The 60,948-nt window shown below is 39.5% G+C and overlaps 2 protein-coding genes across 2 annotated transcripts; both read right to left on the reverse strand.

Moving 5' to 3' along the window:
• Window positions 1-27,542: 27,542 nt before the first annotated feature.
• On the reverse strand, window positions 27,543-41,701 carry LOC148046479 (vomeronasal type-2 receptor 26-like). The gene is made up of 6 exons (XM_087712044.1): window positions 41,577-41,701; window positions 38,142-38,319; window positions 34,623-35,474; window positions 32,656-32,883; window positions 30,865-30,991; window positions 27,543-28,441 (listed from the first exon to the last, which is right to left on the reverse strand). Exons 1-6 carry the CDS (start codon window positions 41,651-41,653, stop codon window positions 27,543-27,545), a joined length of 2,361 nt encoding a protein of 786 aa, XP_087568170.1. The 5' UTR covers window positions 41,654-41,701.
• Window positions 41,702-50,355: 8,654 nt separating this feature from the next.
• Window positions 50,356-60,659, reverse strand: LOC148046480 (vomeronasal type-2 receptor 26-like). The gene is made up of 6 exons (XM_087714769.1): window positions 60,442-60,659; window positions 58,288-58,579; window positions 55,942-56,802; window positions 55,190-55,417; window positions 52,630-52,756; window positions 50,356-51,257 (listed from the first exon to the last, which is right to left on the reverse strand). Exons 1-6 carry the CDS (start codon window positions 60,657-60,659, stop codon window positions 50,356-50,358), a joined length of 2,628 nt encoding a protein of 875 aa, XP_087570895.1.
• Between the last annotated feature and the right edge of the window lie 289 nt (window positions 60,660-60,948).

Genomic DNA, 60,948 nt, shown 5'->3' on the forward strand with positions numbered 1-60,948 from the left:
CGCGCATTTGTTGGGTCATGCAGAATAACAGAGTTGGAAGAGACCACCTAACCGAGGGGTGTTAAACTCAAGGTCTGTGAGCCAGATCTGGGCAGGAAGGTGCTTTGATCTAGCTAGGGGACTGCCCTGGAAACATCGAAGGATTGTCCTGTGGTGCCTCTACCAGAGAAAATGGAAACGGAAGGGCTGCAGGAGGGTGAGCTCCATTTCCAGCTGTGGCCGCATGCGGCCCTCATGAGCTCCATTTTTGCTGGCAGAAGGTTGTAGGAGGTGGTCAGATCAGAAACAGAGCTTGGAAGCCTGTTTTCGTTAGCAGAGTTTTCAGGACGCCACAAGTGCCTCCAACACGAATGAAATCAAATTGGTCAAACCCACCCTGTCCCCCCCCCAAGGTCAAACTCAATCCTGATTTGGCCCTCAATGATACTGAGTTTGACATCCCTGTTCTATTCTATTCTGAAACTAAAAATGGTGCGGTTGTGTGGTCATATTTCCCTAGTCCCTTATTTCACAATTATTTTTCTTGTTGAATTGAGGAAATGTGAAAAACTCCTAGCCTCACCTAGCTCAAGTGTTCTTCTATTTAATGTTCCTGCCTCCCTCCCTTCCTCTCTGTTGTTTTTACCTGTCTGGTCTGTGATCTTCCCCTTTGGACATGGAGTGCAATCTTAGCAGCAAAACAATTTTCCTTCAATTTTGGTCTTTCTGTAACCTGAATGGCATTTCTCATTACAGAGTGACAAGGGTCTTTCCTGTTCAAAATGGGAAAAAATATAGTTCACAATATAGAAAAACTTTCAAATGCTATATTTGTAAAAGTACAAATATCCTTTCTCTCTCATATGGCTGAAACAAAATATGGAATAATGAAAAATCCTGGAAATTTGAAAGAAGAAAATCCCTTATATTATATGTGTGGGGTTGGGGAGAGGGCGAGAGTCATACAAGTATGTGCAGGGGGACAGGGCATGTGGGGGAAGACCCCTCCTTAAGAAACCTTCCCTGGACCCAGCCATCTTAAACAACTATTGACCAGTCTCCAACCTCCCGTTCATAGGGAAGGTTGTTGAGAAGGTGGTGGTCTTTCAACTCCGGCAGACCTTGGATGAAGCAGATTATCTGGATCCCTTTCAGTCGGGTTTCAGGCCTGGTTACCGCACAGAAACTGCTTTGTTCGCGCTGATCGATGATCTCTGGCGAGCCAGTGTTAGAGGACATTCCTCTATCCTTGTGCTTCTTGACCTCTCAGCGGCCTTCGATACCATCGATCATGGTAGCCTTCTGCGACGGTTATGGGAGGTGGGAGTGGGAGGCACCGTCCTAAAGTGGTTCTCGGACAGGTCGCAATCAGTGTTGGTTGGAGGACAGAGATCGACCCCTAGGCCCCTCAAATATGGGGTGCCACAGGGTTCGGTCCTGTCCTCCCTCCTATTTAATATCTACATGAAACCGCTGGGTGAGATAATACGCTGGCACGGGATCAAATATCACCAATACGTGGACGATACTCAATTGCATCTGTCCGCCCCATGGCAACTCAGTGAAGCAGTGGAAGTGATGTGCCAGTGCCTGGAGGCTGTCAGGGTCTGGATGGGAGCGAACAAGCTTGCACACAATCCAGACAAGAACAAGTGACTATTGATGCTGCCTCCCAAAGAGTGTCCAGATATTCCACCTCTTAGCCTGGGGGGGGGGCGAAATTATACACCCCTCAGAGAGGGCCCGCAATTTGGGTGTCCTCCTGTATCCTCAGCTGACGTTATAACACCATCTGTCAGCTATGACCAGGGGGGCTTTTGCCCAGGTTCGCCTGGTGCACCAGTTGCGGCCCTACCTGGACCGGGAGGCACTTCGAATGGTCACTCATGCCCTCGTCACCTCAAGACTGGATTACTGTAACATGCTCTACATGGGGCTTCTCCTGAAGAGTATTCGAAGACTGAAGTTGGTCCAGAATGCAGCCGCGCAAGTGATATTGGGTGTACCTAGATACACCCATGTTACACCTATCCTCCGTGAGCTGCACTGGCTCCCCATTGGTCTCTGGATGCGCTTCAAGATGCTAGTCGTTACTTTTAAAGCCCTACATGGTTTAGGACCTGGCTACCTGAGAGACAGCCTCCTGCCACTTACCTCCCAACGATGAACAAGATCGCACAGGTTGGGCCTCCTCCGGGTGCCATCGACCGAACAATGCCATCTGGCAGCCCCTCCCCGGGGAGGGCCTTCTCTGTAGCTGCGCCGGCCCTGTGGAATGATCTACCTGTAGATATCCGGACCCTTACCACTCTCCCGGCCTTTCGTAAAGCCACCAAGACCTGGCCTGGGGCTGTTGATCAATATCCAGCCCCACTTAGACGAAATGGATGATGTGAAATTTTAATAATTGTATCTTATTTTTTTAACTTTTAAATGTTTCTTTTTACCTTGCCTGTAAGCCGCCCAGAGTCCCAATGGAGTGGGGAGCATAAAAATCTTATTAAATTAAACTAAACTAAACTAAACTTGCATTGCATTATGAGTGTAGGGACGCCCACATGTAATGTTGCGTACACACACAGGCTTTCGGCATAACAAAAAGTTTAGCCATCACTGCAATAGATTATCTACAAGGCAAATGTCAGAGGTCAGAAGTGGACGTTTCTTCAGAATGAAGTGATGACAATATATGCATTTTCTAATGTGGTATCAAACTGAAAGTTGTGAGTCATTGTAATAAAATTAAACCAAACCATTTTGATTTAAGATGAATCTCACCCGATTCAACCGGTTGGGCCAAATGATCTTCTCTTCAGAAATAGTCAATAGTTTGTCAGAGAGTGTTCCTGGATTTATCCTTCCAACTTTAACTCTAAGAAATGTCTGATTTGGAAATGTGATCCAGTTTATAATATCAAATCCTGCAACTATTTCCCCATTGTTATCAAAAGAAATCTCTCCAGTATTGCTATTAAATCAGGGGTGGGTTTCAAAAATTGTTTGAACCTACTCTGTGGGTGTGGCCTCCTTTGTGGGAGTGGCTAGAGAGTGGCTAGAGAGCCGAGGTGGCGCAGTGGTTAAATGCAGCACTGCAGGCTACTGCAGTTCTGCAGTTCGGCTGTTCAAATCTCACCGGCTCAGGGTTGACTCAGCCTTCCATCCTTCCAAGGTGGGTAAAATGAGGACCTGGATTGTTGTTGGGGGCAATATGCTGACTCTGTAAACCACTTAGAGAGGGCTGAAAGCCCTATATAAGTCTAACTGCTATTGCTATTGCTATTGGCTTGCTGCCCATGTGACCGGATGGGAGTGGCTTGCCACCCATGTGACCGGATGGGAGTGGCCTGCCACCCATGTGACCTGGTGGGAGTGGCCAAGACGATGTTATTACTAGATATTACTAATTACTAGATATTATTAATATTACTAGATCATTATTAATGCATAGATAACTGTGGGACATTACACACCCACCCACACCCACAAACTATGACAGTGCTAGGAAAACACCAAAAAAATAAAAATCCCCCCCCCCCAAAAAAAAAAGACTGCCAATGAAACCAGTTTTTTTTTCCTAAGCCTAAGAACAGGAAAGACAAAGTCACTGGAATAAAAACCATCAAGGCAATGTGGAAAATTATAAAGGACAGGCACTCACAGAACCATCAACCACCTCAGAATTACCTAAACAAGTAAGGTGACCAGATTTTCAGATTGGTAAAGAGAGGTATCCCTCTCCCTCTTCCCCCCTCTCTTTCTCCATCCATCTATCTGCTTGCCTACCTATCTCTCTCTCTCTCTTTCTCTCTATCCATCCGTCTATCTGCCTGCCTATCTGTCTATCTAGTTATGGTCTCTCTCTCTCTCTCCCTCTCCCTCCCTCATCTCATTATCATCTATCTCAGTGTTTCTCCACCTTTTTATAAAAAATATTTTTTATTTATTTTTGTTACATAGACGACACATACCCACAACAATAAAAACAAAAGAAAAGAAAAAGAAAAAAACCCATCATCACATATAGCATGTCGTTTGGTTACAAGTGTTTTAACATTTATCATTCTTATACATTTATTATTTCATTTAATAGGTTATAATATACAGTTTGGGTTGCTTTGTTTACCATCCCTTCCTCCTGTTATAACACCACCTTATTTTCCCTTTCTTTTCTCCCTTCCTCTCTTCTCTACTTTCTTCCTTCCTGCTCTCCTTTCCCTTCCTTCTTCCTGTACCTTTCTCCTACTCCTGCTCTTCCTCATCCCCTTCCTACCCTCTCTCCTCCACTTTCTCTCCTTTCCATCCTCCTCTCGTTACCTCTTTCTTTTCAACCTCTCTCCCTTCTCTACTTTCTTCCTTCCTCCTCTCCTTCCCCTTCCTTCTTCCCTTACCTCTCCTTTGCGCCTGCTCTTCCTCTTTCCCTTCCTACCTTCTCTCCTTCCTTTTCTCTCCCTTCCATCCTCCTTTCCTTTCCCTTTCCTTTCTCCCTCCCTCCCTTCTCTACTTTCCTCCTTCCTCCTCTCCTTCCCCTTCCTTCTTCCCTTACCTTTCTCCTACTCCTGCTCTTCCTCTTCCCTTCTCTACCCTCTCTCCCCCTCTTTCTCTCCTTTCCATCCTCCTCTCCTTACCTCTTTCTTCTTTCCTCCATCTTCCTTTCATTCTCTCCTCCTTTCTCCCTTTCTCCCAACTCCCTTTCTGGGAGTTGAAGTCCACACACTTTCAAGTCTCCAAGGTGGAGAAAGACTGATCTATCTAATTAATATAATTATTTCTCCCTCTCTTTTTCACTCTTTCCAGCGCACACACGCAAATGCATAGGGCAGCCCACCTCACACACAGGTAACTCCGGGCAGCTTACGGGAAGAGGACAGCCGACCACTCACCCACGCGGGGTGGGGGGGGCAGGATTTCACCAAGAAAAGTTAACTTTCCTGCGAAAGGGGCCGGCAGTCTCTCAGCTCTTCCCGGCCGGGGAGACCTCCCACCATTTCCACTCCTGCGACCCTCCTCCCGCCTCCTCGGAGCTTCAAGCAAGCTAACTGGGAAGGCTGGGGAAGAAGAAGAAGTGGCGGCGCTAGGTCAGCGGTCCTTGGGGGCGTAGCAGAAGCCCTGCTAAAGTGCCCCTTTCCCAGCTCGGCTGCCGTTGCTGCTGCTCATGGCAGAAGGGGAAGAGGAGGAGGAGGAGGAAGATAAAGCGGCGGGGTGGTTCCTGCAGCCGCCAAGGTGGGAAAGGTGTGCTTTGACAGAGCTTCCACAGCCCTACTAAAGCGTCCCTTTCCCAGCTCGGCTGCCGTTGCTGCTGCTCATGGCAGAAGGGGAAGAGGAGGAGGAGGAAGATAAAGCGGCGGGGCGGTTCCTGCAGCCGCCAAGGTGGGAAAGGTGCGCTTTGACAGAGCTTCCACAGCCCTGCTAAAGCGCCCCTTTCCCAGCTCGGCTGCCATTGCTGCTGCTCATGGCAGAAGGGGAAGAGGAGGAGGAGGAGGAAGATAAAGCAGTGGGGTGGTTCCTGCAGCCGCCAAGGTGGGAAAGGTGCGCTTTGACAGAGCTTCCACAGCCCTACTAAAGCGCCCCTTTCCCAGCTCGGCTGCTGTTGCTGCTGCTCATGGCAGAAGGGGAAGAGGAGGAGGAGGAAGATAAAGCGGCGGGGTGGTTCCTGCAGCCGCCAAGGCGGGAAAGGTGCGCTTTGACAGAGCTTCCACAGCCCTGCTAAAGCGCCCCTTTCCCAGCTCGGCTGCCGTTGCTGCTGCTCATGGCAAAAGGGAAAGAGGAGGAGGAGGAAGATAAAGCGGGGGGTGGTTCCTGCAGCCGCCAAGGCGGGAAAGGTGCGCTTTGACAGAGCTTCCACAGCCCTGCTAAAGCGCCCCTTTCCCAGCTCGGCTGCCGTTGCTGCTGCTCATGGCAAAAGGGAAAGAGGAGGAGGAGGAAGATAAAGTGGGGGGTGGTTCCTGCAGCCGCCAAGGCGGGAAAGGTGCGCTTTGACAGAGCTTCCACAGCCCTGCTAAAGTGCCCCTTTCCCAGCTCGGCTGCCGTTGCTGCTGCTCATGGCAGAAGGGGAAGAGGAGGAGGAGTAGGAAGATAAAGTGGCGGGGCGGTTCCTGCAGCCACCAAGGCGGGAAAGGTGCGCTTTGACAGGGCTTCCTCTCCGGAGAGGCGTTTTTTAAAAAGAAAAACCCTGCAGGCACCCAGCGACAGGGGCTAGGAGCTAGGAACCCAGAAGTTAATTACTTCCGGGTTCACTGACGAACCGGATCGCAAGAACCGGTGCGAACCGGGAGGAACCCACCCCTGTATTAAATGATACACTCCGCAGAAAATGACGGAGCTTCAGAAACAGGGGATAAAAAAGGTACAAAGATAAGAATGTATTTCGTTAAATCAGCATCCATACTGTAATTAATTGCCCCTCAAAATGTTGAACCAGCTATTATAATGTAAACAAAGCAATTCAACTAATAAAACTTTTTACACACTGCTGGTAAAGTATTTAGAAATAATTATTACTAAATGAATAGAATAGAATAGAATAGAATAGAACAACAGAGTTGGAAGAGACCTTGAAGGTCTTCTAGTCCAACCCCCTGCTTAGGCAGGAAACCCTTCTTAAAAACATCCAGTATTGCAGAATTCACAACTTCTGGAGGCAAATTGTTCCATTGATTAATTATTCTAACTATCAGGAAATTTATCCTAAGTTTTAAGTTGATTCTCTCCTTGATTAGTTTCCACCCATTGCTTCTTGTCCTACGCTCAGGTCCCTTGGAGAATAGCTGGACTCCCTCTTTTTTGTGGCAGCCCCTGAGACATTGGAAGACTGCTATCATGTCACTTCTAGTCCTTCTTTTCGTTAAACTAGCCATACCCAGATCCTGCAACTTTTCTTCATATGTTTTAGCCGCTAGTCCCCTAATCATCTTTGTTGCTCTTCTCTGAACTCTTTCTAGAGTCTCCACATCTTTTTTACATCGTGGCGACCAAAACTGAATGCAGTATTCCAAATGTGGCCTTACCCAGGCATTATAAACTGGTATCAACATTTCACTTGATCTTGATTCTATCCCTCTGTTTATGCAGCCAACAACTGTGTTGGCATTTTTGGCAGCTGCTGGCTGTGATTTAAATGGTTGTCCACTAGGACTCCAAGATCCCTCTCACAGTTACTAATATTGAGGAAGGTACCACATATACTGTACCTGTGCATTTTGTTTTTCTTGTCTAAATGCAGAACCTTACTATTTTCACCATTGAATTTTGATAGATAGTGCTCAATGTTCAAGTTTGTCAAGATCCTTCTGTATCTTAAACCTATCTTCTATGGTGTTGGTTATTCTTTCCAGCTTGGAAATTCCCCATGAAGCAACACAATGTTAGTTGTGCTGTTTAATATGGCATGGGATCTATGAACAGTTTTTTCATCCTCGCTGAGAAAGCCAGCTGGTATTTTTTCTATAAATTCAAAGCAGATACCTCTCTTGGAAAACATGGGAAGGATATTCCTCCATAAAATATCTGCTATGTTGCCTATGTTAAGGAAAAATACCCCGATCCAGGTCCAGCCAAAATGCAGAAGAATTTGGAGAAGTCCTTTGTACTGACTAATTGCATTTGGGAACATCCAGTAAAAGAAATTTGATGAAGTTTGGGTCTTGATCTCTAGAGTAGAACTATATGCAACCTGAATGAAACAAAGTAACAAGAAAGGTTTAAGCAGTTGGGTCCATTAGGACCTGGGACTTTTAAAATTAATGTTGCTTATTTTAATTAATATTATTTGGGAATAGAATAGAATATTGAATTGAATAGAAAATAGAATAGAATGGGAGTAGAGTAGAATAGAAGTACAGTGGAGTGGAGTGGAGTGGAGTGGAGTGGAGTGGAGTGGAGTGGAGTGGAGTGGAGTTGAGTAGAGTAGAGTAGAGTAGAGTAGATTAGAGTAGAGTAGAGTAGAATTCTTTATTGGCCAAGTGTGATTGGACAGGCAAGAAATTTGTCTTAAGTGCATAGCCTCTCATTTTCATGTAAAAGATATATGTGATAAATCATAATCTTTAAGATCTTTGAATGATAATCATTCAGCCATTGTATTTTATGTCTGCTAAATATATAGCAAAAGTAATGAAATATTAGAGAGGTAAGATACCTAATGAAATATCCAACCACACTTGGCTAATAAAGAATTCTATTCTATTCTGTGAAAAACTAGGCATCTGTTTTCAGCAAAAAACCCTCACTTGTACAAACTTGTAAGGTGTCACGATGGTAGCCATATCAAGAAAAGCAACAGAACTTGGTCCCCCAATGACGGCTATCAGATTATTTTGGAGATGACAATTATAATTAGGGATGAATGCATCTGAAGCAAAGAGGAGCTCCATCGAAGCTTTGTAAGTATGCCTTGGACTAAAATAGTCATTGCAGATGTTGAAGCCTAAGGTGATGTTAGGTAAGATGAGAGGACTTTGATTAATCTCTCTCACAGCAAAAACCAAAGCCAGAATGTGTTGATAGCTCTGAGTCAGTAATCTGCAAAATAAATAATATAGAAAATGATTGTATTGCATTGGCATTTCAGAACCTTTAAGGAGGAAGAGATTCATCTCCAATATGTTGCTAAGGTACAAAACACACACACACATACACCAATAGTAAAAGATTGAAATGTAGCTTCAAAAAAGGAAATAGAATGCTTGCTTCCATTTTTAAAGTACACAAGTGCTTACACATCCAAAGTCAAGTCCTCCAATGGCTGCCTTCTGTACTGCAATATGTTCGTAGAAATGAAAGACTGTGAGAAAATACCACCAAGGATCTGATCTCCTGGCTGATAATATTTAAGAAGATTATGAACAGGCTGGGTCTTGGAGCATTTTAACACTGGAACTCTGCAGACACTCTTAGGAAGGGGCACTAATACCAATAATCGAAATATTATGATCATGAATGAAAATCTCCCCATAAAAGAACATTTCTCCATCCAGCCCAATAACGTCAAGACAGACTTTTCTTAGATTCTAAGTCATATCTTACTAACCTGGTAAAACAAGCCTTTCTAGGTAACATCTGTATTTCTGAACTGTGATATTTAAGCTCTTTTTTCTTGGGTCGCTAACATCATCAACAACTACCTGAATTCGCAACAGAGAAAGTGGAAAATTTCCCAAGGAAGCTGCAGTCCAAGTCACTGTTCATAATTATAGGGTAAGCTTCTGAGTGATTCCCATGCAATTTCTCTCATTGATTCTCTCAACAATCTCACTACAGAGATCATTAAGAAGTGGGGAAAGTGTGCATAATTAGAGGACAGAGGAGTTGAGAAGTGGAACAAAAGTTATACATAAAAGAAATCCAAAATCTAGGTGTGTCTCTCTATGGTTTTTCATGTCAAATTTCTTACATTCGTCAACTTTCACCCAGGAATTTGGAAGTAGAGGAACTGAAACTTGGCCTAATTATATAAATCCTTTTTTTTAAAAAATAGGATCTCTACCCAAAGCTATCTAGAGTCAGAAAAAAATATCCCTGTCTGAATCCCACACATTTCTCCCTGGCGAAGGGGAAAGTTTCTGTAGTTAAACAATTCTTTATTTTCTTTCCCCTTTTCTTTTCTCCCTTTCCTTTTCTTTCTTTCTTTCTTTCTTTTCTCTCTCTCTCTCTTTCTTTCTTTCTTTCTTCTTCCTCCTCCTCTTCTCTTTAAAATGAGAACACAACAATGGTCGGATTCAAAAAAAAATTGAGCATGGCTTGGAGGGTGTGATGTGACTTTGTGAGCGTCGCTTTGTGGGCATGGCAGGGGAAGGATACTGCAAAATCCACATTCCCTCCCCACTCCTGGTGGAAGGTTATTGCAAAATCCCCATACCCTCCCCACCACATTTTCCAGTATCCATTCTCCAGTTCAGGGCAACAAAAGAAGATCAGCTGGGAGGCAGCGGGGGCAGGCCCATCCTATTTGCCAGTTCTCCGAACGACTCAAAATTTCTACTACCGGTTCTACAGAACCTGTCAAAACTGGCTGAATACCTGAAATTAACATTTTAGTTTCCTTGAAGAGGGACAGAAGAAAAATATGCATCTGCTGTCTTGATTCAAAGCAGGGATATGAGAGCCAAGGCCCACGGGCAGGATTTGGCCCACGGTGGGTTTCTTTGATCTGGCCCAGGGGCCGGCCTGGAAACAGCAAAGGACCAGCCCACAGTACCTCTGCCAGCAGAAATGGGGCACAGAGAAATGGGAAAAAGGAAAGACAAAGAAAAAGAAGCAAAGATGGGAAGAGAGCAATGAAGAATATAAACAGAGAGGGGAAGGACAAGGAAAGGAGAAGGAAGAAGGAGGGAAAAAGAAGAAAAGGAAGGAAGGAGGTTATGTGATTGAGGGAGGGTCTCAGGGAAGTCCTACTTTAGCACTTGGCCACCACAGGTGCCCCCAACACAAGTGATGTCGAATTGGCCATGGCCACACCCACCCATGCCCATCCTGGCCCCCTGAGATGAAACAGAACCCCAATGCAGCCCTCAATGAAATGGAGTCTGACACCCCTAATCCAAAGCTTTGTGACACCCTCAAATTCTGAAAGGTTAAACAAACCCCTTAAATGTAAAGGAACTAAACTGTAATGAGGCAAGGAAAAAGAGCAGAGACAGCCTGAGCTTCATAACCTTCCAGAGGCTTATCCTTTTGGAATGCATATGTTCCAGTGGTCTTACTGATCATGCTCTACTGGATCCCAAAACTCTCATTTCAGGTCTTTACTTTGCCCCCTCCAACTTTTCCTTTAAAATTCAAGGAAAGCAGGTGGTGAAGCATGGTTGTATGCCAGAGTTTAGAGTAAATTGACTGAATTGCAGCTTCTCTCCTCCTTTTCCCAACCTTATTATATTATTCATTAAAATAAAATGTATTAATTAAAAATAGAAAGGAGCAAAATTATACCTCTGCCACAGGGGTGAGTTCCAGCAGGCGCTAGTGCCAATTTGCTGTGTGCGCACAGTGTGCGCATGCCCAGTGCTATTGTGCATGCATGGGAGTCTTGTGCGGGCATGCATGTGTGTGTGTGTGTGGAGGGCACATAGAATTATGTGTCTGGGCATGGCGTGCAGGACCCTCCTGCGCTCCGCCCACTTTTGGTACACGAGGGGACGGTGGACCTGTTTTTCGCTCTCCCCAGGCTGTGTAGAGTAGATTGACCCTGTTAGGAATATAATCTAATGGTTGGGTTGGCAATATATAAATCATGTAACAATGCTATACCTGTTTCTTTAAATCATACTGTAAAATGTGATTGATTGCTGTTTTCTCATCATAAGAGGGAGCAGAATAACTGTTAGCTCTATGTTCATTAGATGCTGGGCTGATCTGATCTGAGTGCCATAAGTTATTGTAAGTTTTGCAACTGCTAGCAAACTTTGAGTTCTGAACTCATTATATGATACTGGACTATGTTATTTGGATTATCCCTTAACTGAAAGGCATTGATGACTGACTGTCTTATCCATGTATGACTTGGACTGTTTGATGGACTCTGATACCTCTATTTCCACAAAAGTAAAACTACAGTGTCTCTGTATGCTGGTTTGTGTGTTCTCCAACACAACTCTAACAATGCTTCTCTGAACATACTCGCTCTCTCAACGGTGAGCTTACCTAACACTGGTTATGGGCACAAAGTGTACCAGATGTAGCTGAAGGAGAGTTGGTGTTGATACGCAATACCGTATACAGATAGCTGTTTATTGTAGTGCTTGTTACTATCCTGGAGAAGATGGCGAGCGACCCATCAATAAGCCTATCAATGATAACCCAGTTGGATGGAACAAACTATGTTTCCTCATCTATGAAATGCAGTCTACTCCTGCGTAGGGAAGGTTTATGGGATGCTGTACAGAATCCACTGGATGTAACTTATTGGAATCCAGATAATGATGATGATGCTAAGAAAATAGTAGATTTTCAGCGAAGCAACAAACAGGTGTTGTGTATAATTGGTCTAACGCTGAATGACCAACAATTAGTGCACATTCGTGGAGAAAATTCTGCTGCAAGATGTTGGGAGAATTTAAAGAGAATTTATGTACATAACACTGTAGGTGCACGTATAGATCTTACACGCAAACTGTTTAAGACATGTCTTCTGAAAGGTGGAGATATGTCAGCTCATTTAACCTTCATGAAATGGGTTTTTCCGGAGCTACATGAAAAGGAACTAGTTTCCTCTTTGTTACACCAAGTTTATATCATACTCTCCTCACTGGATGAGAGTTATGATGTTTTTGTATCTTCTCTTGAAGTCCTAACCTGAGATGAACTAATATTGACTGACATTACTGCACAACTGTTGGAAGAGTCAAAAAGAAGGATGGAAAGGGAGCAACTGAGAGAGAAACTACCACAACCTGAGGAGTCACATTCTAATGCCTATAGTGTTCGAAAATGTTATTCTTGGGGGGGGGGGGGGCGCTAAGGGACATATAGCTAGGTTCTGTAAAAAGGCAAAACAACAGAATGCCAGAAGAGCTAAAAAATGCAAATGTCAACTTAGCTATGTCTACTTTGGCTATGTCTAGCAATGCACCAGTAAACCATGATTTGTAGGTTGTTGATAGTGGAGCATCACAGTGCATTGTTAGAGATAGAAAAAGGTTTGTAAAAATGACCACAGGCAAGGAACATGTATGTTTGGCAAATGAATGGAAGGTGAAGGTGGCTGGTGAAGGTAATGTATGTTGTTCATTCCTAAAGGAGAAGTTACCAATGTTATATATAACTAAACTGAAATTTAATTTATTATCAGTAAGGGCTCTAATTAATATTGGCTATGCAGTAACCTTTAGGAGAGATACCTGTATAATTGAAAAAGACGGTAATAGGGTTACTGCCAAATTAACAAATGGTTTATACATTATATCTGATGCCCAGATAGCTAACTCAGTTTATGATAATGTGAAACACCGTGACAAATGCATACATTTACTACATAGATGCAGCATCTTAATTTCAAGATGCTGCAACAAACTGTTAAATTGTCAGAAGGAGTAAAATTAAAACCTTGCAGTAAATATTTAAACTGCAATGTTTGTAATCAGGAGAAGAGCAATGTTACTCCAGCAAACAGACTGAATGGTTTTAAAACAAAGGAATCTCTGGAAGTTCTTTTTGCTGATATAATAGGACCTAAGAAACCCAGTTTGGGAGGTGCCTGTTATGTTTTGAATATCATGGATCATTATTCACAATACGGTTTCTGTTACTTAATGAAAAACAAAACAGAAACGTTTCAGCATTTCTTTAATTGGCTGAGGTTTGTGGAAAGAAAGATTAGAGCCAAGGTTATCACTGTAGTTACTGATAATGGGATGGAGATTACCAACTATAAATTCCAAACAATGTTAAAAACAGCTGGAATTGAGCATAAATGTTCTGCTCCTTATAGGCCACAAAATACCTCATTTGTAGAATGAAGGGGGCAAACATTACAGGCCATGGCTCAAACTATGATAGCTGACTCAGGTTTGCCGGAAACACTGTGGGGTGAAGCTATGATGTGTAGTAGCCATGTTTTAAATAATGTGGTGAATACAACAACTGGTGAATTGCCATTCACTAGGTAGCATGGCAGAAAACCAGATTTGAGTTACCTACATACATTCGGAGCCTCAGCATAGGTACATATACCATTACAAGGGAGACTGAAAGAGCAGAAAAGAGCTCAACAGTTATTTTTCATAGGTTATGAGGCCAACCATAGATCGTTTAGATTTTGGGAGAAAGGCACAACTAAGGTTCACTGTAGCGCTAGTGCTAAGTTTATAGAACATGTGGGGTGGAATAAATTAGAACCAACTGACGATGTAGTTATCGACACCCAGGTAGTCCCTAGTGATGAAATTGTAAAAACAGCAATTAAAGTGGAAGTGCAGGTACAGGAGGAACTAGAAGAACTGGAACAGGTGAAACAGGAGAGTCCACTGGTGAGCCCTGAGTTGCCTAGATGTTCAACCCATGTAACACGACCACCTGACATATATCAAGCTACTATAGTGTGTCAAGTAGATAAAGTTCCTGCTACTTATCATGAATTAACCCTGTATCCTAAGGAAGAGCAGATAGTTTGGAAAACAAAAATGGAAAAGGAACTGAAATCCTTACAAAAGTTAGAGGTGTATGAAAATGTAAGGTTACCCTAGGGAAACGTGCCATAGGATGTAAATGGATCTACAAAATTAAAACAAGTGTAGATGGGACTGTAAACCCATAAAGCCAGGTTAGTTGCACAAGGGTTTGCTCAGTCAGCAAATGTTTATGATGAGGTCTTTGCGCCTAGTTTAAAGGCTACAATGTTACATGCAGCATTAGTGTGGGCAGCTAAGAATAAATATATAGTTAATCATTTAGATATGGAGACATTTTTTGATTTGATTTTGATTTTATTGACATTTGTAGGCCGCCCTTTTCCCTGAGGGGACTCAGGGCGGCTCACATAAAATCAGGGGGGGGGGAAATGAAAACAGTAACATAGACACATATAATAAAAACAATAAGCAACATACATTCATCATTCGGGAGGGGCAACTATCCTTGTCCCCAGGCCTGACGGGCTAGCCAGTTCTTCAAGGCTGTGCGGAAGGCCTGGACAGTGGTGAGGGTACGAATCTCCACGGGGAGTTCGTTCCAAAGGGTCGGGGCTACTACTGAGAAGGCCCTCCTCCTTGTAGTTGCCAGCCGACACTGGCTGGCCGATGGAATACGGAGGAGGCCCAATCTGTGTGATCTAATTGGTCGCAGGGAGGTGATTGGCAGGAGGCGGTCTCTCAAGTATCCAGATCCACTACCATGCAGGGCTTTATGGGTGACTAATAGCACCTTGAAGCGCATCCGGAGATCGACAGGTAGCCAGCGCAGCTCGCGGAGGATAGGTGTTATGTGGGTGAACCGCGGTGCACCCACAATCACTCGCGCGGCCGCGTTCTGTACCAGCTGAAGTCGCCGGATGCTCTTCAAGGGCAGCCCCATGTAGAGCACATTGCAGTATTCCAGCCTAGAGGTCACAAGGGCCCGAGTGACTGTTGTGAGTGCCTCCCGATTCAGCATATCTTCATGCACCATTGCAACATACTATATATTTACAGAAGCCCGTGGGATTTAAAACTGAAAGTAAAACTGATTGCTGGAAGTTGAAAGAGTCTGTATGGCTTGAAGCAATCAGGATATGAATGGAATCAATGTATGGTTAAAGTGTTAACTAAGAAAGGTTTTAAAGCTAGCATGGCTGATCCATGTTTGTTTAAGAAACAAAGTGATGGTATGATTTCATTGTTGCTGTTGTTCACTGATGACATAGCATTAATCACTAAAACTGAGCAAAAAGCTATTGAGATTATTACACTGTTCAAAACGTGGTTTAAAATCAAACATCTCGGTGAGATTAAGCAATATCTTGGGTTAAAGATAGATAAAACTAGGGGAGGATACAAAATCTCACAAACCAAGAAGATTAACCAGCTACTCAGAACATTCAGGATGGAACTGTGTAAACCAGCTAAAACTCCAATGGGACTGGAATTTAGCCATGATGATGTAAAAAGCCCTGTGTTTGATAAGGGTATTTATCAATCACTAATTGGTAATTTATCGTATCTGAGTAATTGGTCAAGGCCAAACATAGCATATAGTTTAAATCAATTAGCCAGCTTTAATGCTGAACCTTCTGAAAGGCACTGGCAAGCGGCTAAGAGGATATTAAGATATCTTAAGCAAACGATGCATTATGCATTGTATTTAGAACCTAAGGATGATCTGAGCTTAATCGCATATGCTGATGCAACTTTTGCTACAGATGTGTCTACATGGAAATCAACATCAGGGTTTGTTGTATTCCTGGGAAAGGCACTAATTGGATTGCGGTCTATTAGACAAAAATATTTATTATAAACAACTGCTACTGGATATGGGAATTGACATACAAAAGTCTATTGTTGTTTATGAAGACAAGCAATTCAGATGGCATCCAATCTTGCTGTAAAAACTAGGTCAAAACACACTGATATAAGATATCTGAATGTAAGGCAAAGTGTGAATAGTAAATTAGTTTCACTGTAGTGTTGTATATCTGAAGATAACATCGCGGATCATTTTACTAAGGCCCAAGGTAATATAAAGCATAAACGTTGTTGCGAGGAATACAGATTAAGATTGTTAAATTTATATATTGTCCTACCCAAAGGGGAGAATGTTAGGAATATAATCTAATGGCTGGGTTGGCAATATATAAATCATGTAATAATGCTATACCTGTTTCTTTAAATCATACTGTAAAATGTGATTGGTTACTGTTTTCTCAATCAGTCATAAGAGGGAGCTGGAATGACTGTTAGCTCTCTGTTTGTTAGATGCTGGACTGATCTCATCTGAGTGCTGTGAGTTATTGTAAGTTTTGCAACTGCTAGCAAACTTTGAGTTCTGAACTGATTATATGATACTGGACTATGTTATTTGGATTATCCCTTAACTGAAAGGCATTGATGACTGACTGTCTTATCCGTGTATGACTTGGACTGTTTGATGGACTCTGATACCTCTATTTCCACGAAAGTAAAAGCCTGGGGGACTTCCGGTTTGGCGTCGCGCCGGAGCGAGCTGCCGACAGATCCTCTGCTCGGTTCGCCCGGTCTTTGCACGAGCGTGGCCGTAGTAGGCAAGGTCCCTTCGAGGTGCGAGGACCTGTGGAGAGGGGAAGCATCGAAGCAGTGGAGGGAGAAAGGCGATCTCCCCCCACGAAGCGAGAGGCTCCCTCAGAGCGCGTGCAAAAGAGGTTGGCTGATTAATGGCCGACCAGAAGATGTGACTGCCAGCCTTCAACAAGGAAGGGAGAGACAGCTGCAGGGAACGTTGCGGATTGAATGACGGCAAACGTAAGATCTTGACTTAAAAGCCTAAATCTGAAGGGATAAATAACTTAACTGTAATAAGCACAGATACGTGTGTGGGCGCATCTAGTTGAAGCAGCTAGTAAAAACGGACAGGAAAGATTTGAGAGAGCCGAGTGAAGGAGCAGATAGAGAAAGACCGAGACTTTGGAATATTTAAATCTGGAGGATTAATGGAGGACGAGATGGAGGAGAGAAAGACAATCAGTTGGATCTGCCCCCTTCGTGGGAAAAAGGGGGAAAAGCCTGTGAGTCGCGAGGGTTTGAACCAGCTTTAAAACACTGAGAGCGCGGTGCCATATTACAGCCAGAGACAACAGAAGGACAACATTATACTGAAAACAGGAAGTGATTGATGGGTGAGCGCTAAAATACTTTCAGAAACTCTGGCCTCTCCCGTCTCTTGTCTCTTCATGCTGAAACGTCTTCTCCCTAGCTAGTAGATGCCTCCCAGATACTATAGAACTAACTGAGTCTATACTATATAGCTCTGCTCTAGCTTAACTACCTTGCATGTCCTCCGGGTACTGTATAATTATTCAAGCAACATCCAGAAGGTACTAGATCTACAGCTTAAAGGGGGAGATCTGAATTAATGTAAATGGCAACAAGAACAGTAACTCTAACCAAAGGGAGTAAAAAGCAAACTCCTTTATCTACCCTGGTGAGGGAAAAGTCACCTGAGGGCAGGCAAATGGGAGACAAGACAGCCCCAACTCCACAAGGCCAGGTGGTAACAATGGACTCCTTACAGGAGGCAATATTGAAGATGAGCGAAAGTGTCACCAAAGGCCTGGAGGGAGTAAAGAATTCAATGCATGAAGTTAGAAATAATATGGGAAAGATTGAGGAGCGTATAGGAGCGATACAAACAGCGCTGTCGAAAAATGAACAGGAAATTCAAAATGTTAAGGAGAGAACGGAAATAGTGGAAAAAAGGATAGACAAAGTAGAGGACAAACTGGAATCTATAAACTTAAACCTGGAGGAGGCCATCCTCCACCTAGAATTAGAGCGATCAGCATACTATCTAAGACTACAAAACGTGGAGGAAGCAAGAGATGAAAACCTCCGGGAGCTGATTGGAGAAATTCTGGGACTAGTCCTTGACAGGCCGAAAAAAGAGGTCATTAACGATCTGGACGAAGTCTATAGAATCAATACAAGCTTTGCGAGACGCCATCGGCTTCCGAGGGAGATTCATGTGAGGGTGTTGAGAAGACAACTGAGAGAGGACATTCTAAGCACAATAAGAGGGGAGTCACTAACATATAAAGGTAAAGAAATTCTCATCTTAAAGCAGATTCCACGGAGTCTCAGAGAGAAGAGAAGGAAATACAACTTCCTCTCTTCACAATTAAACAGAGACAGAATCCAGTTCAGATGGCTTCTTCCAGAAGGAATGTTAATAACATGGAGGGAAAAGAAGTACCGGATAGATACTTTGGAGAAAGCTCAAGAATTCCAGGAACTATTGCTAGCAGATGAAGAGAGGTTTAATAAAGAAGGAGCTTTAAGACAGGAGGACACTATAATTGAAACTTGACTGGAGGGGCGAGAGACGGGAGAGGTTAGAGAGCGAGAGAGATATGGCAGAGAAGATTCAAGAGCAAGGTCACCAATTGAGACAAGATCTAAAGATGCCCTCAAAGCGAATAATTTGTAAAGGAACTGAGGAATGGGAAACGAATGTACTATCAGCAAATATAAATGGTCTTAACATAACTTCCAAAAGAAAATGTGTACTGTTGGATCTAGTGAAACAAAAGCTAGATGTAATCTGTCTTCAGGAAACCCACATTAAAGAGAAATATAACAACCTGTTGAATTGTCCAAAACTAGGTAAAACATTTTGCTCGTCAGCACAAACTAGAAAAAGAGGAATTGTGATGTATATAAAAGAATGGTTGAACCCCAAATTAATACATGCAGACAAAGAGGGCAGGGTATTAATGGTGGAGATAATGAATGGTGGGGAAAAAAAATTACTAGTTGGAATTTATGCTCCAAAGCAAAAACAAGAGAGATTTTATGTAAATCTATACAAGAGGATAAATGAAATAATGTGGCAAAATATATGTATTCTAGGGGATTTCAACGCAATAGCAGATGGTAAAATGGATTATAAGGGTACACATAAGAAAAGTACAAGAAGGAAGCTACCGACTGCCTATGCAAATATGGTGAAGGAATTAGACCTTTATGATGTCTGGCGAACAATGAATGACAAGATACAACAGTACACGTTTTACTCTCATCCACATAATTCATGGTCCCGTATCGATATGGTCTGGTCGAACCCGGAACTACTCATGGATACTGTAAACATTGAAATAACAACGAACAAGTGGGCCGACCATCACCCAGTCTTATGGCAATGGAAAGGGAAGTCAAGGATAAAAGCTAGGTGGACATTAAACCAGAACATATTACAAGAGAAACAATTTGTACAACAAATAGAAAAGGAACTGGGCTATTTCTTCAAGGAAAATGGTAAAGAGCAGACCTCAATACAAAACGTTTGGGATATGATGAAGGCAGTTGTGAGGGGAACATCAATATCCTACATAATAAGAAGAAACAAAATGTATAGGAGAAAACTTAATACATTGAACAAAGAATTAAGAGAAACAGAACTGCTGACCCAGAAAGAGCCAGAAAATAGCAGACACAGGGAAAAAGGAGAGTTAATTAAACACCAAATAAATTTGATCTCTCAAGAGGAAATAGCACAAAACATTAAGAGAATGAAGCAGAATTATTTTGAACATGCAAATAAAACTGGGAGATGGCTGGCCTACAAAATAAGAAAAGAGGAGGTCAAAAGAATTATTAAACAATTGTGTGACGAGGAGGGGAATTTGAAACAAGAAATAGGGGAAAAGAAAAAGATTGTACAGAATTATTATAAGAAATTATACAAACAGGACGAAATTAGTGAACAAGACATTAGAAAATACCTTATAAAGCAGAAACTTCCAGTCTTGCCGGAGGAGATGAGAGAGATGCTTGATAAAGAAATTACACAAGAGGAACTGAAAAAGGCCATTCAAAAACAAAAAAACAACAAAACACCTGGGCCGGATGGGCTTCCGTCGGAAATATACAAAAAACTTCAAAACACCATGGAAGACAAATTATCAGAATTATGCAATGAGGCACTACAAAATGGTAAGGTCCCAAAATCATGGGGGGAAGCGTACATTACCCTAATACCAAAGGAAGAGGCAGACAGTAGCAAGATCCAAAACTATAGACCCATATCCTTGTTAAACGCAGATTACAAAATTTTTGTATCAATATTGGCGGAAAGATTAAAAATAATATTAAACCAAAGTATCCATCCGGATCAAAACGGCTTTCTCCCAAAAAGACACATTCGGAACAATACAAGAACAATAATTAATACTCTGGAATTCTACGAAACAAGATCCGAGAAACAACTAGCATTAATTTTTGTCGACGCCCAGAAAGCTTTTGATAACTTAGATTGGAACTTTTTAATCACACAATTAAAAATGATGAAATTCGGCGACAAATTCATTAAGATCATAGAATCTATATATTCACAGCAATCTGCAAACATCATAATTAATGGAGAACTAACAGAGAGGGTACAAATTGAAAAAGGCGTTAGACAAGGGTGCCCGCTCTCCCCACTACTATTTATTATGTCGCTAGAGGTTCTCCTAAATCGGATAAGATTAAACCAGGAAATTAGGGGTTTGACTATAAAAAAAGAACAGTATAAAGCACAGGCCTTCGCAGATGACATGGTCTTTATCGTGGAAGACCCTCTAATTTCAGGACCGAATTTGATGAAGGACATTGAGAACTTTGGGCATGTGGCCGGATTAAAAATAAATAAGGAAAAAACAAAAATGATTATAAAGAACTTTCCCAAAAATCAGATTGGAGAACTAGAGAAAATAATGGAATTAAAGGTAACCAAAAAAATTAAGTACTTAGGGATCTGGCTGACTGCGAAATGCTCTTCCATAAAAGAAGATAACTATGATAAACTACTACGAAACATCCAAAAGGACTTAAAAAACTGGTCGAAACTACAAATATCATTGATGGGAAGAGTCGCAGTAATCAAGATGAATGTCTTGCCAAAAATCCTCTACCTATTTCAAACGGCACCGGTCAAATTAGGGGAAAAATTCTATAATGATTTGGACAAAATGATACAAAATTTTGTATGGAATGGCAAAAGGCCAGAATAAAATATAAGCATCTTCAGGATAAAAGAGCGCAAGGGGGAATGGGCCTACCGGAATGGAAAGCATATCATCAAGCAGCAACAACTATGTGGCTAAAAGAATGGGTAATGTTAGCTAACAAAAGAATCTTAACAATAGAGGGCCATGATCTGCAATATGGGTGGCACAATTACTTATGGTGCGAGGGAAATAAAATCCACAATTATTTTAGTAGACACCATTTAAGGGGGAGTATTAATTAAGGACTGGCTGGAGATCAGAAGGAAATTTTACACTCAACTACCCAAATGGATATCTCCGACGGAAGCCCTGATATACCCGAATTTGATAAATTTTGATAAAATTGTTATCTACCAATAGCTGCTAGATGATCAAAATAAACTAAACTCTAGTGAAAATTTGGCTGAAAAGGGAATAAACATTGATTGGTGGCCATATCTTCAAATTCAAAATAAACATAAATCAGATCTAGCACAATTTGGCTTCCAGAACAAGAAACAGGAATTAGATAAAATTTTAATTGGACCAGATGAGAAATTAATCTCGAAAATATACAACTGCTTACTGATTCGAAAAATGGAAGCAGAAAGAGTAAAAGAAGTCATGGTAACCTGGGCCCAAAATATCGGCCACACAGTAGACCTAGATGACTGGGAAAGGGTCTGGGAATGGAACCTGAAATTGACAAAATCGACGGCCTATAAAGAAAATATATACAAAATGTTCTACCGCTGGCATCTTCCTCCGACAAGACTGGCAAAAATTTCTTCAAAAGTGTCGGCCAAATGCTGGAAATGTAAAACAATGCTGGGCACGTACTACCATATGTGGTGGACGTGTCCGGTTGCCAAAACGTATTGGAAGCAAACACTAAGATGGCTGAACGGAATCTTGTCAATTAAATTATGTCTTAAGCCGGAAACCTTCCTATTAGGGATAACAGATCAAAAAATATGTAAAACCAATCAATACCTCCTCATCCATATTTTGACAGCGGCAAGGATTGCTTACGCACAGTGCTGGAAGAGTGAAAATGCCCCCACTAGCACTATGGTGATGAATAAAATCTTAGAATTAGCAGAAATGAACAAACTGACGATGCGGATTAACGATAAAGAAGATACAGACTTTTATAAAGTCTGGGAGAAACTGTACAAATGGCTTGATGAGTCAGTGAAGATTTAGACATAAAAAGAGATAGCTGACTAACTCAATACGACTCAAGTAATAACCTAAACGAATAACATACAAAAACTGAGAGATAAGTGAGAGGAGAAATGTATTAGGGGTGAGAATTCACCGCTGAGCAACTCTGCTAGACCACAATGTTGGAAAAACTTAAAAACCTGATAGGTAATCCGTTATAACTACCTGCATGGAATTAGCAATCAAGTTTCATTTTAGGTAAGGCGAGATGAGCAATGGAAGATAAAAATAACTCTCCATCTCGCATTTTGTAAACCTTGTCTTTTTTAAACAAGGAAAGAAAAAGAGAACCAGGCCGTCCTTAGTAGAGGAAAATATGTAAATGCAACAAAGGTTAGAGTGGAGGGAGGGGGGGTAGTAAGAAAGTCAGGATGGAGAGGAGAAATGAGAGGAACAGGAAAGGCAGAAGAAGAGGGGAAGGTTAAAAAGGAGGAAGAGAAAGGAGAGAAGGGAAAGGAGAGGTGGAAAGAAAGGAGAGAAGAAAGAGAAGAAAGTGGGGGAGGAAGGAGGGAGGGAAGAAGGGAGGGAAGCAAGGAGGGAAAGAGGGAGGGAAGGAAGGAGAGAAGGAGAGTAGAAAGGAAGGAAGGAAGGAGGGAAGAAAGGAGGGAAATTAAGAGAAAAGAAAGGAAGGAGGGAAGGAGGAAAGGAAGGAGGGAAGGTATGTGAGAAGGAGGGGGGATGGAGAGAGGAAAGGGAGGGGGAAGGAAAGGAGAAAAGGAGAAAAGAAAGGAGGGAAGGAAGGAGGCAAGGAGGGAGGGAAGGAAGGGGAGTGGAAAAGAAGAAACGAGGGAAGGAAAGAGGGAGGGAGGGAAGAAGATACCTAACCTTTGACGTCCATAATGATTTTGATATTATGGGAATATCTCGAAACGTAGTCAAATGTACAGCAAAACAGTGGTGGAAGTTGTATTGTCTTTTACAAGTTACTGATTGTTGTATTTTTCTTTTACTAATAAAAATAAATAAATTATTAAAAAGAAAGAAAGTAAAAGCCTATTTAAACTACAGTGTCTCTGTATGGTTTGTGTGTTCTCCAACCCAACTCTAACAACGCTTCTCTGAATGTTCTCACTCTCCCAACATGGAGCTTACCTAAGAGACCCCTTCTTATTTGTGGCAGCCCCATTAGATACCAGAACACTGCTATTATGTCACAAGTAGTCATTCTTTTCATTAGACTAGACACACCACATTTCTGTAACCGTTCTTTATATGTTTTAGCCTCCAGTCTCCTAATCATCTTTCTTGCTCTTCTCTGCACTCTTTCTAGAGTCTCCACATTTTTTTTTACATTGTTGTAACCAAAACTGGATGCAGTATTCCAAGTATGGTCTTACCAAGGCATTATAAAGTGATATTAACACTTCACACAATCTTGATTCTATCCCTCTGTTAATGCAGCCCAGAACTGTATAGGCTTTTTGGCAGCTGCTGCACACAGCTGGCTCCTATTTAAATGGTTGTCCACTAGGACTCCAAAATCCCTCTCACAGTTACTACTATGGAGCAAGGTACCACATATACTATACATGTGCTTTTGGTTTTTCTTGCCTAAATGTAAAACCTTACTTTTTTCACCATTGAATTTCATTTTGTTAGACAGTGCTCACTGTTCAGGTCTGTCAAGTTCCTTCTCTATCTTAAGCCTATCTTCTGTCTCTGTGTATATGTAATGTTTGAACAAGTCTTGCACAAATATAGTGAAATTGAGTTTTTTGCATAGCAATCATTTTGGCATGAAATAGTAGAACACATGATGATGTTCACCCATTGTTTTCGAAGAGGACTTTGACATCTATCGGGTAGTGGGCTGTCCATGGTATATCCGCAGGTGGTTGGTAAGGCCTATAAGGGTATAGAATTTTCTGCCACATGTTGAGCAGGCATGTGTGGGCATTTGCAGCATTTGCAGCTCTGGCTTCATGGAGAGCACACTTCTCTTGTGCATTGTGTGTTGGACACATACAGGTATTAGCAATGCAGTACCGGAGTTCCATTCCATTTAGGTTTACAAGATCCAGCTATCTGCAGATGCTCCAATGTATCAGGAGGTCATGCCAAATATTTGCCACTTTTAGCCTATGAAAGTTGTTTTTCTGCTTTTTTTTCTATTTTTGAATACTGCATGCAAATAGTCTTTGACTTTCGACCACAACTGAGCCAAACATTTTTGTTGTTAAGTGAAATAGTGTCAAGTGCAGGGGAAATCAGGAGATTCAGGCAGTTCAACCAAATTTAAAGATTGATTTCAAGCTTAAGCTCTCTACAAGAATCTCTGCAAAATGAGCAAAAGGTAAGAGAGGCATTCAAAGTGGACTGGACTTAGATTTCTTGTTGGGTGCACAGGAACTCATGTCTTAAGACACATTTGACTTCTCCATTGGGCTCAACCTGGTCATCTCCAACAGACTATTGTTAAGTGTGTTTTGCTCCATTTATAACCTTTCTTGCCACAATTGTTAAGTGAATCACTGTGGTTGTTAAGTTAGTAACACTGTTTTTAAGGGAATCTGGCTTCCCCATTGTCTTTGCTTTTCAGAAGGTTGAAAAAGATGATCGCATGACCCTTGGCCACTGTTAACTAGGGGTGTCAAACTCGCTGCCCATGGGCCAGATGCGTCATGTGCTGTCCATACCCCCTTAGCAAAGGGGGGAAAAGTTGTGATACATGACGTGACAACAACATGTAATCACAAGTTTGACACCCCTGCTGATTTATGATCGCAACCATTATAAATATGAGTCACTTGCCAAACATCTGAATTGGGATCGCATGACCATGGGGATGCAATGGTTGTAAGAGTGAAATATGGTCATAAGTCCCCCTTTTCAGCGCTGTTATAACTGGAACCGTCAGTAAACAAACTGTTGTTAAGTGAAGGACTACCTGTTCAAATTTTCTATATTTTCTGGTTGCATTTTAATAAGAGGACTGAGCCATAATTATATATGGCTATTATACCATTTCTACAACATTAAATCTAAGCTTCAGACTTTTGCACAGTGCTGTATGTTCCCCTCCTCAAGAAATCATTGCTCAGTCTAGTTGTTTTTGATAATTACAGTAGAGTCCCCAACTTTCTTTTTCTGGGGAAAGTTATGGATCAGCAGTTATGAAAGGCCCTGGAACACATAGATTATCACAATTAGTTTCAATTCTGGGGTCAAACAAGGATATTAAACAAAATCCACATTTGTGGGCTGTGCTAAAGCCAGATTAAAGAGCATGCAAACCAGGGGTGAAATCCAGCAGGTCCTGACAGGTTCTGGAGAAGCGGTAGCAGAAATTTTGAGTAGTTCAGAGAACCGGCAAATGCCACCTCTGGCTGGCCCCAGAGTGGGAAGGAATGGGGATTTTGCAGTATCCTTCCCCTGGAATGGGAAGGAAATGGAGATTTTGCAGTATCCTTCCCCTTCCCCACCTACAAAGCCACACCCACAGAACTGGTAGTTAAAAAAAATGAATTTCACCACTGATGCAGACCCTCCTGAATCTAAGTGATCTCTCAACTGTCTTTTGGACCACCTTCAGGAGTTAAGTATGCGTGAACTATTTGGCTGTAGTTGTCACCATTCTTCAGGGGCAAGTGTCAGCCTCTGCTTTGCTGCTGCTTCGGCTGCGATTGAAACAGGGAGGGGGGGCATGGTATTTGGGAAGGAAATCATTATGTGCTGGAGGAAGATTCTAGACCCAACCATCTCATTGCACATGTGGAGGAAGAGAGTTTCCCACCAAGGTTAACTGTTCAGCATTCCACCCTGATGATGATTTTTGAAGATGTCTCCCACCTGACAGTTGGGTGAATTATAATTGGACTATGGACTGGGGTGCCAAGGGGAGGGGATTGAATTATACATGATATTCTTTGCTTTCACGCCTAATTAACCAGATTCATCTTAGCTTTGCTACTGTTCATTTGTAATTAGTAAAAGTACACTTAATTTCAAACAAATGGAGTTGAGTGGTTTCTTTCCTGATTATTAAATGAAGTCACACCTGACAGCAAGTTTCGGAAAACCTTTCTCCTTAGGAACAGGTTTCCATTAGATCCATGATTCCATCATATTCAGGATGAACTCTGCTGGCCCTTAGGAAAGCCACTAACCTCTGGCTATTTCAGAAAACCTGTGGGGCCTGATAAAATAATGAAAAGTGTGTTGTTATTGAGCATGTCTTTCCTCACAATGTTGCTGAATATGATGCTGCCACAACTGTCTGTTTTATGGCTGTATTTTTTTAAATTGTATTGGAGTAGCTGACACTTAGAACCAACTGGTATTGAAACATAATTATTTTAAATGAATAAACATAGGATTGTTAATTGAGTATCACATTTTAATCAGGCAAAATAAATTGTTTACTGAGTCAGATGAATGTATGCATGCATGCATGCATGCATGCATGCATGCATGTATGTATGTGTCAGTCAGCCAATCATCAACCAGAACAAAAATGGACACTGGAAACAGATATTGAAGCTACAATCTTACCAAAAGTTTCCTGGACTACATTGGCTTCCTAAAATTTGATCTGTGTGACTATTTAAATCCTCCTAGATAATAGCAATAGCACTTAGACTTATATACTGCTTTACAGTGCTTCACAGCCCTATCTAAGTGGTTTTACAGAGACAGCATTTTTGTCTCCCAACAGTCTGGGTCCTCATTTTACCCACTTCGGAAGGATGGAAGGCTGAGTCAACCTTGAGCCTGGTGAGATTTTAACTCCCAAATTGCAGGCAGCTGGCAGTCAGCAGAAGTAGTTTGCAATACTGCACTGTAACCACTGCGCCACCATGGCAGAGGACCAGTAGGACCAATCACATACATCTGCCTCCTTTCTTCCTGTTCTCCATATATTTAGCTGGTAAGTCTACAAAATCAAGATAACCACAGTCACTTGACTCAGAATAAAGCTGTTCATATGATCTGGGACATTAAGTCCAATTACATCCTCCCACCATTGCATATTTTCTCTCTAAACACTCTAAGACAGGGAACAGAAAGAGGGGAACCTAGTTCAGCCATCCCAGTTCATATTAATTTAAAATGTTAATGTATACAGCTAACTGCCGGAAGTGGCATTTAGGCTAGATAAATTATCATCAATAGCTCTTTGAAGCTAAAGGAAAAGCTGATAGTGGTTTATTCCATTCATTGTTTAGAATTTATATGGTTTTTAAATTTGTTAGCTGAATGCCATATAGATCAAAAGTCTTTAGTGCTTTATTCGGAGCAGTTCCCTATTATTTAATTCAGGTTTTACTATAATAATATAAATTTTTGGAAGAAAAATGCAACTCAGTAAGCCTGCACTGGCAGCCAGGATGGAGAAGATCTCTACAGCCACCATATATTTTCCCTTAGTACTTAAATAAGCTGGGAAAAATGACGACCAAACAGCACAGAATATTAGCATGCTGAAGGTGATAAACTTAGCTTCATTAAAAGTATCAGGCAGTGTCCTGGCTAGAAAAGCTACTATGAAGCTCACGACAGCCAAGAAGCCCATAAAGCCGAGGACACAGTAAAACATGACATTTGAGCCTTCATTACATTCTAATATAATTTCTTCAGGCAAAGAATGCATGTCAAGATTTGGGAACGGAGGAGCGACAGCCCACCATGTTATACAAATAATTATTTGAAGAAAAGAGCAGGAAAAAACGATGGAGTTGGCCAAGGGTTTCCCCACCCACTTCCTCATTTTGGAACTTGGCTTGGTGGCTTTAAAAGCGAGAACCACAATTACCGTTTTAGCCAAGACGCATGACACAGCTATTGTAAAGATGATGCCAAAAGCACTTTGTCGAATAAGACACAACACTTTCTCAGGCTGGCCAATGAACAGTAAAGCACAAAGGAAGGAGAGCAGGAGAGAAACAAGGAGAGTATAAGTGAGATTCCTGTTGTTGGCTTTGACAATGGGAGTATCTTGGTACTTTATGAAAATTCCAAGCACCAATGTTGTGATTAAAAAAAACAAAAGTGCAAGACTGGTCAAACTAATCCCTAAAGATTCCATGTGTGACAAATAGATAATCTCCTTCGGAAGACATCCATCCTGTCCACGATTTGGAAATTGTCCTTCTGGGCACTGAATGCAGTCATCCATATCTGAAAGAGAATTCATGTCTAGCATTAATATGTAATATTGCCAAAGTCATAAAAAAGTCAATTAAGATGCATCTAAAACAGACATCTTTAATATTTTCCATCACTGAATTATGTTGTTGGCTGGGAAGTATTTCTTTACAAATTGTTCATTAACCCCATTGTATAAGTCACTACCATATATCTGAAATGCCAGAGGAAGGAGAAATTATGATTTTTAAAAGGACATTCTTGATATTTGGTGCTGTCTGTTTTATATGTAATGTATTTTACCCATATGTATAACCTGGTTTCTTATAGTTTTAACAATGTAACCAAAACAATGTATATCAGAGATTATACATGACTATATTTTCCTCTGCAGATGCTACCATCATGATTTAACTGAACAACCGTTAAAATACAAGGTCAGCTTTGCACCTTACATACTGTGTGTGTATGTGAAAGAGGGGAGGAGGGAGAGAAAGAGGGAGAGGGAGAATATTTATGGTCCATAACCAGAAAACAAAACTTAGTTTTCAAGACAGTGTTGACTTTTAGGGGAGTAGTAAAGACTGGTTTACCATTGCTTTCTTCCCAAGACCAGACAGTCAACGTCACCTAGCTGATTTCATATCATAAGGTGGGACTACAACTCATGTCTCCTAGATTCTAGCCTGGTGCTATATCACATTGGTTCTCATATTTTTGGTTCTCATATATATTCACATACATACATACATACATACATACATACATACATACATACATACATACATACATACATACATATTTATATGAATAAATTGGTTCTCATATACTGTATATTGCCTACTTCTTAAAAAAAGTTTTATACTGTCATAGCAGAAACTCTAAGCATAATCTTTGAAAAAGCTTTCAGGACAAGCTCCTATGGTCACTAGCCAGTCACCCATATCTTCAAAAAGGGAGACCCCAAGCCTAGCTGATAATTACAGACCAATCTCTTTATGTTGCATCACCTACAGAGTCATGGAATCAATCATAAACCAATCTGTTATCCTCCACTTAGAAATGAATAATCAATTCTCTAACAAACTGTTAGGACTCAGGAAAATTTATCCTGTAATCTACAACTCTTGCACTGCAAAAACTTGTGGATTACATAACTCGATCAAGGCAAAGAAATAGATGCAATTTACACAGACTTCTGTAAAGCTTTTGATTCACTAGTACTCCATAAACTACTTCTAAAACTAAAATCTTATGGCATCTCTGAATAGCTGCATTCCTATCAAACAGGCAGCAATTAGTCAAAATAGGGAGCACCCTATCAAATCCTGCACCAGTTAATAATTGTTTTCCCCAAGGCAGTGTTTTAGGACCAACAGTCTTTATACTTTTATATAAATGACCTTTGTGATCATATTACAAGCAATTGTGTTCTCTGCACTGACAATGTTAAATTATTTAATACCACCTACAATGCTGCTACCCTTCAAAAAGACCTTGACTATGTGTCAGAATGTTCAAACAATTGGCAACTTCAGATCTCAACCAACAAATGCTCTGTCTTACACATTGGCAATAAAAAAAGTCAGAACACAAAATACAAGTTGGGTGACCTTGTAGATGACCCTCACTCTGTCAAGGACCTTGGAGTATTTATATCTAATAATCTAAGTGCCAGAGCCCACTGTAATAACATTGCCAAAAAGGCATTAAGAGTTGTTAACCTAATCTTGCTTAGCTTCTTCTCTTGTAATATTGTACTACTAACCAGAGCATACAAAACATATGCGACACCACTTCTCGAATACAGCTCATCTGTTTGGAACCCTCACTGCATATTGGATATTAATACAATTGAGCGAGTCCAGAGATATTTCACAAAAATAATTCTCTGCTCCTCCGCTTGCAACAGAACACCTTATGCCACCAGACTTGGAATTTTGGGCTTAGACAAGTTAGAACTATGCCGCCTTCGATCTGACCTAAGCGTAATAAAATTATCCACTAAGATGTCCTACCTGTCAATGACAACTTCAGCTTCCCCCACAACAATAGAACAGCACGTAAGAGATACAAATTTAAGGTAAACCACTTCAAACTCAACTGCAGAAAATACGACTTAAGTAACAGTGTAGTCAATGCCTTGAATGCACCATCTTCCCCAAACCCCCAAATCTTTAACCTTGGATTGTCTACTGTCAACCTCACCCCATTCCTAAGAGGTCTCTAAGGGGTGTGCATAAGCACACCAATGTGCCTACCATCTCTGTCCTAATGTTTCTTTTTATTTGTATCCTTTCATGTATCCAAAATCATGTTTATACTTATATGTTATACATGATTGATGAAATAAATTAAAAAAAAATATTTTTTTTAAAAAAATGCATTTGTATCTGTACCTATCTCAGTCTTACACAACAAATATTTCTGACTCATCAATACATTAGGTGTCTCACCCTCCTGATTTGAAATCTTCCCTTTTGGACAAGGAAAGCAATCATAGCAGCAAAATGGCAGCCCTTCCTTTTTTCTCTTACTAAATCCTTTAAAGCAGTTGTCATTGCATATTGAAACAGGCCACATCTAAAGATAAAAAAAATATATAGAAAGGCATCATCTAAACAAGGATAGATGTATCAAAATTCATGCTGCAGGGAAAAATGACTCATTAAATAGAAGGTGTTACAAGATGCAAAAGAAAGACAAGGGATGGACTTACCTGAATTGAAATGTGTATGTGGCAGCTTGCAGTTTGGTCTGGATCAGTAGTGGGTTTCAGGCGGTATGCCCCAGTACGGGCGTACTGGTCGCTGCTAGGAGTAACAGCCACTGTACTGTACCACCTGCCTGTCCTCGTTCCTTACCTGTATTTAAGCCAACAGTGCCATTTGCGTGTGCACGAACAGCATACGGTGCCTGCGCAACACTCCACTGAGCAGCTGGAGCATCACAGGGTGGTGGGTATGCATGCACATGCAGCACACATGGTCATGATGAATGCCAAGCCCAATTGCTGCATACTGATTGCGATGGGATCCGGAACCCACCACTGGTCCAGTGAAAGGAAGAATGTTACTGAGAAATTTGTAGCTAGAAAGGCATAATTTAAGATTTCAGTGGTACAGGTAATCTATGGTATGATAAAGCTAAGGTTAATGTAAATATTAAAAATAGGTTTGTTAGATTTACTGAGGATACAAGAAGGAATATAAATCTAGGCTGTTCTTTAAAATAACTGTGTAGCTCTCAGGATAGGAAGCATTGGATAGAAGCAGTGGTGGATTGCAGGCGGTACGGCCCAGTGCGGGTGTACGAGAGCCTGCCCAGAGCACCTGGTACCATTCCAGTTCAGTGCTCCAGAGGGCCCACCCACCCGCCCGAGTTCCTTATCTGTCCTTTAAGCCTTTGATGCTTCCGTGCATGTTCATGGCACGTAAAGCACCTGCACAACGCTCCACCGAGAAGCTGGAGCATTGCGAAGGCTTGCGGAGGCTGCACACACTGTGCATGTGTCCGCGTCTACCGTGCATGTCCATGTGGGTGACGCTGGGCTCGTTCCAACCATGCCGGTTTGAACAGGATCCGGAACCCACCCCTGGATAGAAGAGAAGTGCATACTAAATGATTGACTTACTTTGAGATATTAGAATTTTGTCAAAGAAAATGAAGAGTAACAGCAGAAGAAAAAGTGATGGTGGAAGGATATTCATATCAATGAGTTTGATATATATATACTTAGAAAGATTTAAAGTAGATAAGAGAACGTAGTGGCTCAATGGCTAAGATGCTGTTCTTGTCGATCAGAAAGGCTGGCAGTTTGAATGCTTAGCGCCGCATAACTGAGTGAGCTTCCATTACTTGTCCCAGCTTCTGCCAACCTAGCAGTTCGAAAGCACATAAAAAATGCAAGTAGAAAACTAGGGACCACCTTGGTGGGAAGGTAACAGTGTTCCGTGCGCCTTCGGCATTTAGTCATGGCAGCCACATGATCATGGAGACATTTTCAGACAGCGCTGGCTCTTCAGCTTTGAAACAGAGATGAGCACTGCCTCCTAGAGTCAGGAATGACTAGCGCCATATCTGAGAGGGGAACCTTCATATCATCTAATGTAAGACTTAATTTGAAATGTAATTTGTATCACAACATCATCCACAACATAATCTCCTTATGACTCTAAGCAAATCATTTTTTTTCTTTTTTCTTTTTTAAAGATCTGGAAACCCAAAACAAATGCATTAGCCCATACCTGATTGAACCTGCTGGGCCATACAATATTGTTCTCATCAATGATGAATGAAGCATTTGATGACACATACGGGTCTATTTTTCCAACTTTGACTCTAAGAAAAGATTGGTTTGGAAATGTCCTCCAATTGATAACATCAAAGGCAGCCATTCTTTCACCATTTTGGTCAAAAGAAATCTTTTCTCCAGCACTGTTATTAAATGAAACTTTTCTTAGAAAGTGATGTAACTAAGATATAAATGGAGAAAATTCATAAGGATGACTATTTAATAAGTGAGAGGCATGTGCTACTTTTAAGAAGAAGGAAGGGAGGGAGGGAGGAAGGGAGGGAGGGAGGGAGACACATGTGCAGGAGTTACAAGGTACAAACAGGAATGATCAATTATTCTATTAACAATGTATATGGGAATTTAATAGTATAACAGCTTTACTCAATCTTTCATTACTATCTTTGCTATTCCTTTTGTTAACGCTGTGCAAAGCATTAAAGAGTCCCTGTCCCTAATCAAGGAGAGGAGCAACTTAGAATTAAAGAGAAATTTCCCGACAATTAGAGCAATTAATCAATGGAACAACTTGCTGTGAATGCTCCAGCACTGGACATTTTAAAGAAGATGTTGGATATCCATTTGTCTGGTGTAGGGTTTCCTGCCTAAGCAGGGGGTTGGACTAGAAGAACTTCAACGTCCCTTCCAACTCTGTTATTCTATTCTATTCTATTCTATTCTGTTCTGTTCTGTTCTGTTCTGTTCTGTTCTGTTCTGTTCTGACAGATTTTCCAGTTCATGAGCTTTTAGGATGAGGTTTTTAGGAATTAACATAGGGATGAATTGACCTTGTTATAGTATAGTGTACAACAGTTGTTATGACATTGCTGAACCAAAAATTTCCATGACTGTAAAGTTATCTAAGCGGGCACAGATACCAAATCCATGCAATTAGATACAATTTGTAACTTCTCTGAATCCCCCCCAAAATCTTAAGTGTCCTCATTTCCATGCTAGGAAGATCTGGGAGACAAGCCTTGCTGAGGTCCTATTTCAAAAGGAGTTTCATTTACTGGGATTATGTAGCAAAACCTTCTCAGTTGCATCACCTGTCCCATGGAACAACTTGCCTTCATATATAAAAGACTACTTCTCCCTAAACTCTTTAAAGAGTTTCCATAAAGAAATAAAAGCAGCTTTTAACAATGGGAACTAAAAGTGAACATGGGTATTGTAATAGATCCCTGAATTTTGTAACAAGAAGATGCTGGTTAGAGACTAAACAATGAGGAAGAAAAAAAAATGTGCAGCTGTGAATGACTGTCGGGGGGGGGTATGTTTAAAGCTGTATTTGTATGTCTTATTAAGAAATGTATAACCAATAAAGATTATTTTTTTAAAAAAAATTAAAAGTCGCTTCCAATTGTTTACGATGTACTCTGCTGGTTAGAATCTATTCCCTGTGGTGACAATGTATATTTCTTTTTACTATTTTCTTATTTTTAATCTGGTTATATGCTGTGAACAGCTCATATTATTTTAATTAATAATAGGAAATGGCTAATATTTCTTCATGCAGGCAAAAATAGAAGATTCTGTGTTTGATTTGTTTAAGATTGCAAATCAGCTCTAACCTCAATTCAATAACATAAACATAACATCCAAGTTTAGGTCATTTGTCTTGATCCTAACAGTTCATGAAGGAAACCAAGCCACCATGATATCCCTTAGAGCTGTAATTATTTAATGTTTGTTAAATGATTAAAGTAGACATCATAATAAACATTCTAATAATCAGTTAATGTAAGAAGAACATGAAAGCTGGAATGAATGGTTCTTTGTACTCAGTCATATCTAATCCGTTTGACATAAGAAATGAAAGCTTTAGGTGAAATAGAAAGAAAGAAAGCCTTTCATCCAATCTTATTTCCTAAGTAGTTTCAAACTTGTTACATGTAGATATTTTCCCTTCCGTTTTACCTGCCATGAATGTTGATTGAGAAGCTTCTGCTGTTTTGACAACCTGTGTCGTTTGGAATTCATCAAATGTCTTAAGTGCAGGGCGTGTGCCACAGTATGGACGGCATTGTAGATACTATAGCTGTGAGCAGTCATCGTCGTCTCAAAAACAGATTCAGAGAGAGTGTCTAGTTTCTCCTCTCCAGTGCAGGTCCTCTCAGGTCTGTCACTTGAATCTGGGTTAGAGAAGGAGCATCCAAATACACTTTCCCAAAACAGCTGGAGAAAGCCATCTTCTTTTTCTGAGCTAGGTTTTCTGGTCTGAAGAAATGTTTGGAAACCTGATATCTCCTCAGAGTGAATTGCCAAAGCAAGAGCGCCATGAAGGAAGTTTATGTCTGTATTCCTCTGAAAAGGGAGGGATGTGAAGTCCATCTGGGCTGTCATGATCCAAACTTTACTCTCAGCCTTAGTTGATCTGTCGTATTCCGAAAATGCAATGAGCACTCTGAGAACTAGCATTGTCTGTAGTTCTCCATGCATGAATAAGACATTGTAACTGCTTCGCTCAGTTATCTTATAGGTTTCAACCCCCTTTTCCACAAGGCTAAAGGTGTTACTCGAAAAGCTATGCTTGGGTAGGTTTTGAATGAAATCAAAGCAAATGCCACTCTGGGAAAAAAAGGGAAGGACTTTCTGCACAAACCTTTCCCCGTTCTCATCTTCAACATAAAGCACCCCTATCCACGTCCACCTGAAATATAGAAGTAACTGAAGAATTCCATTGTATTGATGGATCCAGTTGGGAAACATCTGTTGAGCAAAAACTTCTTCCTCTTTGTTATCCATCGCTGGAGAAGAACCATATATGAGCTAAAGGAGATTTGAAAAGGAGATCAGGTTTGCAAAATGCATTAATATGTATGTGTGTGCATGTGTGTTTGCATATGTGTGTATATAGACACACAAACACAAATTAACACAAATCCAAAAGGCATAGAGAAATAAAACAGAAAATATACTAACATGTAAATAAAGAGCAAATTTACCACATATGTACTATAAACTATTATAATATTATCACTTATTGAAACTGAGTAAACCTATAAAATCCATCCAAATTTGGTTTTTTAAAAATGTGATGCCTGTCTCTAATGTCTTGGTATTTTAATTTTAACTGTGATTTCTTTTAAAGTGGTCATTAAAGAGGCCATGTTAATCCACATTTTAACTGTTATATTTTCTTTTCCAGTTTCAGGCAACTATGATTTTAGCTCCTGAAATTAAATAAATAATATATTCATTTTTTTAAGCTTGAAATTTGCTCCCCTAAATCAATGCAGTAAGCCTAATTTTGGGAACACTCCATTTTTATTTAATGATGGTACATATTCACAAGGGACGTGGTGTCTTAGTTGCTAAGATGTTGAGCTTGTCGATCAGATAGGTTGGCAGTTCAGCGGTTGAAATCCCTAGCACTGCATAAGAGAGTGAGCTCCTGTTACTTGTCCCAGTTTCTGCCAACCTAACAGTTCGAAAGCATGTAAAAATGCAAGTAAAAAAAAAATGAACCACCTTTGGGAAGATAACAGTGTTCCCTGCACCTTTGGCATTTAGTCATGCCGCCCACATGACCATTGAGATGTCTTCAGACAGAGCTGGCTCTTTGGCTTTGAAGCGGAGATGAACACCGCCCCCCTAGGTTTGGGAACGATTAGCACATATATGCAAGGTGAACCTTTACCTTTACATAGTTCACCAAAATCTTACACAGAGAAGGGGATGGCTTTATTGCAAGAGCACCATAAAAAACCCCACAAATCTTGTATTAATTTGGATGAATAAATTGGATTTATATGTGCTAATCTGACAGGAGTCAAAGGTCAAGAGCCAAGGTGGCGCAGTGGTTAGAGTGCAATACTGCAGCAACTTCAGCTGACTGTTATCTGCAGTTCAGCAGTTCAAATCTTACCGGCTCAAGGTTGACTTAGCCTTCCATCCTTCCGAGGTGGGTGAAATGAGGACCCAGATTGTGGGGGCAATGTGCTGACTCTGTAAACCGTTTAGAGAGGGCTGAAAGCCCTATGAAGCGGTATATAAGTCTAATTGCTATGCTATCAATGATGTATAAACTTCTAGTAGAGTTCTAGTATAAAAGACCAAGAATTTAAGAGCCTGATTACAATACTGAGAAAAGAGGACTGAAGTAAAGTTTTTAAAATGTGATTGTCAGAAATTTACACTCTGAGAGAGGAGAAATTATTAATTATAAGGAAGAATATTTGGGAAAAGTCAAGTGCAGTTCCATCTCTCTCTCCCTTTTCCTCTCCCCCTCCCTCTCTTCTTCCCTCCCCCCTCTCTCTCTCACACACCCTATCTCTCATCTACCTACCTACCTACCTACCTACCTACCTACCTACCTACCTACCTACCTACCTATCCTCTATTTATCTATCATCTATTTATCTATCACTTATCTAAAATCACCTGTATTTCAGGTAGAAATACTTGCAAAACACGGCTTTAATAGATCAAGGTAGAACTGTACTCTGCCTTCTAGACCAGTGGTTCCCAACCTTTTTTTGGCCCACAATGGAACTTCCAAAATGTAATCAGTAGTATGTATAAATAACAATGCATAATCAAGAAGAAAGTAAAAAGGAGAAACAGAATCCTGAACACAGAAAAGTGAATAGAATAGAATAGAACAACAGTGTTGGAAAGCAATAGCAATAGCAATAGCAGTTCGACTTATATACTGCTTCATAGGGCTTTCAGCCCTCTCTAAGTGGTTTACAGAGTCAGCATATTGCCCCCACAGTCTCGGTCCTCATTTTACCCAGCTCGGAAGGATGGAAGGCTGAGTCAACCTTTGAGCCGGTGAGATTTGAACCGCCGAACTGCAGTTAGCAGTCAGCTGAAGTGGCCTGCAGTACTGCACTCTAACCACTGCACCACCTCAGCTCTTGAAAGGATCTTGGAGGTCTTCTAGTCCAACCCCCTGCCTTGGCAGGAAACTCTACATCACTTCAGACAAATGGATATCCAACATCTTCTTAAAAACGTCCAGTGTTGGAAGATTCACAACTTCTCAAGGCAAGTTGTTCCACTGATTAGTTGTTCTAACTGTCAAAAAAATTGTCCTTAGTTCTAAGTTGCTTCTCCCCTTGATTAGTTTCCACCCATTGCTTCTTGTCCTACCCTCAAGTGCTTTGGAGAATAACTTGACTATTCTTTATTGTCCCAGTGTGATTGGACACACAAGGAATTTGTCTTTGGTGCATATGTTCTCAGTGCACATAAGGAGAATAAAATACATTAATCAAGCATAAAAAGATCAAACACTTATTGATAGTAAAGGTTACTCATAAGCTGTCAAATTGTACCAGGAAACAAGTAAAAATAATATAAATTGAAAGATACAAGCAACATGGTTATAGTCATAAGTGGTTATAGTCATAAATTTAGTAGTGAAATACTATTAATGAGGAAACAAAGGTGGACACCAAGAAAGCCCAGGAGAACCTAGAAAGCTCTTACCTGTGGAACCTTGTAGAGACCAAGGATGGTGGCCATATGGAGGCAGACATTTGAATCAGGTCCTCCAATTACTGCAGCTGCATTGCTTCTAGTATCACACTTGTAGTTTGGAATGAACCTCTTCCAGGTAGATAGAAGTTCCATTGAGGCAAGGTAAGTTGAGCTTGCACTCAAGTGACTGTTATAGATCTGGAACCCCAGAGTGATATTTGGCAAGATGTGAGGGTTTTCATTGATTTCTTTTACTGCAAACACCAGCGTCAAAATATGTTGGTAATTCTGAGCCAAAATCCTACAAAAGGAGGTGTATTATTGGGGAGAAACTCAGTGATGAAAACAAAGGCATCATCTAAAATGATGGGGTGTTGTTGTTATTTTTTGTTTCGAACAAAAAAAACATGTCCCCTTGCACATATGTGCTAGTTGTTCTCGACTTTAGGAGGCAGTGCTCATCTTCATTTCAAAGCTGAAGAGCTAGCACTGTCCGAAGACGTCTCCATGGTCATGTGGTCAGCATGACTAAATGTCAAAGGTGCACAAAACACTATTACCTTCCCACCAAAGGTGGTCCCTATTTTTGTACTTGCATTTCTCTGTGATTTCGAACTACTAGGTTGGCAGAAGCTGGGACAAATAATGGGAGCTCACTCTATTACACAGTGCTGGGGTTTCAAACTGCTGAACCTTTCTGATCGACAAGCTTAGTGCTTTAGCCATTGAGACACCACATCCCTCTATTTTTAGAACTAGCACAATGCATAGTTTGGATGGGATACTTTTCTGTTTTTTAATATGTTTTTTTTATTTTGAATATTAATAATACAAACATAATACATATAAATCTAAATACAAGAAAGGAAAGAAAAATATAAATATTACAGTGCACCCCTCCCCCTAGAGACCATTTTTATTACTTATATTTCTTCTTCTATACCAACTTAAAGATATATAATATATTCCAATTGTGCCTTTATCCCTTCCAAAACAACTTATATTCTTGAGTAGCTTTATTCCCTATGCCTTCTACCAAGACTGTTTTTACAAAAACCCCGCACATTTCATTATAATTGTTAACTGTAATCATCCCTTTTTAAGAGTATAGATAGGTGGCATAGTTTTTTTGTGGTTCAATAAAGTTAAAGTTTATGTAGAGTTAAAGATCACTATATTAGAAGTGCCATATTAACAATATGGAATAGATGTTTGTCTAGAATGTATAAAGGTACTCCAAATTTGTGTTGTTTGAAATATGGACCATTTTATTTTGTTTGGTAGACTTTAGAAAAGTCAAAAAGCTTTGGGTTAAAATGCATAAAACATAAAGAATTTTAAACACAAATACATAGTTGAACTCTGGACTTGTTTTGACAGAACTACACAATTAGAGAAGGACCATGGAAGATCATCTCTGCTCCAAGACACAGAAATGAGAAGTCCCTGAAATATCTACAGCAGAGGGATAATTGGTGAAGATGACAGAATGAGCAGAGATGGCAAAATTAATTGATTTGCTTACAGAAAGATCAACAACTACATTTATTAGTGATTGGAAACCCCTTATGGACTTTTTTCCTAAAAAGGAAAAAATAAACTTTCTTATGGCTTTGATGATTAGAAATAGTACATTAAGGACAGAAGGAAATTATGATGTAACCTTAAGAGAGAGGGTAAAATATAAATTAGTTATAACTGTTAAAAAAAAATATAAGAAGCCACTTCTTTATTATTTTCTCTTTCTTTCCAAATCCTTTTTGTTTGTTTCTTTTCACTTTCTTATTAATTTTCTCTAGTTTTCTTTTGTCAATTCAAAATTTGCATTGTTATTATTCTGTTGAAAATGTCTTTAATAAACATGGCATTTTTTAAAAGAGTGTATTACACGGCATCTGTTTCACTACAGGCTGCATTTCTCTTTTCATATAAACCCAGCAACAACTCTCTTTTGTCATACATTTTCCTTTATGTGTATTTTTTGAAACTCTCCTCTATCTAATATAAAGGTGCCCTTGAGCCACCTATGGTCTGACGTAAGCATAGTACACAATATTATCCGCTACAACATCTTACCTGTCAATGATTACTTCAGCTTCAATCACAATAATACATGAGCAAACAATAGATGCAAACTCAAAGAAAACTGCTCCAAACTTGACTACAGAAAATACGACTTCAGCAACAGAATAGTCAATGCCTGGAATGCACTACCTGACTCTTTTATTACATCCCCAAACCCCCATAATTCTAACCTTAGACTGTCTACTGTTGACCTCACCCCACTCCTAAGAGGTCTGTAAGGGGCATGCCTCAGTGCACCAGTGTGGCTACTGTCCCTGTCCTACTGTCTCCATTTATTCTTACTCATTTACTGTGTTCATATTTATGTTTATACTTATATCTGTTATCTTTTGCATGTTTGACAAACTAACTAACTAACTAACTAACTAACTAACTAACTAACTAACTAACTAACTAACTAACCAACCAACCAACCAACCAACCAACCAACCAACCAACCAAATAAATAAATAAATAAATAAACAAACAAACAAATAAATAAATAAATGAATAAATATATTTACTCAATTACTTTTTCTAACAATATTATAGCAGTAAAATTGTACTGCTTATTTTAGGATTTCTCTCTCTCTCAAATTCTCCTTCCAATCAGCTTAGGCAGTTAGTTAGATTGACTACCTTAGATTTTCCATCCATGTTCAACCCCACCTTACCTATTCTGAGACTAGCCAAAGTTGATTAAGTGTGTCCCTTGAAACTACATGAATTCAAATAATGGAAATAATACAATTGGTATGCCAAGAGGCACCAGGCAATATCCATGGCTGTTGGGTTTCTTGGATATAAGAAGGCTTTTCTCTGTACAAGACATAGCTGAAATGTGTGAACTTGTTCCAGAAGACAAGATAAAAAAACCACATAATGTTTAAGTTACGATAAAGCAGTTTTTGGTTAGACACCAGAAATAATTACCTAATGATAAGAACTATTTAATTATAAAAAAGACTGCATCAGGGAATATTTTCATAGGGAAAAAATCTTTCCAGATTGACCAGAGAGCAAACAAAAAAATGTTTAGCAAGTGGCAAGATAAAATAGCTTTATTGTTCTGGCATAATACTTATTTTAACATGTTTTAGTTTTGTTTCTATCTGGTTTCTTTTACTGATGTATTGCATTTTATATCTTTTTTATGCTTTTATGCTTTCAACTGTACGCCATCCAGAGTCACTCTGAGAGTAAGAGAGTAACTAACGTTGACAAAAATAAATATTAAAAGTGATATAGATCAGATTAAGCATGATTAACCTAATCTAGGGGGGAAAAGATGTCATACTATAAACTATGAATGATTACTTCTTCAGAACCAAATTCTATTAATACAATACCTCTTATGTTCTTTTTTGAGAACTTCCTTACATGATATCATCCAAGAGATCCAGCGAAGGGGCTGTTTTAAAGGTTATTGGACGTAAAAAGACATAACTCTGAGACATAATACCAGCAATGTTGAGTTCCCCTGAATGGTAATATTTATGAAGAATAGGAAGAAGAATTTGTATTCCTAGCAACATTAGTACCAATATAAATGCAACTGTCATGCTGCATTAAATCTACTTTCTTGAAAGTCTTTTAGCCAGCTTTGTTGGGGTAGTCAAAGAGATTTCAGTATCATAAAAGCTGGATAATTATTCTCTTACTAAAAAGGTTGATGCAAAAGTTCAGGAACATATTTATCTTGATTGCTGTCCCACCTCTAAGTGGCAGAGGCTGGATTATTGCAACAATTTAGTCTTAATAGTTTTACTGCAGTCCAAGGACTCTCTTTAGTGGAAAAATGAAAAGATCATAATAATCTTGATAATTGCAGGATAGATTGAATTGACAATTATTTAGAACTCCCAGTGTTTTGTTGACTCTAGATGAAATTAGTTGAACTTGCCTCCTGTTTGAATCCAGGGGGTAAAGGCCTAATGCATTCAGTACGATGGCAGTTAATTGCAATGAATCCAGTACATTATAACATAGACCACATTGGATTCATACTTAATGTTCAATAATAGAATCAGCATAGAGCTGGAAGGGACCTTGGAGATCTTCGAGTCCAGCCCCCTGCTCAAGCAGGAGATCCTATATTATTTCAGACAAGTGACTGTCCAATCTTGCCTTAAAAACCTCCAGCGATGAAGCATCCAAAATATTTGAAGGTTAATTGTCCTCACTGTTATGAAGTTTCTCCTCAATTCCAGGTTGCTTCTCTTCTGGATTAGTTTCCATCCATTGTTTTTGTCCTGCCCTCTGTTGCTTTGGAAAATAAACTAACCCCCTCATCTTTGTGGCAGCCTCTCAGATAATGGACTATTGCTATTATGTCGCCATTAGTCCTATTTTTTTCTCTAGACTAGCTAAACCCAATCCTCCAACTGGTCGTCATATGCTTTAGGCTCCTAGCCTTTTCAGCTTCATATTATATATTGATTAGATTAGGTTTTTACGAGATTGGATTATCACATTAGATACGTCATGTCATGTTTTGTATTGTTGTTGTTGTTGTTTTTGTTGTTGTTGTTGTTGTTGTTGTTATACAATTGTCTCACAGCAGCCAGTTGTTTTGCCGGATTTGGCATTGGTTACTAGTCGGCCCCACCAAGGGGCCTAGGACATCGTAACGTATTTTCGTAATATGCGTGCAGATCCAAGCAGTGTGGTTTTTTGCATTTGACTGATGGTGATTTTGTCAATTTTTAACTGTTTTAAATGTAATTCCAGTGCTTTTGGAATAGCACTGGAATTACCACTGCTGGTTTGGGCCATAGTCGTTGAATAAGTTTCAATAAGTTGTTTGGGCATATCCCTTCAAAACAACAGATAAGCAATAAGGCAATAAAGATATTATAAAGATAACAACAACAACAACAACAACAACAATAATAGACATCGCAATACCAGGTGAAAGCAGGGTCGCTGAGAAGGAACATGAAAAAATCGCAAAATACCAGGACTTAAAAATTGAAATTCAACGACTATGGCACAAACCAGCAGTGGTAATTCCAGTGGTAATTGGCACACTGGGTGCTATTCCAAATGCACTGGAATTACATTTAAAACAGTTACAAATTGACAAAATCACCATCAGTCAAATGCAAAAAGCCACACTGCTTGGATCTGCACGCATATTACGAAAATATGTTACGACGTCCTAGGCCCCTGGGTGGGGCCTGACTAATAACCAATGCCAAATCCAGCGAAACAACTGGCCGCTGTGATACAATTGTACAATAATAATAATAATAATAATAACAACAACAACAACAACAACAACAACAACAACTCCGCCGTTGCCAGTCCCAAGCCCAGATGAGAAAGTAGGAGGGTTGGGGTCAGGTTGGCAACTGGCCCCATAAAAAAACCTCCGCCAACCCATACAATATGGTGAAAGAAACGAATAAAATTTTATACCGCATCGGTCATCGTGCAGGTTAACAAGGGCCGCGGCGTATGTTGGGGTCCCTGGACATCCGTCAACAAGTGGGCTACAAGTGGACCAGCCAACAAAATGACAAAAATATAGTGCAGATGAAAACCGTGCCATAATGGCCTGTTACTACAACTCAGAGCCAGAAAAAAGAGGTTATTTAAAGCGGATGTATGAATTATGGAAAGAACAATATCCAGATTCAAATGTTAGTGAACAACGACTAGCAGATCAAAGGCAATTTATTATACGGAATAAAGTGTTTAGTGAAGTTGAACTTGAGGAAATTCAAGCAAATTGCAAAACCAAAAAAACAATATCACAAGCAGAAATAACTGATATTCAAGACACAACTAAAGACATTATAGTAGAACTCCCAGAAGAAGCTCTCGGGGAGGAAATAACACCACCACCACTGGAACCAGTTATCACTGAACCAACTGATGAACTAACTCAAAAACAAAAAGAATTGAAGGATAGGATCATGGAGCATTTTCTGCTTAATGAGGGAAGGCAACGTTTACCATCACTAAAAACTGTGCCTAAGAAAATTTTGGCCCCTATCATGAAAATGGTTAATGCAGTGTTTTCAACAATTGAATCAGGATCCATCTTGGAAATGAACCAGTTAATGTACAGCGCAGCTGTAATAGTCACTAATGAACTAGGCATTAAAATCAAAGTACCTAGTCACACAACAGAAAAAGCATCAAAGCCAAAGTGGAAAATCCGATTAGAACAAAAAGTCAAAAAATTAAGGGCAGATGCTAGTAACTTAAAGAACAGGCATGAGCAACGGCTTAAAAACAACAAAACCATAGATCGGCTAATCAGAAGATATATATTGGATACAAGAAACATCAATGAAGCTGTAGAGATTGTAAAACAGCAGATAACAGCAACAGCTAGAAAAATTGAAAGATATGAGGCATGAATCATCCAATATAAACAAAATCAGCAATTTCGATCAGACCAACGGCGTTTTTATCAAAGTCTTAATGTGAATGGTGACACCAAAAGTGAAAAACCAGAAAAGCAGGCCACAGTTAAATTCTGGAAAGAATTGTGGGAAAATGCAAAGGACTACAATAAGGATGCAAAGTGGATACATGACTTTGAGAAAAGCATTGGCAACAAACAAATGCAAGTATTAGAAATAATAACTGAGATGGTCAAAAATCGAGTAAAAAAGGTAAAGAATTGGACATCACCTGGAAAGGACCAATTACATGGTTTCTGGCTCAAATATCTGATCAGTTTACATGCAATATTGGCCAGGCAACTGAATGAAATTCTACAAAAGGGCCAAATTGATGAATGGTTGACAACTGGAAAAACATACTTGATTCAGAAAGATGCAACTAAAGGAACAATACCTGAAAACTACAGACCAATAACATGCTTGCCAACAACCTTCAAATTACTCACAGGCATTTTTGCAGATAACATGATGGATTATTTGGAAACAAACAACATCTTGCCAGTAGAGCAAAAAGGCAACAAAAGAAAGAGCAGGGGCACAAAAGATCAGCTCCTAATTGATAAAATGATATTAGAAAATTGTAAGAACAGAAAAACGAACTTGAATATGGTCTGGATTGATTACAAAAAGGCATTTGACTCACTGCCACATAGTTGGATCATAAAATGCTTAGAAACAACTGGCATTAGCAAAAATATTACATTCTTTACTGAAAAGGCGATGAAACAATGGAGAACTGAGTTGGCAGTAGGGAATGAGATCTACGTAATGGTTAATATTAAGTGAGGAATTTTCCAGGGTGATTCACTTTCACCTCTTCTCTTCATCATCGCAATGATCCCACTATCAGTAATCTTGAAATTAGGCTACCAAACAGCCAAAGAAGCTGAAAAAAAATCGCATTTACTATATATATGGATGATTTGAAACTCTATGGAAAGTCAGAAATAGAAATCCAATCATTGACAAATACAGTCCGAGTATTCAGCACCGATATTTCAATGCAGTTTGGCATGGAAAAATGTGCCACTGTATCCATAAAAAGAGGCAAAATCACTGCATGTGAGGGAATTGAAATGCCCAATGGCCAACTAATTAAATGCAATGAAAATGAAGCCTACAAATACTTAGGCATTCTGCAGTTGGATAATATCAAGCATGGAGAAGTAAAAACTATTGTCAGGCGAGAGTACACCAACAGAGTTAGGAAAATTTTGAAATCTAAATTGAATGGTGGAAATACAATCAAGGCCATAAATACCTGGGCAATACCAGCTATAAGATACACAGCTGGTATAGTTAACTGGACACAAGCTGATTTGGACATTTTGGACCGAAAAACCAGGAAACTAATGACAATGCACTACAGTTTACATCCACGTGGTGATACTGATAGACTATACCTGCCCCAAAAATCAGGTGACAGAGGATTATTACAAGTGAAGCAAACAGTTGAAGAAGAAAAACATGCACTGGCTGATTATTTAAAAGAAAGTCAAGAACATCTATTAATTGAAGTAAAGAACAAAAAACTACTGAAGGCCCAACAGACGAAACAAGAATACAGAAAAGATGTGATAAAATCAAGAATGGAGAGTTGGCAGAACAAAGCACTGCATGGCCAATTTCTGGAAAAAATAAAAGATAAAGTGGACAGTGAACAAACTTGGTTATGGTTAACAACAGGTACATTAAAGAAAGAAACAGAGTCACTAATCCTGGCTGTGCAAGAACAAGCTATCCGCACAAATGCCATTAAGGCCAAAATCAAAAAATCCTCTGATGATGCCAAATGCAGACTTTGCAAAGAAGCTGATGAAACTGTTGATCACATACTCAGCTGCTGTAAAAAAATTGCGCAGACTGATTATAAATTGCGGCACAATTCAGTAGCACAAATGATCCATTGGAATTTGTGCAAAAATTATAATATTAAAACAGCAACAAACTGGTGGGAACATCAGCCTGAAAAAGTCACCAAAAATCAGATGGTCAAGATCTTGTGGGATTTTTGCATACAAACAGACAAAATACTGGCGCATAATACACCAGACATCACATTGGTTGAGAAAAATAAGGTCACAATCATAGACATCGCAATACCAGGTGATAGCAGGGTCGCCGAGAAGGAACATGAAAAAATCGCAAAATACCAGGACTTAAAAATCGAAATTCAACAACTATGGCACAAACCAGCAGTGGTAATTCCAGTGGTAATTGGATGGTAATTGGTAATTGGATCAAATGCAAAAAGCTGCACTACTTGGATCTGCACGCATATTACGAAAATACGTTACAACGTCCTAGGCCCCTGGGTGGGGCCCGACTAGTAACCAATGCCAAATCCGGCAAAACAACTGGCCGCTGTGATACAATTGTATAATAATAATAATAGTAAAGGTTCCCCTTGTACTTATGTGCTACTTGTTCCCACTCATCTCTGTTTCAAAGCCAGTGCTGTCCGAAAACATCTCCGTAGTCATGTGGCATGACTAGACCCCAAATGTGCACACAATGCTCTTACCTTCTCACCAAAGGTGGTTCCTATTTTTCTACTTGCATTTTTTACGTGCTTTCAAACTGCTTAATTTTGCAGAAGCTGGGACAAGTAAAGGGAGCTTACCCTGTTACGTGGCACTAGGGATTTGAACTGCCGAATTGCCATCCTTTCGATCAACAAATTCAGCGTCTTAGCCACTGAGCCATTGTGTCCCTTTCAGTAACAATGCTAAAAGTGTAGTAAACAGTAGAAGGGGAAAATAAGGTCAAAAAAGGGTAGATAATATAAAAGCCACACTATAGTCACCATGTTTTGTTAACTGTGAGAATTAAATATTCAGCAGAATAACAGCACAAGGGGAAAAATGTCCTTGTGACTAGTTCTCTTGGCATACAGTACCCTATAACACTGCCCATGTTGAAATAATTTGTATCCAGGATGTTAGTGGTATAGAGATATTTTCTCAGCCTCCCTTGTGACCATTAGATCATCAACTTTTTTCTCTGGTTCCATAACACGGTTGGATTTGCTTAATATTTTGATGGCAGACCATCAGAAAATCTCAAAGTATATTAAATTAAGCAAAACATAAGTTGAAAGAAAGCAATGGTGAAAGAATTCAGAATTCCTGATGAAACAGCTATTGGAAGTCAAGCTGGATGGAATTTTCTTCAAATACAACACCTTTATTTTTTTAGGCAGAATACAAGGTGGTGTCCCTATTTTTGTCTTCTGTGGCAGAATTGAAAAAGCCAGCTCATTTTAACCAGGTCTGACTAATCAATTAAATTAAGAGCTGTTGTCTTATACTTTACTGAGATAATGTGAATGACAACTATAGATAGGAATTTGTGTAATTATTCAATCGCCCCTCCTTGCCCCTCCTTGTCATTCCTGGGAAGGGAGGGCTGAAAGGGGAGGTACCAGGCATGGCAAGGCAAGGCAAGGCTATTCAGTGATTTTGCTGAACTGCTCCTTTCTAAAGGCACAATTATATCCCTGAATATTGCTTCTGTGCCAGCTCATTTTAACCGGTTCTGATGAATCAATTAAATTAGGAGCTGTTGTGTTATATTTTACTGAGATGATGTGAGCAACAACTATAGATAGGAATTTGTGTAATTATTCCATCTGGACTAGTTACAGGAGAATGTTTCGATAGTTTACTTTTCCAAACATTTCAGATGAGAAGAGAAGAAATCAGAGACTTAAATCTTATCTATTCTATTTATTTATTCATTAAAGTTCTTTGCCACCTGATTCCCTTATAAAGCAACTCAGGGTGGCTTAAAGATTATAAAAAGACAAATAGAAAAACACTTCAAAATTAAAACAGTCCAAAGTAAAACTTTAGAATTAGACAAAAAATTAAGACTGAGAGATATGCACAACACAAGAATGAAGTCTTCTTATCCCATCAATCAGTGAGGCTTAGGGCTCCAGGCCAACCATCAAATCCAAGTTTTAATACCCTTCCAGAAGGTCACAATGATGGGAGAAGTCCTCACCTTCCATGGTGGAATAGGTCCACAGCGGAAAAGACTTTTTCTTTGATTGTGTCCACCAGAATTTCTTACCAGATGGGATTTGTAGCAGGTCTCTTTTACTGGTGTGAGTGGGACAGAATTTGGGATAGTCCAATTGGGGTGAGGCAGATACTGAGATAGAAACTTAATAATACAACTTTCCAACTCAGAATATTACATACAGTATATCACCCATATAGTTTCCCTGAAAATAAGACCTCCCTGGATAATAATCCCAATTGGACTTTTGAGCAATTAAAAGACTGTTTACAAAAAAGTAAGACTAAGGATTGGGGATAGTCCAATTGGGATAAGGCAGCTACTGAGATAGAAATTTAATAATACAAATCTTCAGCTCAGAATACTACATACAGTATATCACCCATATAGTAACCTATAAAATATTTAATTGATGAATAATCTCTATCTTAAAAGTAACAAGATGATTGTCAAATCATCTTTGCTTATGTGAATTCAGTTTTCCTGCCTCATACTGTATATATCACGGTAATGCAATTTATACATTAGAAGGATGCAAGACGCATATTTTTATCAAGTATCTAGAAAAATGAAGAAAATGGGAAACTTCTGTTTAAAGTAGCCCCATGGTGAGATAGGCAGCAAATACATTTTACAAAATAAAATAAAAAAACAGTTTGCTTATGTGATTGGTCGCCCTGATGTAAAAAAGATGTGGAGACTCTAGAAAAAGTGCAGAGAAGAGCAACAAAGATGATTAGGGGACTGGAGACTAAAACATATGAAGAACGGTTGCAGGAACTGGGTATGTCTAGCTTAATGAAAAGAAGCACTATGGGAGACATGATAGCAGTGTTCCAATATCTCAAGGGTTGCCACAAAGAAGAGGAGTCAAACTATTCTCCAAGGCACCTGAGGGTAGAACAAGAAGCAGTGGGTGGAAACTAATCAAGGAGAGAAGCAACTTAGAACTGAGGAGAAATTTCCTGAAGTTAGAACAATTAATCAGTGGAACAGCTTCCCTCCAGAAGTTGGGAATACCCCAACACTGGAAGTCTTTAAGAAGATGTTGGGCAGATATTTGTCTGAAACGGTATAGGGTTTCCTGCCTAGGCAGGGGATTGGACTAGAAGATCTCCAAGGTCCCTTCCAACTCTTCTATTGTATTGTATTGTACTGTATTGTATTGATAGGGATAGGTAGCTATGGATAAGTTACTGCTGAGAATTTAGCAGATAAGACTCAGAAAATCAGTGCTCAATAAATATAGTGGTATGCAGAGGTAGGCAAACATAGTAATGTGTGTCCTGCCTTAGAACTAGATTCAATAGAACATAGAATAATAGAGTTGGAAGGACCTTGGAGGTCTTCTGGTCCAATTCCCTGCTTGAATAGGAGACCTTAAACCATTTCAGATAAATGGTTATCCAGTCTCTTTTTGGAAGCTTCAGTGATGGAGCACCCGCAACCTCTGAAGGCAAAGTGTTCCATTGGTTGATTGCTTTCACCATGAGGAAATTTGTCCTTTAGTTCTAGGTTGCTTCTCCCCTTGGTTAGTTGCCATCCATTGTTTCTGGTCTTTACTTTTGCTGCTTCGGAAAATAGTTTGACACTATCACTTTATAGGAACCCTTCAAATATTAGAACATCAGTTTTAGTGCCACTTTATAAAGAAGGAAAGTTGTAAAATTGTTAATAATTTTAAGGCCCATCTTAAAGGACATACTGTATATCCTTTAGTTCTTTATTCTTATCAGCTGATCTCTACTATTCAATTCTGGTTTTATCAATATAATATAGCTTTTGGGAAGAAACATACAAATTAGTAACCCAGCACTGGAAGCTAAAATGGAGAAGATTTCCACAGCCAATATGTATTTTCCTTTTGCACTCAAGTATGTGGGAACAAAAGTTAGCCAGACAGAGCAAAACATCAGCATACTGAAGGTGATAAACTTGGCCTCATTAAATGTATCTGGCAAATTTCTGGCAAAGAAAGCCACAGTGAAGCTAAGCAGTGCCAAGAAACTCATAAAGCCAAGGACACAGTAAAACATGACCATTGAGCCTTCATTACATTCTAGTAGAATTTCTTCAGCTAAAGAATGCATATCCAAATCTGGGAATGGGGGAGTGATGATCAGCCACATGGTACAAATAATGAGTTGGACAAATGAGCATAAAATTACAATGGAAGTAGCCAAGGGTTTTCCCATATACTTCCTCATTTGGGAATCAGGCTTAGTGGCCTTAAAAGCTAAAACTACGATGATGGTTTTGGCCAAGACACAAGATACGGCAAATGTAAAGATGATGCCAAAGGCACTTTGTCGAAAAAGACATGTCAACTTTCTGGGCTGGCCAATGAACAGTAAAGCACAAAGGAATGAGAACATGAGGGAAATAAGGAGAGCATAAGTGAGATTCCTATTATTGGCTTTGACAATGGGAGTGCCTTGATGTTTAATGAATATCACAAGCATCAATGTTGTAATTAAAAAAAGACAGAGTGCAAGAATGGTCAAACCAAACCCCAAAGGTTCTCTGTAAGACAGATAAGTGATTTTTTTCAGAAGACATCCATCTTTAGCATTGTTTGGAAATTGTCCTTCTGGGCACTGAACACAGTCATCCATGTCTGGAAGAGAAAATATATATGAATAATACAGTTCATTTCAAACATCATATCAACTCTGAAGCTTGCCTGACTAAGGCCATCTTGGAGGCTTCAGTATTGCCACAATGGTGCTGAGAGATAGAAAGTGTGGAATAGAGATAGCTGGGGTTTGTAGCCAAACTAATCTGTGGGAATGTCCCTGAGAACCAATGACATTCCCACGGGTAGCTGAAAAGAGGACTGAAGTTTCCAAGCAACTGAACGTCATCTCAATTGGACCATGTGACTGATTATGTGCGGGAAAACTTTACTTTTAATTATGTGAAAACTTCAGGAACCTTTAGAGTCAGTTTTTGACAGTCTGTGCCAATATGATATATCCAATAACCCTGTTCTTTGAGGAACCTACTTGTTCTGTTTGCTATGGGTGTATTACTTAGAGCCCTGACACATCATTCTGTAATGACACAACTATGAATAGGCTTAATTGGATTACAAATTTAAAGGAACGCATAGAATCTACTCAATAAACTTTAGTACAAACATTATCTCATAATCCTGATCTTGCACTATCCATGAAATATGGTGAATAAATGTATTATGTATTATACTTTCTTCAATAGTAAAGACTGGGATAATCTAAACTCTGCACCTGTTTCCATCTTGTGAAAGATCAACTACAGACTCCATTAATTGAATGGAGCCAATCTTAACAAGCTCTTGATTTTCATGTTACCAATAATTACTTCTACCCTGTACGGTCTCTTTGGCTCTGGTTTAATTCTTTATTGCTGTGGCAATTGATTGTTGAAAGGGGACCTCAGTCCCTTTCATCTCACAGAATAAAACAAGTAGTGTAATGTACATGCTGGGTGGGCCAATGGTTTGGTTCTGGGTGGAAAAAGTGGTCTTGCAGAACCATGCCTTCTGAAAGAGACAAATATTCCAAACATAATGTTTAAAGATTAAATACTTAGTTCTTTGTTCGCCTTCTGTTTCTGTTCTTGCTCTTTCAGAAACCTGGAATAATCTTAAAACTCATACTACAAAACACAAACTGAGCTGTTAAATGTGATGTTAATGAATTACATACATCATTGTAAAGGCAAAGTAAGAGTGGTGCAGTGGAGCTTCACCTTGCAATCAGGAGGCTGTGAGTTGGATCCTAGTAGAAGTTGATATTTCTCTCTCTGGGCATAATGAAACTATATCTGCTGAAAAAAAACTTTGTATGGGTGACAGAAAGGGCATCTGGCCAGTAAACACTCGTTCAGTTGCCCCTGTAAGGGATTATGGGGGTCATTAATAGAAGATGATTGTAAATGCAAAAGAACTGCCCATGCCAAATATCAAAATATCTGAAAATTCTACCCCCCCCCCCCCCAACGCTCACCCTTCTGAGTTGAAATCTTCCCTTCTGGACATGGAAGGCAATCGTAACAACAAAAGGGCTTCCCCTCCTTCTTCCTCTTATAGAATCCTTGATGGCAGTTATGGTTACAAACTGAAATAGGTTGAGTCTTAATGTAAAAGAAAGAATATCAAATCATCATATCAATAAATATGTCTAGGGAGTTTGAAACAAATTTGATTAAGAACAATTTTATCTCCCTGTCAAGGCTGTTAAGGTATGCTCTTTATATATTGTGCTTTTAGAGTTGCTGAAATAATAACATTTAATTGAGATAACTTTGAAAAAAGTCCCTCTATTTCAGGTATTTTCTTAATAGTTCTATGATTACCCTAAAAGCACAAGTCTCTATAATCCTTTGTACTTTAATAGTTTTTCCTGTGTTACCTGTATAGGCAATTTATGACTAATTGACATATCTCCCCTTTAATTATCTTGAAGTCTTTACTTGTTATGGATCTTGGGCAGGGGTGGGTTCCTGCCAGTTCTAACCTCTTATAGAAGAGGTTCCACAAATCTACAGTGTCATTTAGAACTGGTTCCAGCTCCCTCCCTCCTGCCCATCCGCACATCATCAAGATGAAGAGTAAGAGGAGGAATTCTAGGAGTTGAAGTCCACAAGTCTTAAAGCTATCAAATTTGAACACACCTGTTTTTTTTTTCTAAAGGGTTAGGAGTGCAAGGGTCTTGTAACTTGACAGCTTTAAAACTTGCACACTTTAATGCCAGAGTTCTGAGCCAAAATGACTGGAGGAGGAATTCTGGGAGTTGAAGTCCACAAGTCATCCCTGGTTTTTTTTTTTCCCTAAAGGGTTATGGGGGGAACTTGACAGCTTTAAGACTTGCATGCTTCAAATGCCAGAGTTTCTGAGCCAACGTTTTGGTTGCTAAGCAAGAGTGTTGGTAAGTGAGTTTCACCACATTTTACAAGTTGGCCACGCCCACCCAGTCACATGACTGGCAAGCCACTCCCACTTGTCCACATGACTGGCAAGCCACTCCCACCCAGTCGCATGGCCAGAAAGCCACTCCCACCCAGTCACATGGCTGGCAAGCCTCTCCCACAAAGCAGGCCACACCTACAGAAGAGGTTCTAAAAAATTTTGAAACCCACCACTGATCTTGGGTGTGGGTTTTTTATAACTAGGTGGCATGCATTTTATTGGGCTGAAGTAATTAACCAAAGAAAGACATACACATGCATAGAACAGAGTCAGTAAAATAATATTAAAATGTAGAAATCATAATGCACCTAATATTAAAAAAAGGAAGGAGGGCCGATAAATTATGTTTCAAATACAACAATGTCATTATTTCCCAGTGATGTTCAAAAGTCTTTATCCTTTTCCCTTTATAAAAGTCAAAACTAAATTAAATGTTAACGGATAAATAGCAATACTGCTTTACTAAAAAACTGGAATGTATTTTTTCTTTCAGCATTGTATGATTATTGTTTTAATCAACTCACATGCCCTCCATAAAGGATAATCCTAGGGAATTAGACAGTTGCTTAACTCCTCTATATTTCTTTGAAGATTACCTTAAACCTTGATTTGGATAAATTGTACTTAACAGACCTGAGAAAAAGTGATATTAAATATTGTATATTTTGGAATATAAGACGCACATCGTCCCCCAAAAAAGAGGCTGAAGATTTGGGTGTGTCTTATACTTTTTTGAATATAATGTAGTTTTTCAAAGCTGTTTTTCAGCCCTAATGAGGCGCTAACGAGTGAAGCGATCTTCCATGCTTTGCCTGCTTTATTCATTGTTTCTCTCTCCCAGGATCAGCTGTGCTTTAGAAGCTGCTTTTTATCCCCATCCAGGGGATAAAACATGTGCACAAGCTCAAAATCAGCAAACATATGTGCTGAAGCTGACCAGACTAAGGACGCTAGCCAGATGAATACCTGGTAGGCAGGATATTTTTCTCCCCAAAAACTAAGGTGTGTCTTATACTCCAGTGCATTTTATACTCCAAAAACTATGGTACTTCCAAAACTGAAAGTTTAGAGCACCCTATCCTTTTCTATGCATAGAGACAGCGAGGCACTGACCGATAGACATATACAAAATGTTGCTTCAGAAGCTTCAGGGCACATTGTGCAATATATTATTTCTTTTCAGTTCGTTAAGGGGAAGAGACAAAATTGCTTGGAAGGATGCCATTACTCCTCTGCTATCTGATATTTAGGGCCAAAACCAATGATTTCCTTTGCCAAACATTAGATCTGGCTTTTTACATTTGTGTTAGTCTTGCAAGATAGTCCAAACAGGAAGCAAGTCCAGATGAGCCAAGTCTACTTTATTGTAAAGTTATATTAACAACATCTTGCAAGTCTGAAAGTACATGTCTCCCTTTACTCACCAAAAAACAAGGGAGAGTCCCTTCTGAGATTTTTGCCTTATCCCTTTGCTTCTGTGGGCTAAGCTGCCTCTTATCTGATCATTCCTTTGGCTGTGGCTCTTCACGTTGTCTCCCAAGGTGATTCCCACATACCATTACATCTGAAAATACTTCAGGAAATGGAAACTTCCTTACCTGATTGAACTTGTTAGGCCATACAATGCTATTGTCATTAATGGAGAATATACTCTTTGAAGAAGCATATGGGTCAATCTTTCCAACTTTTACTTTCAAGAAAGACTGATTTGGAAATGTTATCCAGTTGATAATATCAAATCCAGCTATTCTTTCTCCATTTTGGTCAAAGGAAATTTTCTCTCCAGCACTGTTGTTAAATGATACTTTTCGTAGAAGGTGATGAAGCTAAGATCAAATCAAGGGGAACATTTTAAAACAACAAAGAGAGATAATAATATTGCACATAATTATTTCATAAATATTTCATAATTTTGAAAAAGCAACATAGACTTGCTAATTTATCTGTCAGGTACAAGAAATTAGAAACCAAAGTTGTTCAAATGTGTACAAGTTTATTCCATGTTATCTTTGTGCAAGAATCTGAACTACTAAGGCCAAGGCAAGATTAACAACTGTCTAGTCTCTTCTTAAAAGCCTCAAGGAATGGAGCATCCACAACTTCTGAATGCAAGCCTGCTCACAGGTTGTTCCATTGGTCAGTCCACTGGTTAATGGTTGTCACTGTTAGGACATTTCTACTTAGATCTAGGTTGCTTCTCTCCTGGATTCATTTCCATCCATTGCTTTTTGTCTTGCCTTCTGGGGTTCTGAAAAATAGTTTCACTCCTCCTTCTTCATGGCAGCCCCTGAAATATAGAAACATTGCTACCATGCTGTACTGTATATGCATACCAGGGTATATACTGTACCTGCCAAGAGTATTGATTGATAAGTTTCTTTCTTTGCCACTTCATCTTTATTTTTTTATTGAATTTCAAGGAATGTATGTGGTGCAGCGCATGTGCTATAGTGTAGACTGCATTGTACATGCTGTAGCTGTGAGCAGTCATCTTCACTTCAAAGAGAGAACCAGGAAGAGACCCCAGTTTTTCAAACCCAGTGCAGGTTTTCTCAGACAGGTTTTCTGACCTGTGGCTTGAGAAAAAACATTCAAACACACTTTCCCAGAAGCTCTGGATAAAACCATCTTCTTTTTCTGAGGTCGGGTTTCTGGTCTGAAGAAACTCTCGAAATCCCAACACTTTTTTTGAATGGACTGCCAAGGATATGGCACCCTGTAGGAAGTCTATGCTCCAGCTGCCTTGGAAAGCAAAGGAAGTGAAATCCATTTGGGCCACCATAATCCAGACTTTGTCACCTGGCTTTGCAGATATATCCAAATACACAGAACCTGCTATCAGGAATCTTAAAATTGACATTGTCTGTATTTCTCCATGTATGAGCAAAACATTGGAAGTATTTCTCATGATGGTCTTGTAAGTTTCAAGACCTTCTTCTATAAGTTTCTGCATTTCCCCAGTAAATCCTTGTTTGGGGAGTCTTTGTATGAAATCAAAACAAATGCCCCTCTCTGAGAAAAAGGGAAGGACATTCTGCACAAATCTTTCCCCATTGTCATCATCAAGATAAAGCACCCCAATCCATGTCCACCTGAAATGCAGAAGTAAGTGAAGAATCCCATTATATTGATGAGTGCTTTTTGGGAACATCTGTTGGACAAAGCCAGGTTGGCTTCTGTAATGCAATACTGGAGCAGATCCATATGCAACCTTTAAAAAAAAATAAAAAGATTTTTTTTAAAAAAAATATGACATAAGATCTATAGAGAAATATATTTGATCACCACAATATAAAACAAGATGTTGAGACTCTAGAAAGAGTGCAGTGAAGAGCAACAAGGATGATAAGGGGCTGTAAGTTAAAACATATGAAGAATGGTTGCAGGAATTGGGTATGTCTAGTTTAATGAAAAGAAGGACTAGGGGTGTCATGATAGCAGTGTTCTGATCTCTCAGAGACTGTCACAAAGAAGAGGTAGTCAACCTATTCTCCAAAGCACCTGAAAGTAGGACAAGAAGCAATGGGTGGAATCTAATCAAGGGGAGGAACAACCTAGACCTAAAGGAGAAATTAATCAGTGGAACAGTTTGTCTTCAGAGGTTGTGGATGCTTTCTCACTGGAAGTTTTTAAGAAGAGATTAGAAAACATATTTTTCTGAAATGGTATAGGGTTTCCTACTTGAGCACGAACTGGTTTGGGAAATCTCCAAAGTCCCTTCCAACTTTGTTAGTCTCTTCTGTTCTGTTAGAAATCCAACCAAACTTGTCTTCAGTTGTGAAAGATAATCCTTACGATGATGGACAACAACATAAAATCTAAACACACTATTGTCCCATATACTTTTCCAGTCTATAACTCATTTCTTCAGAAATATAGAATAGAGGTTTTGGAGGGTGCCAGTCGAGATGACGTAGAAGACTGGTCTAGAATAATTATTTAAGGAGGGATCCAGAAAAGAGGGGAAATTGCTTTAGAGGTGGCAAATAAAGAGGATTATTTTAAATAATGACTTCATATAAACACGATAGTAGTAGTACAAATGGCAAACAATTTGCTTCCCAAGGAATTCATGAGTTAGTCTCAAACACCTGAGAGTCCTAGATACTTCTTCAAAATTAAATTATCAATTCTTTCATGAGACTATTATTATGTTGAGAAAGGAGTTTAATTACGCTTGAGTTGAGAGGAGAGAGAGAAGATGGATGGGAAGAAATGCTGGAAAGGAACTTATTATTCTGTTAATATACAGTAATACTATAGTAACCAAGATCCTATGTTCCTATCAATAGGGAACAATAGAAGATAGCAACAGGGAGAAATAGTCTCTCCCAAAAAAACTCTGTTTATCTAAACACATTAGTTTTTGGTCTATAAAACATTGTTAGTTCTTTTTGGCTTCTAGAAAGTAATAGGCTTCTAAATCAAATCATGAAAACTCAAGGATAAAAATCTATTATTCTCAATTTTGGAATATTTTGAATATAGCTTCTGCAAAAATAAAATGGTGAGCACGATGCAAATTTTGATCACAGGAATAATATTGTAATCTCTATAATTTGAGGAATTCTGATGCTCAGATATGAAGAATAAAAGTCAACCTGTAGTCTCAACTCTACAAAAAAAAGTCACAGAGTTTTCCTCTTATTTTAATCATGACAATAAGGGAAAAATCAGAGGTATAGAGGTTCCTTACCTGTGGGATCTTGTAGAGTTCAAGGATGGTGGCCATATGGAGGCAGACATTTGAATTAGGTCCCCCAATGACTGCAACTGCATTGCTTCTACTATCACACTTGTAGTTTGGAATGAACCTCTTCTGGGTGGAGAGAAGCTCCATTGAGGCAAGGTAAGTCCAGCTTGCACTAAAATGGCTGTTATAGATCTGGAAGCCCAGAGTGATGTTTGATAAAATATGTGGGGTTTCATTGATTTCTTTTACAGCAAATACCAGTGCCAGAATATGCTGGTAATGCTGAGTCAATACCCTACAAAAAAGTACATAAGACATAACTGTATGCTTCAAAATGTTATATTTGCTTAATATAGCAATATGTGTATTAAATATATATCAAACAAATGATGCTATATCAGAAATATATTATGTAGCTTTTATGATTGGAAGTATAACTTGGAAGAGAAAATACATAAGGCATCACTTCTTGAAATTAGTATGTGAATTTAATTTGGAACTTCAAGTCATCATGCACACATTTTTGTTACATGTTTTTGTATCTGCATCTGCCTGCGTTCAGTAAAAGCAAAGCATCCATAAAAGGTAAAGGTTCCCCTTGCACATATGTGCTAGTTGTTCCTGACTCTAGGGGGCAGTGTTCATCTCTGTTTCAAAGCCAAAGAGCCAGCGCTGCCCAAAGAATCTGTGGTCTTGTGGCTGGCATGACTAAATGCCAAAGACGTACGGAATGCTGTTACCTTCCCACCAAAAATGGTTCCTATTTTTCTACTTGCATTTTTACATGCTTTCGAACTGCTAGGTTGACAGAAGCTGGGACAAGTAACAGGAGCTCACTCTGTTACGTAGTACTAGGGATTCGAGCCGACAAACTGCCAATCTTTCTGATCAACAAGCTGTGCATTTTTGCCCCTGAGCCACTGCATCCTTTAAAGCAATGGTTCTCAACCTTCCCAATTCCATGACCCTTTAATACAGTTCCTCATGTTGTGGTGACCCCCAACCATAAATTTTTTGTCTCAGACTATCAAAAATATGTGTTTTCCGATGGTCTTAGGCCACTCCTGTGAAAGAGTCATTCGACCCCCAAAGGGGTCGCGCCCCACAGGTTGAGAACCACTGCCTTAAAGCATTCATACATTTGTGTTAAGATTATAAATGATACTCCTTCGTTTATTCACAGGGCTGACTAGGGAGATGTGCATGATTTATGATGCTAAAACCCAGTCTTCTAGTTCATTCACTTGTAGAATATCTTAACCTGAACTACAGAGAACAGTTATAGTTAGAGTCATATGAACCATTCCATTTAAAAAGGAGAACAATATACTAGGGTAGCAACAAGAATAAAGCATAGAATAGTCATGGCCATCAGGTTTATGAGGGCACATATGTGCAAGGACTCAGAATGCTTGATTCAGTATGTGGGAAGAATCATATTTTTGTTATCACATGGATAAAACACCCATCCACTTACCCACCCACACATAGACATGCAGACACAGAGACACATGAATGTGCTAAGAAGATATTTTGAGAAGAAGAAAAAGCAGGAAGAAGAAAAAGATCCTCTTTTTAAAAAAATCAAGGATTGGAAATAAATCACTTCTGTTTATGACCCATGACACAAACAAGTTCCCAGAATTGTTCATCTCCAGTTCAGAATTATGTTCCCATCAATTTTCCCACAACTGAAAATATAGTTCACCAGTTTTGAAAAGTTGGTCTTTTTCCCTAATGTGGGGAAAAATTTCTAACAACAGCTCTACATTCAATTCAGCTGATGTAATTTTGGGAACTGAAGCAAATGATTATAAAGTAATCTTGCTGTTGAAAAGAGTGTATAGGGCTAACACTAACATATATCTTCTTAAAGGCTGCAGCTTTATTTTGCAAACACACCCTGAATAAATATAATCAGGGAATATTTTCTACTTTTGTTGGAGAACCAAAACCTTGTTAGCACACAACAGTCTTTAAGCTTTTACAACTTGAGCTGCCCAGCCTCATAAACCATAGAGAAGGTCACAAATATTAGGAAGAACAGAAATTACAAATAATATGAATCAGAATAAAAGTTAATCTATAAAGCAATTTGCTCAGATAGATGCTCAGGAGAGATATACATTGTGATTCAATTATATCCAAGGTTCTTACGGAATATCATCAAAGTACTCTGGAGATGGTATTTTTTCATAGGATAAGGCACGTGAAAGCACATTACTCTGAGAAGTTATGCTTGCAATGTTAAATTCTCCAAAATGGTAATATTTGTGAAGAATCGGAAGAAGCACCCGAGTGGCATGTTTAACAACAGGGCATTTGCCAGCCGTGTGAGGTAACAAAGTCAATGCTAACATTGTTATCACCACCATCTTGTTCCTTGTTTTAAAAAAAATGATAATGGATAAGATCTTAGAGTCATATCTTGATTTAACTAACTACAAGTGCAACTAACTAACTACATTTTCAGCTGTCCTGAAAAAATAAAGCCCTGGGTGTAAAGAACAATTGTTGGGATGGAAAGGACATCAGACATGATATGGAGCTTTGCTACTGCTGATGGACAGAAAGGTGTCAATTTAATTATGGTTATTTTGATAATTATTATTTATTCAAAAGTGCTGTTGCTTTGCAGTCTTGTGTCTAAAGCAAGTCAATTAA

The sequence above is a fragment of the Thamnophis sirtalis genome, unplaced genomic scaffold, assembly GCF_051295495.1.
Source record: "Thamnophis sirtalis isolate CommonGarterSnake01/CBP01778 unplaced genomic scaffold, rThaSir2_p1.2 scaffold_4, whole genome shotgun sequence".
Taxonomy (NCBI): domain Eukaryota; kingdom Metazoa; phylum Chordata; class Lepidosauria; order Squamata; family Natricidae; genus Thamnophis; species Thamnophis sirtalis.

What these genes read in the sequence shown, in the direction of transcription:
- LOC148046480 (XM_087714769.1), bottom strand. Translation starts at nt 60,659, where the DNA reads ATGGTGGTGATAACAATGTTAGCATTGACTTTGTTACCTCACACGGCT. An exon ending in TCAATCAATACTCTTGGCAG is followed by an intron (nt 55,418 to 55,941) that starts GTACAGTATATA and finishes ATTTGATCTTAG; the next exon opens with CTTCATCACCTTCTACGAAA. An exon ending in GAAGATTTCAACTCAGAAGG is followed by an intron (nt 51,258 to 52,629) that starts GTGAGCGTTGGG and finishes TTTCTCTTCCAG; the next exon opens with ACATGGATGACTGTGTTCAG.
- LOC148046479 (XM_087712044.1), bottom strand. Translation starts at nt 41,653, where the DNA reads ATGTCTCAGAGTTATGTCTTTTTACGTCCAATAACCTTTAAAACAGCC. An exon ending in GATCTCTTGGATGATATCAT is followed by an intron (nt 38,320 to 41,576) that starts GTAAGGAAGTTC and finishes GATCTATAACAG; the next exon opens with TCACTTGAGTGCAAGCTCAA. An exon ending in GTCTCTACAAGGTTCCACAG is followed by an intron (nt 35,475 to 38,141) that starts GTAAGAGCTTTC and finishes AATCTCCTTTAG; the next exon opens with CTCATATATGGTTCTTCTCC.